Raw genomic sequence first — 72,089 nt, forward strand, 5'->3', positions numbered from 1 at the left:
TTTTATTTTTACTTTTATTTTGGTTCTGGTTTTGCAAAACCACCCACACATGTTTTGTTTTGGATCTGTATTTTTTTCTACGAGAAATGCTAAAACAGCTAAAATCTATTTTAGTCATATATTTTTGTCACCCATAGCATTATTAACCATAATAACATTAGTTACCTGTAAATTTTGAAGGCAATCCCCCATAGGTTGATGTCTCTTTATAAGATGATACCTTTTATTGGCATGGCAGATGGTTTACATATATGCTTAAAGAAGACAAAAATAGCCAATGTGTAGTGTGGTTTGGGACATAACTATTGTTAAGTATATAACTATTATATGGTAACTCACATATTATGTGAATTATGTTATCTCATTTTGAATTTGGATATACTTTCAGATAAATTATTATGTGTACCAAACTCACATTATAGAGTAGATATGTAAATACATCCAGGTTTCTTTCATAAAGAGGGATATAGTTTGAAGAGGATTCTTATGCATACCAGACTCACATAATTGACTGCACAAGAAACACACCAAGGTTTATTTTATAAGGAAAGTTTCACTCTCATAAAGGTTTCTTTATTTTCAGTGAGATGTATTTTATTACCTGTACAGAGACATTGTTGTTTTATTTAATTCCACTATAAGGATTTAAAATTTGTTCTAAATAGATTCTAATAATCCAGCAATTCCTCTCATAAAGCAGTACATTTGCATTATATTTAGAAAATGATTTACAAATGATTATTTGTAAATCATTTCCTAAATCTAATGCAAATGTACTGCTATATATATATATATATACTATATATATATAAATATATATAGTACTGCTATATATATATATATACTATATATTCTCCTTCTTAACGGTCTACGCCGTTTCGGGCAATCGCCCTTCGTCAGGACCAAAAGAGATGAAATCAAACATGCAACAACAAAGTATAAAAGACAAATGGACTTACATATAGGGGACCCGCCGTGTAGCGTCCTCCTCCGTCTGGGACTCCTGCTGACAACTTCCGGGATCTCCCGGAAGTGACCTGTCCGTCCTGGCAGCGGAGGAGGCCACACTAGGGAAAGATACAAAACATGCCAGTACATTAGTTATGCTGGTATAAAGTGCAACGTGCTTGGTACATAAAAATTACTAATACAAAACTGTGCTTGTATATATGTGCATATGTAGAAAACAACAATTAGTAAGAAAACTCTTTAAAAACATTCCTGCGCACTTTCCCTATGCTTATTCATGAGTAGCCACAAGATGGCAGTGTGGCACAACATCATTCCCAAAACAATTACTATAAACCTTATTTTTGGATATATTACATTATGCAGGTATATTGGGATTATCGCATCAGGAACTGTAAATGAACAAATCCACTAAATTCATGTTGGGCAACCTAAAGATATATGACATTATGCATATAAACATGTCAATATTGAAAATTATCTGGCTAATACTGTCTCACTACCACCCAAAAAACATGATTGTGTGTATGTCCCTCATGATTTCACGTCCACTCGCTCCAGGAGCATGTACAATATTTACAAAAAACTGCCCAGATTCATGGTTTCATTGAGCCCTCCTGGTCTTAAGGTGCCCAGTGTGTGGATCCACCTGCTCTCAATTTGCAGGAGATTTTTGCCTCTATCTCCCCCTCTTAAAGACTCCGGGGCCTGATCTATAAGCTGAAAACGTAAATTAGCTACCCCATGCCGGGCCTCTAAAAAATGTCTGGCTACGGTTTGCTCGCTATGTCCTTTGTCAAGTGCTGCACGAATGGCTGTTCTATGATTTGCCATGCGATCTTTTATCGTGCATATAGTCTTTCCGACATAATTCAACCCACACGGGCATGTCAACAAATAGACAACATATTTGGACATACATGTGAGAACTGGCTTGATATTATACACCTTGCCCGTGTGGGGATGCCGGAAAGTGGAACCAGGGTCATATAGCTACAGGTTACAGAGCCTGTGCACCTGTAGCAGCCCCCTTTGCGGGAGAGAAAATGTGCTGGTTTACTCTGAAGTTGGGAGATATCCGTCTTAACTATTCTATCCCCAATACTTCTACCCCTTACAAAGCCAGTCTGAAGATGGGTGTTGTTGAGGCTGGGAATGTGGGGGTCTGTGGACACAATGGGCCACATACTTTTAGCTTTTTTAACAATCCCGGGGCTCTTTTCTGAATAATGCTTGACCCATGTGAATGTTCCTGTTTTGGACCTGGTGTCCAGTTGTTTGCTCTTAAGTAGTTCCTGTCTTGAAATGTTAATGGCTTTAGTTTTTGCCTCCCTGAGGAGTTGATAGGGGTAACCCCTCTCCAGGAATCTATTAAGCATGGCATCCAGTTGGGTGTCCCTTACTGACACTTCACTATTAACCCTACATACCCGAATAAATTGGGAGTAGGGCAAGCTGGCTGTAGTGGCTCTTGGATGGAAACTTTGAAATTACAACATCATGTTGCGGTCAGCGGGCTTTGTATAGATTTGGGTACTGATTTTATTCCCATTTTTTATGATGCGAACATCCAAAAAATCCAACTGGTTAGGACTAATCGTATAGGTCAACTTGACCGGACTGCTGGTATCATTATGCTGCTCAAGCAGCCTGACCAGATCATCCTGTGGCCCTGCCCACAGCAGGATCAGGTCGTCTATATACCTGTAATAGAATAATGCATGTTGTTTAAACATTTCATTACTAAGGAATATTTCACTTTCGACCTGAAACATGAATGCATTTGCATACACTGGAGCAGACGGAGAACCCATGGCACACCCTGACACCTGATTATAATATTTTTTGTCATATATAAAGATGTTATGGGTGAGGGTGAATTCCAGAAGTTGTAAAATAAAGTCTGGACTGGGACCATTGTAATGGGTACTATGTGCCATGAGTTCTCCTACCGCCCGCAGCCCCTGCTGGTGGGGGATGCAGGTGTAAAGGCTGGTTACATCTATCCCCACCAGCAAAGTGTTGATGGGGATGTCACCCAGCTCCTGCAATTTTACTAGTAAAGAGGTGGTGTCCTTAAGGTATGTACTTGTGTTCTGCACACAATTTTGCAGAAACGTGTCCACATATCTGGCAACTGGTTCACACAGAGAACCCCTGGCAGAGATGATAGGTCTGCCAGGGGGCCTCTGTGGATTCTTGTGGAGTTTCGGTATGATGTAAAATACCGGCGTGATGGGGTGTAGTCGCAGCAAACTCTTTTTGACATCAGGTCAATGATGTCGGTTCTTTCACTCAAATTCTTAAGCGCTTTATGTTCTTCTTTCGTAAGATTTTGTGTTGAAGCACTTGGGACATCATGACAACTATTTTCTAGTATGCGGGCAAAGGTCTTGAGGGAGGGGTTATTGGACAAAGGGTCGAAGGTGCTCGGTGGTTTTAATTGTTGCAACACCTTATCTTCTGGGGAGGGATTCAATTGTGGGGTCTTGTTTTTGTCAAAATGTTCGCGTAAGCGGAGTTTTCTTTGCAGGCGGTAGTTATCAATTTTCCATTTGAAATCGTTATGGGCCACTGTTGGCACGAAATTCAAACCCTTGTTTAGCAATGATTTTTCTGCCGGGGTTAAAACCGCACTGGAAAGGTTAAACACCACATCTAACGGTGGCCAGGGGGAAAGGGAGAGGAAGGCGGCAGCCAAGAAGGGGTCGTTAGATGTGGTGTTTAACCTTTCCAGTGCGGTTTTAACCCCGGCAGAAAAATCATTGCTAAACAAGGGTTTGAATTTCGTGCCAACAGTGGCCCATAACGATTTCAAATGGAAAATTGATAACTACCGCCTGCAAAGAAAACTCCGCTTACGCGACCATTTTGACAAAAACAAGACCCCACAATTGAATCCCTCCCCAGAAGATAAGGTGTTGCAACAATTAAAACCACCGAGCACCTTCGACCCTTTGTCCAATAACCCCTCCCTCAAGACCTTTGCCCGCATACTAGAAAATAGTTGTCATGATGTCCCAAGTGCTTCAACACAAAATCTTACGAAAGAAGAACATAAAGCGCTGAAGAATTTGAGTGAAAGAACCGACATCATTGTTCGTTCGGCGGACAAAGGTGGGGCAGTGGTGGTTATGGATTTATCCTTTTACAAGGAAGAGTGTGAACGCCTGTTGGCGGATGGACTGACCTACGAGCCTTTGTCTACTGACCCTACGGCACAGCATCGCCGCGAATTAGAAGCCATATTGGACAGTGCCATCACCAAGCAGTATACTTCACCTGATGTCAAAAAGAGTTTGCTGCGACTACACCCCATCACGCCGGTATTTTACATCATACCGAAACTCCACAAGAATCCACAGAGGCCCCCTGGCAGACCTATCATCTCTGCCAGGGGTTCTCTGTGTGAACCAGTTGCCAGATATGTGGACACGTTTCTGCAAAATTGTGTGCAGAACACAAGTACATACCTTAAGGACACCACCTCTTTACTAGTAAAATTGCAGGAGCTGGGTGACATCCCCATCAACACTTTGCTGGTGGGGATAGATGTAACCAGCCTTTACACCTGCATCCCCCACCAGCAGGGGCTGCGGGCGGTAGGAGAACTCATGGCACATAGTACCCATTACAATGGTCCCAGTCCAGACTTTATTTTACAACTTCTGGAATTCACCCTCACCCATAACATCTTTATATATGACAAAAAATATTATAATCAGGTGTCAGGGTGTGCCATGGGTTCTCCGTCTGCTCCAGTGTATGCAAATGCATTCATGTTTCAGGTCGAAAGTGAAATATTCCTTAGTAATGAAATGTTTAAACAACATGCATTATTCTATTACAGGTATATAGACGACCTGATCCTGCTGTGGGCAGGGCCACAGGATGATCTGGTCAGGCTGCTTGAGCAGCATAATGATACCAGCAGTCCGGTCAAGTTGACCTATACGATTAGTCCTAACCAGTTGGATTTTTTGGATGTTCGCATCATAAAAAATGGGAATAAAATCAGTACCCAAATCTATACAAAGCCCACTGACCGCAACATGATGTTGCAATTTCAAAGTTTCCATCCAAGAGCCACTACAGCCAGCTTGCCCTACTCCTAATTTATTCGGGTATGTAGGGTTAATAGTGAAGTGTCAGTAAGGGACACCCAACTGGATGCCATGCTTAATAGATTCCTGGAGAGGGGTTACCCCTATCAACTCCTCAGGGAGGCAAAAACTAAAGCCATTAACATTTCAAGACAGGAACTACTTAAGAGCAAACAACTGGACACCAGGTCCAATACAGGAACATTCACATGGGTCAAGCATTATTCAGAAAAGAGCCCCGGGATTGTTAAAAAAGCTAAAAGTATGTGGCCCATTGTGTCCACAGACCCCCACATTCCCAGCCTCAACAACACCCGTCTTCAGACTGGCTTTGTAAGGGGTAGAAGTATTGGGGATAGAATAGTTAAGACGGATATCTCCCAACTTCAGAGTAAACCAGCACATTTTCTCTCCCGCAAAGGGGGCTGCTACAGGTGCACAGGCTGTGTAACCTGTAGCTATATGACCCCTGGTTCCACTTTCCGGCATCCCCACACGGGCAAGGTGTATAATATCAAGCCAGTTCTCACATGTATGTCCAAATATGTTGTCTATTTGTTGACATGCCCGTGTGGGTTGAATTATGTCGGAAAGACTATATGCACGATAAAAGATCGCATGGCAAATCATAGAACAGCCATTCGTGCAGCACTTGACAAAGGACATAGCGAGCAAACCGTAGCCAGACATTTTTTAGAGGCCCGGCATGGGGTAGCTAATTTACGTTTTCAGCTTATAGATCAGGCCCCGGAGTCTTTAAGAGGGGGAGATAGAGGCAAAAATCTCCTGCAAATTGAGAGCAGGTGGATCCACACACTGGGCACCTTAAGACCAGGAGGGCTCAATGAAACCATGAATCTGGGCAGTTTTTTGTAAATATTGTACATGCTCCTGGAGCGAGTGGACGTGAAATCATGAGGGACATACACACAATCATGTTTTTTGGGTGGTAGTGAGACAGTATTAGCCAGATAATTTTCAATATTGACATGTTTATATGCATAATGTCATATATCTTTAGGTTGCCCAACATGAATTTAGTGGATTTGTTCATTTACAGTTCCTGATGCGATAATCCCAATATACCTGCATAATGTAATATATCCAAAAATAAGGTTTATAGTAATTGTTTTGGGAATGATGTTGTGCCACACTGCCATCTTGTGGCTACTCATGAATAAGCATAGGGAAAGTGCGCAGGAATGTTTTTAAAGAGTTTTCTTACTAATTGTTGTTTTCTACATATGCACATATATACAAGCACAGTTTTGTATTAGTAATTTTTATGTACCAAGCACGTTGCACTTTATACCAGCATAACTAATGTACTGGCATGTTTTGTATCTTTCCCTAGTGTGGCCTCCTCCGCTGCCAGGACGGACAGGTCACTTCCGGGAGATCCCGGAAGTTGTCAGCAGGAGTCCCAGACGGAGGAGGACGCTACACGGCGGGTCCCCTATATGTAAGTCCATTTGTCTTTTATACTTTGTTGTTGCATGTTTGATTTCATCTCTTTTGGTCCTGACGAAGGGCGATTGCCCGAAACGGCGTAGACCGTTAAGAAGGAGAATAAATACCACAGTTTGATTCACCTAAGACCCGGAGTGACGCCTGCTTTATTGGAGGTTACATTGGTGGCAGCACAGCCACAGGGGAAGGCACCTGGGCACATACAAGTTTTGCAGCGAGGAGTGCAGGACATACTACAAGTTCTATATATACTATATATATATATATATATATATATAGTACTCCAACGAAAGCGGCACTCACTCAGGCTTGAATATAAAAAGTCCTTTATTGGTCCAACGGTTTAGAGGTTTCCCCCGTCGTCAGGGACAGCAGCACACAGACTGCACAGTTACAAACAACATTTATATACCCCCACAGGACACCCCCAAAAACAATTAAAAACACCTGCACATACAATTTGCGATAAGAGAACTCACCTGCTCAGCATCGTGCGCCCGGCGTCTGGAACCGGAAGCTGTCATTGTTCCGGGCCAGACGGCGTCACAATGTGCAGCAGGAAAACTGGCACTTCTGCCAACCAAGTATCCACCGCTGCGCCAGCCATAGCCGGAAGCGGGAACCAAGAGCTGCCGGAGGCCGGGTCAGAGTCTCTAGTAGTGGTTGCCTAGCAACCTGATGTAAACATGTAAAGCAAAAGCAGCGTATGGTGGGAACAGGCAAGAGCGCTACGAGACCTCATTATAAACAAATACTTTTGTGCCTATATGCAAGGACTTACCCTAATGAGGGAAAGCGTAATAAAACTAAAAGACTCATTGGTAAACACCAAGAGAAGCATATGAGGCTCGGCTATATTGCATGTGCACACTGCATACTGATTTCATAAGATAAATAAAAAAACATCAATGTGACAATATGTCACAATGACAAATGCAAGTAAAGAAATAGAGCAAAACACCGTTATGACATCAACACAGAGGACAAGTTTAACTGTAACATAACACATGGCAGTAATAATCAAATGGACTAACAATAGTATTATAGTGTACATACATTATAGCACAATATCAATGAACCAGAGAAGGGAAATTGTTAATCAATGCGGATCGTGGCAGTCATTGTATACACATAAAAAAAATAATAAGAACGATAAAGTATGAAAGAACGGATCACAGGACCCTACATGTCACAGGTAACATTGGAGGCCCAAAGTCTCGTTGAGCCCCCCCGGGGACAGTGTGTTTAATTGATAAATCCAACGAGACTCACTGTCACACGCAGCCGCGGCGGTGCGCGGCGGGCTTACTACTCACCCGTTTGTGCCCGCCGTCGGCTAGCGTGTAGTGGTCTCCAGGTCAGCGGCAGCAGGCAGCGGCAGTCTGGTGGGCAGCAGGCAGCGTGGGATGCCGGCAAGTGTAGCGGTATGTGCTGTAGGGGCCATCTTGGTTAAGGGCAAATGGCAGATTGGTCATTGTCTGAGGTTTCCGCCCATACTGACCTGACAGCCAATGGCAGCCGCCCTCTAGGGATATAGGGGATCTGCCTAGGCCTGTTCAGTGTCAGTACAAAGAGTCTCCAGAGACTCCGGCTCTCTGACTCACCTCTCCTGACTTGGTGCCTTGCTTCAGTGCTCTGTGTTGGTCTCGATTCAGCTTAACCCCATCGCTGCCAGTTCTCTCCACAGTCTGGTCTCTGCCTGCATCCCTGTGCTTCCTGGCCTAAGCTCTTCAAGCCGTCTGCTTCCAAGCAACTTCTCATTCTTCTGTCATCATCCATCTTCTTTCAGTCTTCAAGGATCCCTCATTACCATCAAGTACATTCTCTTACCGGATTTCTTCATTTCTCAAGACCCCAGCCTGCCGTCCGCAGTGCTTGAACTGTTATTGTTTAAATGAATTTTTTCTTCTTTCAAAGTTCCGTGCTGGCTCAATTCTTATTACCACTAACTGCCACTTAAAGAAAGTATTCAAGTGTGTATTGTTTCATTTATGAATTCTATTATTAAACCTGCACGATTTAATCCTTCCTCCTCTGGTCCGTCTCCGGTTGCTACACACCACACGACTTCATCCAGCCCTTCAGTTGTGACACTCACGTTGCACGAGGATCTTGTTTCTGTTACCACCCCCCAAAGAGGGGGGAATGTGATCAATAATCATGGATTTTATTTGGCTGACCGTGTGATTTTTCAACAAACAATGTCGTGCCATAGGCTGGTCACTAAAACCTTTAGTAAAAGCTTGTGAAATTGCTGTCCTATGTAGGGCCATGCGTTCTTTAAATTGACGCTGGGTTTTCCCCACATAGGACAGCATGCATGGGCATGTGAGAAGGTATATTACATAAGTGGAGGAGCAAGTGAGAGAAAAATTTATGGAAAACAACTTGTCACAATGGGAATGTTTAAATGTATCTCCCACTGTCATGGTCTTGCATGTAGTGCAACCCAGACAGCGGTGGCATCCATTTTTTCTAGATAAAAAGTGTGTCGTGTCTGATTGCTCCACCCTGTGATATCCAACTTCACAATCGAATCCTTAATGTTGCTAGACCTAGTATAGCTAGGTAACAGTCTGGCATTATGTAATAATGGTAAATCCCTATCAGAGGATACAATGGGCCACCATTGTTTAGCTTTTTTAGTGGTGTACTTGCTGGCTGGGCTAAATTTGTTGACCCAGGGTATTCAAGTTTTAGGGTCTGTGATTTTAGTTTTAGATTCCAGAGTTTTATCTCTGGACATACCCAAGACTTTTTGTTTGGATCTATTTATTAAAGCACGTGGATACCCCCTCTCTATAAATTTATTCGCCATCACATCTAGAGCAGGCTCCACTTGTGAAGACTCAGATGTGATGCGTCAAGTGCATAGAAGTTGGGAATAAGGTAATCCTTTACGAAGGGGTAATGGATGCGCACTATTGTGCCTAAGAATGGTGTTTCTATCGGTTTTTTTTTTTAAATAAAGCCGTGATGATTTTACCCTGGTCAATAGTAATATCCACGTCTAAAAACTGAACATTAGTCTGATTAATGGAAAAGGTAAGTTTCACTACATGGTTGGTTCCATTGTGCCTAGTTAACAACTCAGCCAATGATTTCTCTGTACCTGACCAAAAAATCAATAAATAGTCTATGTAACGATAATACTTTTATGATAATCTTTTGCTGATTATTCAAGGAAGGCACCCCAGCATTTGTCATTTTGTGCTTCATTTGCACTCAGTTTGCCACGATTGCCGGACCCTTCTGTTTCTATGTATATATACGAGTGCCGCACCATAGAAGCTGTATATATATAAATATATATATATATATATATATTGGAATCGGCCCATCAGCAGCATGATGTATTGTATCCAATTTTCCTTGAACTCCCCCGGCAGCTCCATGGGAGTTCTTTTACATGTGATTAATTGCATGCGATTTAAGGCATGTAAAAAATGGCACATCAAGTGCCAAGTTGTATGGAACTCGCCCTGGGAGATCAAAGAAACACAGGTTCAACTTGTGCCTCACACAAATCGGACCTGTGTATGGGCACCTTTAGACTGAATATAAAAAGTATGGAATAATATAATATACAGTATGCCATTCATGAAGACAGAAACAAAAATATATACCCAACAGGAGAACATATATCTTGCTGTTGCTCAACATCGGTGCAAAATAAGCACTGATGTTGATAATTGGCAGACACTTCCCATTGAATGTGTTGTACTCATCTGTTGGAATAGGATACTTTAAATGGTAAAAAGTTTTTGTGCATTTTTTGACTAAACTGAATCCAACACTATTAAGGGAATTCACTTGCATGCAAGTTTTAACCTAAAATTTAAATTGTGGACCTTGGATCCAATTTTGGATTATTACTGGAATGCCCACTCTCGATAACCACTTTAGCCAATTAAAAATGCATGCCGGATTTTCAGATTTAAAAACCAAATGGTGTGAGTAAAAGAAAATGATACTTACTGCTCCAGTGGTCTCTGGTGATTTCCATAACTCTCACTGGTCTCCCCCCCCCCTCCATCTTTCCACTGTAGTCGTGGCTTTTGGGAGGCAGGTGGACTGATGCGAGGTGAGGAGCTGTTTGGAGAAAAGGTGGCTGCTGAGAAATGTAGTTCTCCCTGCTGCTACCTCCTGCAGGCATCACACAGGAGGGTTACAAACACTCACACATAATTACACACACATACATGCTTACACTAGCTGCTGCAGATGACTGGGTCCTAATGTATAATAAAGAAGAAACCATTTCAAAGATCTTTGAGGAAGTCACTGATATATGTAAGCAGGGAAATGCATCAGACCCTAAATCTTTTTACTTTATAAAAGGAATTGCCGGCCAGCCTCTGTGATCACTGCTGCTGATGAATTTTCTTTTTTTTTTACATGCCATCCAGCCATCGGAGGTCTGGTAAATATAGTTGCAATTAACTGTTCTGTTTTAATATTACCATCTTGGGCATACTATTGATATTACCATTGACTAACCAAACTAATTGGACTGATTAACAGTGTTTAAATAATCAATCCAGACTGCTTGCATTGCTGGACTGACTGCATACTAACACCACTAAAGATTAGCTGTTTTCTTAGTACTAATACACTAAGCTTGACTAAAGTGGATCTATCAAGTCAGATTCTTAAAAAGGAGATTTTTAGCAGTTATTTATCCATATTTATATTATTATTATTATTATTTTTATTTGTGTTTCGTATCGGCCGGTACCTATTAGATGAATTATTAAGATGTACTGTATATGACTCCATGTTATTACATGTTTTTTACTGTATGTATAAATATTATGTTTTAAACTTTCTAAAGACTGGCATTTGTCTATACCAAAAAATCAGAGTGCTTTCTGTTTATCTCTTTTGCACCAGAGGAGCTGGCACATGAAAAATGGACTGTCTGCAGCAGCACACTAATGAGAAGCTGATCCTCTCAGCTCCCCCTGCTGGTGCATGGAGGAAAATGCTTCTAATTGATCAGCAGAGGAAGGAAGAGTCCTGCTGCTTCCTTCCTCCAACACTAGAAGTGAGTGTGACAGCTTCCGTGCACCAGGGTCGGATTCCGGGCCCTCACACAAGTCTCAATGGATCTGTGGCTTGGCCTGCAATGCAGACTGTCAACACAGGCTGCATAGCGGGACACTGTGGGGCAATTTTCAATGGTAGGCCTGGAGCTGCAGGTCCATCTAGTCCATTGTTAATACAGCCCTGAGTAAAACCCCACCCAAATCTGATTCTCTCTGCACAAGTTTCATCTGCCCCACCTACAGTGAACATGGATTTATCCATTTGAGAAAGAATTTGCCTTTGTGAGTTAACCAGAATAAAGGCCATATTTACATATACAAACATCAAATTGATCAGTGTAACTATGTACTTTTGATGTTATCAGTTTTTGTATTTATATGAAAGAGCATTTTGAGCAAAAATTACTTGTGCTTTTAAATCATCTGGGATCTGACATGAATAAGCACTACAGTGTATTAGGGGATATCTATAAATCATTATGTAAAATAAAAAAAATGAAATGTGTGTAATGTGAAATGATGTCATTAGCATTCTCCGATTGAGAACTACAGTCAACTGTTAAAAATAAAACCTGACTAATTTTATATTTGTCAATGTCTGTTAATATACTATTGAAATGCCATTTGAAAACTAGTTTACTTGTGTACCTGTCTATAATTTACAATCTTAACAGATGGCCTTTTCAAGCAAGGGCGAGTCCTGAAAGCTGTGTTGACAAACATGTTTAACTTTGAGGCTTCAGTATCTATACTGCCAAAAGATAAACACTTTTAATGTTGGCAATAAAAAAAAAAATTGAGCAGAAAAAAAAAATGATTTCAAACTCTCTTTTTTAAAGTTGAACATACAGTAAACATTGCATACAGATGGAGCCGCCATCAGCCAGCCTGCACGATCACCGGACCGGCTGACAGGGACATGCAATCTGCTCATTCGCTCGCGCGTCCCCATCAGCAAGGCGGCAGCAAGGCAGGCTGGGGCAGAGTGGGCAGAAGAGGGGAGATGGGCTGAGGGCTGCTACAGTCTCTGACAGAATGGGGCATGCGAGTGTCTCGTGCCCCCCATTCTGTCAGAGGCCAGTGGCTGGCGGAGGATGGGGAATGGCAACTCTATCACCAGGAACTGCTCTAATGAGAGCAGATCCATCTGTATAAAAAAATACATGTTTAAAGATGGTAAGGACTAGAATATATAACATGTTTTGGTTAAGATTTTTTTTTTAAATACTATTTAGTAAATTATAAACATAGTTAACCCAAAGAAATAAAAATGTATCTAAAGAATAAGTTTAAAATTGTTGACACCTGTGGACAACGCAATACTTTGCATGCTCTGGTGGGAAGGGCTGGATTTAAATGTAACTTGGTAGTTTGGGGAGCTCCCATATACAGTATATTATGGTTGCAAAAGATTTATATTATAGCTTGAATGGTTGGGGGTGATTCTGATTAACACATTGCCACAAAGCTGTTTTAGTGCCTGATTTTTACATGTGATAGAGGTTCGGTAAATGTTAAAATTGAAATGTATAAAGGCCACGCTATATTTTAGGTGTACCAAAAAAATTGAAAGGGTAACCCTAAATCTATAGTAGGTTGGAATTTGAAAAGATGTCTTCTCACTTTCCACTACAGAAAGAGCCCTCCTCATCTATCCCTTTAATAGGATTAAGGGTACTTGTTTCCTAGCACGGCCACAATCGCGGCCATCGGGTGTAATTTTTAGTGGCCTGCGACGCGACCGACGCGATGCCCCCGATTTTTCCATTGAAATGCATTGAAAACAGTGAAAATCGCGTCGGTCGGGTCGTATGCGGCAAAAAATGATTAAATGGTCCACACGCGATGGCCTCGATTTCCCCATAGGGAACAATGTTAAATGGCTAACTTTACCCCCGATGACCGCGATTTCCCATAGGAAACAATGTTAAATGGGTCAATTTACCCAAATCATCATAGGGAACAATGGTAAATGGGCCAGAAACCTTAAAAAAACACCCCTGAACATTGACATGTCCCCCCAAAAGTATTTCACGCCACCCCACGATCAACGTGAACCTGAAGTGTGGCGAGCGGCGGCGGTACGCGTCCTCCGACCTTTTCATACCCCCACTATCCACGTCGGCGTGGAGTTGAGAATAGAATAGTGTGGCAAGCGCAGCGAGCCACCGAGCCCAAAGCGTGGCGAGCGTACGCGGATACCTTCACAGGTAAACGCGTCCCTTCGCGGGCTTCACAGGTATCCGCATCCCCTCGCTGGGCTCGCTGCGCTCGCCACGCTTCGGGCTCGGTGGCTCGCTGTGCTCGCCACGCTTTGGGTTCACGTTGATCGCGGGGTGGCGTAAACTACTTTTGGGGGGACATTTCAATGTTCAGGGGTGTTTTTGGCCCATTTACCATTGTTCCTATGATAATTTGGTTAAATTGAGCCATTTCACATTGTTTCCTATGGGAAATCGTGGTCATCACGGGTAAATTGAGGCATTTAACATTGTTCTCTATGGGGAAATCGCGGGCACCCGATGACCACGATCATGATCGTTGTGGCCGTGCTAGGAAACAAGTACCGGATTAAGTGAGCCAGAGCTGTTGGACTTAATCCTCTGCTAATTCCCTACTGTATTTTTCTATATATTGTATTGCAGCTGAAAACAATGGATTATGATAAAACTTGGTTAGCCATGGCTCTCCAGAGAAGGCTAGTTGAAGAAGATTCCATCTGTATGTTCATTTTTGAACCTACCTGTAACTTCCCTAAGAGGGAGCTATATACAGGGGACCTGAGCAGGGGTGAATCCAGGAGAAAATGACAGGGGGGCACTATGATAGGAGAGGGGATGGGAGAGGAGAGGGGTGTCAGTGGTGCAAGTGTACATGCTAAGAGAGCAACAAGAGAGAGGAGAGCAGAGAGAGAGCGTGAATGGGATTTAAAAAAGGCCCCGGTGTTTAAAGTACACAGCCCCACCTTGGCGACAAAATTGAAGGAGGCAGTTGTGTGCGAACGCCGAAGGTGCGCTCCGGTAAAGAGGTGTGGCCACTCAAAAGGGGGCATGTCTTTGAGTATAGTGTACCACATCATATACAACTTCTACACATTATACAACAAAATACTAGACCCCATTATACTTGCCCCTTTCACATGATGTCAAATGGAATGAGCCAAAATTCACATAATGCCACATGGAATGTGCCAAAATTCACATAATGCCACATGGATTGAGCCAACATTAACATAATGCTACACGGATAGAGCTAAAATTCACAATAAGATTCATAAACAGGGACATTGTGCACCAAAGGCGTGCATTAAAAATGTTACACCCTAATGCTCATTAGATGTTAAGCCACACATCATAATGTCCATTATGTATTATGCCAAACACCATAATGCCTATTAAAAATTATGCTACATAAACTGCTGCTTACCTACATGCTGATTGCCAAGGGTTCTCTGCTCGTTGCCTGTGGGATTACAGGCAGAAGTGACATTTACATTTACTGGTGTGAGGGGGTGAGAACCCCTCCCCCCTTTAACCAGCTATATCAGTTCACTGGCTATATCTTCGAAACCAACTGACTATTTACATGAGACCAGTATCATATTGAAGAACTTTTGAGTGGGCTTCAAATGATTTTGGTCCTGTTAAACTGGGCCATTTGTTTCCAGAGAAATCTGCCCTCAAAGAACATGAAAAGCCATGAAATTACATTTCAGAATTAAAAAAAAATCGGTTTACTCGCAATATCTCCAGAACCAATTGACCCATTTGGACCAGAGGGTGTGAGTGCTTACATTATATAGTGGAAGCGTTTGTGAAGATCTCACATGACTCAGTGCTCCCACACTGGCCAGAGGTATGAATTCCGGGAATCTCCAGGACACATGTCGATCACATGCTGCAGTGGCATCACAGCGTCATTTGATCTATGCAGCACTGTGTTGCATACCAGCGTTGCTTAGCTACACCTGGTGCCTCCCTCCTTGTCTGCTTGGAGCATACTTCAGAGAGAATAATATGTGGTTGCGTTACAGTGATATACAGTATATGAAAACAATGTGCAAGGTAAATGTGTGATTAAATATTGCAAATCTTATGTGCCAAATGCAAATGTGCTATTTATAACAGTGATCTGTGAAATAATATCTTGTTGTAAGTGTGAACATTATAGTGCAAGTATATAAGATTATATAAAACCTGTAAGAAACCTAATTTGTTATGAATATATGGTGCTCTGGCACTGACCTTTCTGTGCTCAGGCCATATACTGTAAATGGTAGAAATATATATTTTTTTGTTACTGTATTTACTGCATTAAAACAATATTACTTTATGTGCTAAGGTGTATATGGGATCAGTATGAAATCCCAGCGGTCGGAATCCCGACGGTCGAAATACCGATGCTGGAATTGCGTCCGCTGCAATGCCGACACGGGGGGCTGTGGATTGCCCCCCCGCAGGCTCGCTGCGCTCGGTACACAGCGGGCCCGGTGAACCGATACGCTTGCCGCAATATTTTATTCTCCCTCTATGGGTGTTGTGGACAGCCATAGAGGGACAAAGTGCCGGCATTGCAGTGGTCGGGATTCTAGTGTCGGTATTTCGACAGTCGGGATTCCTATCACCGGGAATTACAGCACATCCCGTGTATACATATCATGTCATAGTGTATCATACATAACACCATGCATGGTGTTTAATAGGCACAAGTATTTTGAGAAAAAAAATATAGAACAATACAGGCACACTACAGTATAAGCATGTGCACGTTATTACAAAAGAAATTACATGAAACACTTGTAAGGAAACTATAAAGTCATAAAAGGACATAATAAACCAAAAGAATTGAAAAAGTTAGCAAAAATTGAAAAACAGTAAGGAAGGACTTGTCAAAGGTGTTGTTAAAGGAAGACATTTATCAGTTAAACCATCCGGTGTCAGAGTTTTTAATCAGTGTATCCATTGGATCTCCTTCTGAGACAGTCATTTTGCTCTATCACCTCCTCTATGTAGCTGTGGTACGTGGTCTACTATCATGTATTTAAGTTGGCTCAGCGTATGCGATGTAATCTTAAAGTGTCTGGCCATTGGTCATTGACTTTACCCTCTAATGCTGCTTTAATGGCTGAGCGGTGCAGGGCTATGCTCTCTTTCAATTCTCTGATAGGCCTATGTATAACATTCCACATGGGCAGAATATCACGTAGATCACGTAATGGTTATTGCACGTCAGATGATGTTTGATTGTGTATGTTTTTCCTCTCTTAGGATGTACAAAATTAATTCCTGTTTGTAGATATCTACATGTAACGCAGGGTACACATCTGTAGCATCCCTTCTTAGCTGATGTGTGTTTGTATGTAGTGACATGTAGTGACTATGTTGACCAGCATATTCTGCAGGTTTCTGCCTCTACTATGAAAAGAAGAAGGGATGGTAACTCAGTTACCAAATAAGGCGCAATAGAGGAGTGGTTCGGTCAAGCTGCAGTGTACAGAAACAAGGGTTGTCACACCCATACAAATACAGAGAAAAAGGAAAGTGATTGTAGACCACGCTAATAAATTAAATTCCACAAATGGAAATTAATATGGTGCCAAGTTATAGTAGGTAATAAAAAGACAATTTAATGAGAAATTTTTAACATAATAAAATGACAATTGATAAAAATTAGTTAAAAAACTAAGAGCTGCTCTGTAACATAAGATTGTTAGAACGCTGGTGCCTATATAAGGAAAAAATGTGAAAAACCCGCTCTGGACAGTTCAATTCCCAGGGAGTAGTCCAATTGGATTCCAAATTGAGTCCTGAGGGGTTTCCCAATCCCAGGATGTGTTTTAGGAGTACCAAGAGGGGATCCTCTCCAGGGTACGAGAGTACTTGGAAGGTAACCAAGCTGACCACTGGGTGTTTCCTGATCCAATGGTGGACTGGTTCGGCTGCAGTGGGTCCTCCTTAGAGTATACTTTATACAGGAGGGTTTTTTATACTTTATACAGGAGGGTTTTTTCGCTCCCATTAACACATATGAACTCTAGAGAACATTATGCGGCCATCTTACTTCCTGGAAATGGAGAGAAAGTACTAATGGGATCCTGTAATCTTTTGCCCTCTTGTTTATACATATGGTTTAACTGGCTCGTAGGGGAGATGGTAGGGGAGATGGGAGATGTATGTAGTGACTATGTTGATCAGCATATTCCACAGGTTTCTGCCTCTACTAGAGCAGAGCATAATTCTGGTACATTTAAATAATGGTAAGCTGTCGTTGGTGATAGCTATTTGCCACAATGCTTTTGTGGCCCCGTGGTATGACCGAACTGGCAGTGGTGAATTGTGTCACCATGGGATCCATTTATGTTGTGTTAGCTCTTTCAGTTTCAGCAAATCTTGTCTAGGAATACTTTTGATTTCCTCCTTTACTTTATGTAAATCTGTCTTCTTATATCATCTACTGTATGTACTGTAGGAATGTATGATCCAATTCTTGGTCCAACTTGTCTGTGGAACTGGTGATTCTCATAGCCCTCATCATCTGCGATCTAGGTAGTGCTGCCTCCAGCGTTGGTGGATAAAAACTGCTGTGCATGAGGAGGGTGTTTCAGTCACTTGTCTTGTGATATACCAAAGTAGTTATGTTACCTTGTTCCAGACTTAGGAGGATGTCTAGATAGTGTACCTGCGAGTACAGTATCTTTATTCCCATGTCAGATTAATCGGTGTGTCACTGTCATTCATTTCTAGTATAACTTCCAGGAGTTGCTGTGCTGTCCCTGTCCAGAAGATGAGTAGGTCATCCATATAGCATGTATATAGAAAAAAAATGGCTATTGATGTTTGCATTGTCCAAATAAATTTGTGTGCTTGGGGAAAAATATAGATATTTGTGTAAATGATCGCTACATTTGAGCCCATGGCGCAGCCATTGCATTGTAAATAGTAATCACCATTATGTAAAAAATAGTTGTGCATTAGGAAAAAGTCAAGTAGTTGTATAAAGAAGGGAATGTTAAGTGCTGTATACTTGTGATGTATTAAAAACTCTCTGGTTGCTTGTAATCCGGCCTCATGTGGAATTAAGGGTGTACAAGTTCTTTACATCCAGTGTACACATTAATCAGCTTGTTGTGATAGAAGGTAATTGTTGTAATGTAATTAGTAAATGTGTGTTATCCTTCAAGCAGGTGCTTTGTTTGCTTAACAGAGGTTGTAAGAGTTTGTCCAGATGTTAAGCTATTGGTTGCATGAGGGATCCTCTGGCCAATATTATGTGCATCCCTGGCGGTTTGATGTTGTCCTTGTGAATATTAGGGACTGTATATATTATTAGTGTAATCTTCAGTCATGTTTTACCATCATCATACTTTATCAGTTTAACAGTAATGTAATATATTACTAATTTAATTTAGTCCTATTTATTTATTTATTTATTAAGGATTAGTTTATTGCTTGTATCAGTAAATAGCATACATTTTTAAATGTATTCTATTCAATAATCCTAAATTATAAAAGTGGAAGAAATTAGTGCCTAATGGTATTTGTTATAAATAAAATTCTACATTACCAAAAACATGAACTACAGTATGTTAACCAAGAATAATAAATGCACTGACTCTTTACTGTAGAACACACAGCTTCAAAATATGTTGTACAATATAAGATAATAATTAGTAACTATATCAGAGAACCACATTAATATGTTAATTAGATTCCTGGATACAAGCGCTCACCAATTATAAACTAATTGCACAGTTGGAGTTCACTTGTAAATCAGTCCTCATTAATTCAAAATATAGTTAATAGTAAGCAGATCCATCCTTTGAAAAAGCCATGTGTTGAATGGAAAAAATTGTCATCTTATACTTAGTGATGTCAGAGACTCCGCCCATCAGACTGAAGGAGTTCTGCATGGGTGCCGCATAGACAATTACAGTAGAACAGATGTAGCCAATCCTGCACTCCACCTATAAAGGTGATGGTTTAGAGGTTAACATATTATATTTAGTAATAAATAGATAACAATATTTTTTTACTTACACTTTATAGATAATATTAAATTAGTGTAATGTTATATATTTAACACACTCAATTTTAGTGCAAAATTCACTTAAATGGCATAATATATATTTCACTAATTTCAATGGACACACACCTTTAATTTAACAGATATCTATACTGACAAAGGAGGCACCACTATTACAAGCTATCCAGAGTGGTTGCCTAGGATACATAGAGGAACTTTAGACTGTGCACATTAATTCATCCTAACTACCCATAAAAGACTCCTTCTGTCTGGATTGTCACCTCTCCCACCTGCCCCTGATTTGTTTTAAACTAGGAACCCTTACATTTGCTGACTGCACATTAAAAAAATACACTTTAAATAGAAAGACCTGGATAGATTTACATATAGTATTTCAATAATAGAGAGAGTTTGGGGCATGGGGCTTCCTAGATTGGTTTGGCTGGGCTGCTTTAGGGCCTCACAATTTAACACTTTAGCACATTATATCACCCTATTGTTTTTTAATCAATGTTTTAAACAATTTGAACCCATTTATTATTATCTCTCACCATGTAAGGAGGCCTACACGTGGGGCAATTTCAGGAAATATTCTAAATGATCTCACTAGATCGCTTAGAAAATACCCCTACATCACTCCATGTAGGGGCCATAGCAATAGCGACGTGCAGCCCAAGTACACACTACGAGAGCAATTTTGGCATGCTACATGGGAGCAAGCGGTGGGGATCCGGCAACAATGAGTGTAACAATGAGTGCGTAAATGATTGTAAATCCCGGCATAGCATAAAAGCTGGCATTATTCTACACAAAGCAACACATGCTAAATCGCTAATAGTTTTCTGTATCATCTACCAAGACAGGTACAGTACATTGAATTAAGCTGTCAATTAAGGTTTCAATACTTTGTGTCTTCGAAATATCAATATATAGGTTTCTTAAAGGACAGGAGAAAATGTAGCCATAGTAATAATAAAAGCACTTAAAACCTTCTCAATTTTTTATTATTGCGTTTTCTTTTCACCTGCTTTGTTCGTTCAGTGCATTTTGGAGAATGCATTAGCTGCAAGCTCATCTACCTTCCCCACAGTTCACTTAACAATACATTTTCGTTGCGAGGAGTCATCAGTGTTCAGCAGACAGTGTTAACAAACTCATGCCACTGAGCAAGTCTTCCAGTTGAAAGAAAATCAGAACACATGAGAAGAATCACAAAACCTGCATGAAATCTTGGAATCACTTAACTTAAAACAGTTTTTTTTTTCTTTTTTTATGCATTTGTAAATCATGTTTGCATTGTCACTGCATGGGTCACATGTAGACCTATTTTATACGTCCCAGCAGAATAAAACTTCAAGAACATTTTCACGGGCTGACATTGAAAATATAATGTAGCACCCTGTCAATAAAAATTCAACATTTCCATCCAGGTTTGAAACACACAAATGGGTCATTTCATTACTTCCACTAAAGTCACTTCCTAAGTAAGATAAGAGGTTGTTTTTATGGCACTGAAAAAGAATACATTTTCTTGACTTGTATTCCGCTCTGAAAATTCCATTATACTTTTATTGTTTTATTTTGATTTAGTGACAGATAACGTTGCTTGTTTTTTTGTAAATACACTTTAAATTAAATATTTAACAGCTTTGCCAAATCGGGCTATCAATTTACAGCATGAACACTGATAAAAGAGACCATGTTCAGCTTCAGATTAAATAATTTGGCTTTTAACACTCACCTTTAAAATAATCTGTTTAAGTTATTATTTTATTTGATATAAAATAAAGTATAAAAACATCAGACAACAATGTACATTAAGAGGATCATGATATGATTGACGAGAAAGACTCTACCCAGTATTTCTTAAAGGTCACAATGACCAGCATCTTTATCAGAGCTGAATTAAGGGGGAGGGGACAGGGGGTCAGTACCCCCAGGCCCCCCTGTCTCAGGGGGCCCCCGGATGAAGCTGCTATTAAATTCTCAACTGTTTCCAGCCTCTGCCACAATCACAATCTCTCCTGGCAGCAGCAGACGCTGGAGATTAGCCTCATGACGCCTGCCATTTAAAGGGGGGCATTGAAGAGCAGGGACTGTGCGATTGCTGCCTGGACCTGTCACACCAACAGTTTTCATATGTGTCTGGGCCGCATTCACCTTGACCTGCTGTTATGATGCAGCAGAGATGGGCTCCAAGCACAGAGGGCCAGGTGTATCAAACTTCAAAAAGTGATAAAATGGAGAGTGAATAACAACCAGCCAATCAGCTCCTACCTGTCATTTTTCAAACCTCAGGTAGGAGCTGTTTGGCTGGCTGTTTATCACTTGATACATCTGGGCCAGAGTGAGACAGTGGGAGGCTGAGAGCAGCAGTACATATACCCAGAAAGTTACCAAGGGCAGCTGCTGCTAAGTGCTACAGAAAGGTACAGGGATGTGTGAAGTTCTGGAAACAGCTGGGACTCGGGAGAGTGAGAGGCGGCAAGTTCAAAAGTGAAAGCATTGATCAATGCAATGTGCACTATGTGATCAAAGCTGTAAGTGACTGTAGCAGTGACAGAGGCAGCCTGAATTCCTCACTATACTCTCACGGTTTTCTTGTCCCGTTCAGTAATTTATTACTGTCCAAGCAAGTGGGCTCTTGATTAACTGTTTGGATGCAGGAAGTAGCTGTACTTTCCTGCATAGTGGTCTGTGCTGCTGCTGTGTGTGACATGGGGAGGTATGTAACATCTTAGTTTCATTGCAGCTTATTTTTTATTTGAAGGAAATAATATGTGGGTTTTGGTGGGGGATACAATATACATTTTTTACTGTAGGGGAACATGTTTATGTTTTTTTCTTTAAAGGGAGTAGTGATTTGTGTGTCCAGCTCCCATTAATAAATATCTATTTGCACTGTTTGTTGAGCAAGTTAGGGACTGTGGGGCAGAGCTGGGGGGGGACCTGTCTTGGGTGCCCCTGGCCAACCGAGGGCTTAATCTGGCTCTGATCTATATGGTACAAATGATTTATTACTTCCATTACCAGGTATGGTGCCCACTGAAAACACCTTATCCCCATGTGTATTAAATGGAATTAAGGGGAAAATGTAATAATCTGTGTGATAGAGACAGTGACAAGCATTCCGGCAAGTCTAAATTATGTTTTTAAGGGTCACACATTTAGCAGGCAAATAAAAACTTCCCATCCCCATCTTATTTTTTTCCCCCTATAATATAAGTGCCTTCCTTAATATTCCCTCAACCATTGGATTCCCTTATCTATCTATCTATCTATCTATCTATCTATCTATCTATCTATCTATCTATCTATCTACAGTACCTCATTCTCTCTCTCTTTATAGTGCTCTAGGTTGTCCCATGATGTGAACATATTGATTTAATCTGGGGACATAGGTTATACAGGATGGTGCTCTGGATGTTACTTTGTGTGTAGCCAGCACTGCTACATCCAGGATGTTGGCAGCTCTGACTTCACTGCTGCTTTCTCGAATGGCTGCTCACATTGGCTAGATCAATGAGAGGCAGCTGGAGAAGAGACAAACTCTGGTATCATAGCCTGTCCTCAACAAATAAGATGGTGGTGGCAACTGTGTCCTCATTTGCTTCTGGTGGGGTCAGAGGTTGCAATAGGGTGCTGTGTGGTCAGCACCGCATGCTTGCCTCTAGGTCAGATGTTGCATCAGTGTTTTCAGCAAAATTTAGCTTGATTATTTAGTAGACACACAAGTAAGGTGACAGCAGAGCTGGGGCCCTATTTATAGCGGCAGATAAATACTTCAAAACTAAGATGGCTGCTGCTCCTTCATATGCAGTTGCATTATCCATCCAGCAAAAGATGGAGGAGGGCACAACAGCAAAGGTATTTTTTTCCTTACTGGTATTACTAGGGCACATGTACTGTATAGAGAGTTACATGCAGGATGTTCTTGGGGGGATGGGGCTTCATTATAGCATGATATAACATGATATAATTCTCCTGTTATGGGTACTCTGCTACTACCAAAATACATATTGCACACCCATTTGCTATGTGCTTCTGTTTTTTCACATATGGCAGTCCAGATATGTCCTATATGGAGGTGGAGATGATTCAGAAAGAAGTGGACACTAGGTATTCAAAAAGTAATGGTAATCCCTGATCTGCAGCTGTGGTTTTCTACACTGACTCTAAAGGTTCATAGCATCTTTCATATCCTCTTGGGTCCTCTGCCCCTGCACATAGTCAATCCCCTTACAGGTATGAAGCATAGTTTACAGTCTATTGACTGTAGCCTTAGAGCTACATTAGTAAGATCAGGTGGCACTTTGTCCAAGTGTTGTGAGCTGACACAGCAGCTCCTTTCTGCAGAGGGTCATTGTCATTGTCATGTAACCGGGACACATCGTCATGAAAGCTGAATTGTCTGATGCCTATGCCTGACAGACAGCCATTCATGGGTGGTATCACCACTATTTCATGGGCATTGCAAGAGCACAGAATACATTACATAAGCAGTTTTCCTGGCCTTGAAATACCTGCTGCAACTGCAAGTCTGAGTAATGTCAGACCTACTCATGCTTAAAGCCGCAGATGAGCCTGATACAGACAGTGACAAGCATTCCGGCAAGTCTAAATTATGTTTTAAAGGGTCACACATTTAGCAGGCAAATAAAAACTTCCCATCCCCATCTTAATTTTTTTCCCCTATAATATAAGTGCCTTCCTCAATATTCCCCCAATAAAGTTAGGCTCTGGGAGGGGTGTGTTAGAGTTAGGCACTAGCTGAGGGTTAGTTTTATGCTGCTTTACAACACTGTGTACAACAGTTATTTCTCTTTTTTTACACTTCATTCATCAGCCCGGTGCCCACTGCCCTGGGGCTCCGGGGAGAGCCCCAGGCTTCATCCCAGGCAGGGGGGACCCCTTCATTGGGTGTCCCTACTCCCCAAGTGTCCCTGCCTGGACTGACCAGTCAGGAGTTAATGCTTTGTCCAGGGGAACTTACATAAAAAGTTCCCACGGTCTGTGGCATTAGTCTTCTGGCTGTTTGGGCCTGTTGCTGGTTCTCAAAATATGGGGGACCCCTAGTCATTTTGTCTCCCGTATATTGGGAACCAAAACCTTTGAGCCTGGTGCTGGTTTTAGAAATTGCAGGGATCCCGAAACTTTTTGGACCCTGAATTCTAAAACCAGGACTAGTTCTTTGAGCCCGGGGCTGGTTCTAGTCATGAGGTGGGGGCACGCCATTTTAATTTTTTAAAATGTTTTCTTAACACTGAGGAGCCTGCATGTATTGGCCAAATATGAATCATTAGTAAACTTGTTGGTACCATTGAAATTAATGCAACCTTATGGCCATTTTTAAACAATGGAGTGCTCATTCTGTCTTTTTTTAGAAATTCAAAAAAAATATACGAATGTCAAATTACAAACTGTACACATTTTGTACATAAAGTAAATTTGTTGAGACAATGGGGCTACTGCAGTATAGCAGGCAGAACTGTGATATTCACATGCACATTATTTTCGCACTTCTGTGCATTCACAGCATCCGCAGTGTGCATAGGGTTTCAGAGTTCTATCATATCCCAAAAGGATGTGATTGCACTTTGAGTGACATTGGTGGGCAGTATTTAGCAAACACAGTCTGAACAACACAGGCATTTCTGGACCATTTTGGGGGGCCGCTGTGACTTGATACATGACAGTGGTTTGCCTGCCTTTGCGGCCAGGCTTGATGGTAGGGGGCAACCTTAACTACTGTGACAGCAGTCATTTATACAATGAGATCGTAATTATGTTGCAATCACAGGGCGGGCCTTTTCATGTAGGGTGGCCTAGCCCTCCAATGGGTGACACCCAGCATGCGAAAGACTGTAACTGTATTTGCAGTTTTGCACTTTTATCACTAATTGCAACTGATGAGGAATTAGCCCCAATGTCATTTAATATACAGTTATCTCATTAATTCACCAATTTAGAACTCTTCAAAACAATAATCTTCAATTTAGTAATTTTAATCTTTAGCTATATTTTCAGTTTATGACTGTTGATGGAGTTTTATTTTTACATCCTTAAAAGAATAATAGAATATAATTACATTTATTACTTTAAAAAAAAGAATCCCATAGATGCAAATTCAGCCATTAGTCACATTTTTTTAAATCATATATTTTAATTATTGCCATTTATTTTATTAAACACAAACAGTTTGGATTGAGAATGTAATAGTAATAAAAAAATACTTCTCAAAGAAATACAGAAACTTTTTTTGCCTCTGAAAGTCAAAGATCAAGTACTGAATACCTTCACTTCATAGGATTGCACATTTAATCCAATGCTAAATATGACAAGGTCCTCTAAAACATTTTTCACTAAAGGAAAACATGATTTGAAGAACAAATACTCTGAACAAAATACTGATTTGAGAAAAATGTTGTGTGTATTTTAATGCAGTGACCTGGAAGCAACCAATATGGCCTTTGCAAGATAGCTTATTGATCACGATTCTAAGATACAGACAAGACATCTCTTTTCCTGAAGCTAACAAATATAACAGATGGTAACACAGTAATGCCTTCAATTCAATTAGTTTAAAGATAATTTTAGGCTGCAAGCTTTAACATATAATCAGTACTGCATTTAATAATTAAGCATCAACACGATCAGTAATAACTTAAATTACAGTCCATCCACACTGTCGAATAACATGAGTAAACTGAAATGTAACTTCATTTCTACAGTATTTATCTACAGTATCCGTGTTTGTCTATCTGTCTATCAATCGATCAAGCCATCGATCTGTCTATCTACAGTATCCAATAATTCTGTTCTATTCACAAGTACTATTACAAACCAGATTAGTAATTTTAATTGCATCTCCATGTATATAAAATGTGTATAAACAATGCTACAGAACTTGTTTTTGAATATGGTTATTTTGCACTAAAAAGGTGATGTCACCTGTATTTTAGTTAGTGATTGCAAAAAATTGCAGAAAACTCAGAAGTGTCTAAGAAAGGAATTTATATGAACTTTTACTGTCACTTGTTTAAGCGGTCAGTGAGTTTCCTCTGTGTATACATACCTACCCATCAGATTAATGTTTCCTAGTTATTTTTCAACTATTTTGATGTAAACATGGGATGAAGCAATACTTTTAATAAAAATGTGACTTTACAAAATCAGATAGTCCTCAGTGTTTACATAACAATTGAGCTTCGTAAGGTATGTTGTTGTGATCCCATCCCAACTTACCCGTTATGAGCCAATTCAAGTTCCGATTCGGTTCTTCTTACCAGTTCTGGATCTGAAAAGGAGACAAGGCATCATCTTTCCGGCATCAGATCTCACATAGGGGGTTATTTTGGTTCACTCTTTCTAACAAGATCCTTCTTAGATGGACAAAACCATGTGCACTGCAGGGGGGGGGGGGTGGTGACATGTGCAGAGAGAATTAGATTTGGGTGAGTTATTTTGTTTCTGCGCAGGGAAAATACTGACTGCTTTATTTTTACACTGCAATATAGATCTCACTTTAAAGTAAATCCGCACCCAAGTCTAACTCTCTGCACAAGTAACATCTGACCCACCTGCAGTGCACTTGGTTTTGTCCATCTAAGAAGGAATTTGTCAGAGAGTGAACCAAAATAAACCCCATAGTTTGGTTCAGGATTTCATGTCTGTTCATGGCTGCAGAGTTGCATCCCTTCAGATCATTCCCTTCTTAAGTCCTGCCAGAGAGGCGGTGCGACATTCCAGCAGCACCTCCACTGTCACCTATCCCTGAGACCCAATGAACAGGAGTCCCCTGCACTGCCTGGGTGAGTCCCTCACTTTCCTGCTGTATCACATAATGCCCTCTAATTCTATGGAGAACTCTGGGAGAGTTTTTTAATAAATTTAACAACATGGCCCCTTCAGTGACCTGGGCTGCACACTAAGAAGCTATGATTACAGGGAAGCTCATTATAATATGCATCACTAAAAGGAAAGAGCTAATTGTCACTACACTTATAAAGTATGTTGTAAACATTTACTTTTATGGTTTGTGTTTGTATGTGTGTATACTATCATTATTTTAATATTTTCTTTATAGAAGGACTATAGGCGCCAGTAATCTTTAAATGCAGTGCATGCTTGTAGTTGTGGTTCTCCAAGTACCAGCATGTGCAGCATATTTGCTGTCCTGTAGTCTATAAACAAAACAATATTTTTTTACATTTACGAAACAATATTTTTTAAAATTTTTTGGTACTTGTTTCCTAGCACGGCGCCCACGATTTTAATCTTAGTACATCATTTTGATCGCATTGCATCGCATTGCATCGCATGCGGCCAGATCACATGCGATGCGATCGATGCGATCAAAACAATGATTTCATTGTACAATCACCCTGATGGGTGATTAGTATGTTATATGCACCCCCATTGTTAATGCCATTGCCTGATTTTCATTTATGTGGTTTTTATTAAAAATGTTGGTACTTGTTTCCTAGCACGGCACCCACTAAGCAATTTGCTTAGTGGGCTATTTCTGCGCAGTGAAATCACATCGCATCGCATGGGCCATTTTAGGGTCATGCGATGTGAGATGCGATGTGATTTTCCTATGTAATTTATTCACTGCTCTCTCAGCCCCGGGCCATCGCATTGCATCTGTCGCAAAATTGCATGCGATCGCATGCAATTTCTAATCACATGCAATCGCATGTCATGTTATAGGGTGTTTGATGCCATGACAATTAGGTATGCAATCATATGATTGTATGTCCCAAAAAATAGGTTTAACGCACCCCCCCACTATCCATGCCAACCCAAAGCGTGGCAAGCACAGCGAGCCCCACGAGGGGTGGCGGAATGCGTCCTCTGACTTTTTCATTACCACACTATCCACGTCGGCGTGGAGCTGATTTTATATAGTGTGGCGAGCTCAGCGAGCCACTGAGCCGAAGCGTGGCGATCGGACGGGGAATACATGTAATGTATTCCGCTGCACTTGCCACGCTTCGGGCTCGGTGGCTCGCTGCGGGGCTCGCAGCGCTCGCCATACTTCGGGTTGGTGTGAATAGTGGGGGGGTGCGTTAAACCTATTTTTTGGGACATACAATCATATGTTTGCTTACCTAATGTCATGGCATCAAACACCCTATAAAATTGCATGTGATCGCATGCGATTTTCCGGGACATGCGATGCAATGCGATGCGATATTGTGGTGTAAAAAAATATTAAAATTACATGAAAAAATTGCATCGCATCGCATGCCGTTATAATGGTCCATGCGATGTGATGCGATGCAATTACCCTACGTTGCCGTACGTAGCAAATATAGGTGCCGTGCTAGGAAACAAGTACCAAAATGTTATAATTTATTTTAATTGTGGTCAGTGCTACTTGGTTTTTTTTTAACATGCAAAACTTGCAGGGACTTGGTGAACCACAAGTCCCAGCATTCGGGGCATTAAAGGGTCCGCTGGCTCTTGCAGTTCTACAGCAATGGAAATAGTGTAAAAAAACACACACACACACACATAAGAAAAGTAAAGTGTTATTACATGCTACAATCACACATACAATACATACCTATAAGATCCACCATTGGTCAGTCCTCTTCTCCAGTAGTATCCATGTGTGTCTGTTAATGGAAATTATACTCACATGCCCTCCAGTGCCAAATGCTCTGCTCCTTCGGCTTAATGTACCCCCAGGGCATTCCATAGGATGGGAGCAGCCCAATAAAAGTCCTGTAATAGTGAATGGGAGCTAGTGATCCGTGCAGAAGAGAGACAAAGATCTTGTGAAGTGCGGAGAGAGCGAGATGGGAGATATTTTGTGATAAGTAAAGAGATATATGCTGGTGCAGTAGGGTTAATAGCTTTATATGCGAGTAGAAGTGTTTTATATTGAAAACAGTAAGATACAGGCAACCAATGGAGGGACTGGCAGAGCGGAACAGCAGACGATGAGAGTCTTACAAGGAAGATCAGCATAGCAAAAGCATTTAAAATGGATTGCAGTGGTGAGAATCTGTTCTTGGGAAGACCAGTTAGGAGACTATTGCAATAATCAATGTGGGATATAATGAGTGCATGGATAAGAGATTTAGTAGTGTCTTGTGTGAGATAGGGTCGTATTTTGGATATGTTTTTTAGATGCATGTAACATGATTTGATGACAGATTGAATGTGGGGAAAAAAAGGACAGTTCAGAGTCGAGGATGACCCCTAGGCAACGAGCTTGTGGGGTAGGGTGGATTGTCGAGTTGTCAACAGTGATGGAGATATCAGGATGGTAACTGTTCTTGGCTGGTGGGAATATAAGTAATTCAGTTTTGGAAATATTAAGTTTGAGTTGGCGAGAAGACATCCAAAATGAGATGGCAGAGAGACATTCAGATACTCGGCCCAAAACCACTGGTGACAACTCTGGGGTTGATAGATAGATTTGAGTATCATCCGCATATATGTGATACTGAAATCCGAAAGAGCTGATTAGTTTGCCAAGAGAGGAAATATAGATTACACCGATCCACTGGAGGCAGATCGTAACAATAAGGGATACTCAACCTGTACTACTACTACTACTATTACTTCGTCAGAGGGTGTGGTTCAGTGACTACCCGAAGATGATTTAACACACAGTTCCACCAATCGGAGTCTCCTTGGTGCCGATGATGTCATCGGATACTGAGTGAGATAAAGACTGAAGGTAATTTTAAAAAATCACTCATGTCCGCACTATGTGTATAAATGGAATGACTATTAAGTCAAATGCTAAGGGTATATATTGCGGCAGTATAACAATTTAAGTAAAAGATACCAGCAATATAACATACCAGGGGTATTCACCAGAAGCCTCCGTATGGGCACATGGACTTTGCTTCATCCAACTTGCAGGTTGCAGCCCTCTGCCCAGGTCACCATTTCCTGAACAGACCAGACTCACTTGGAAGCAGCAGGAATTAGGTAACAAGAAAAACAAGACTAAGGGTTGCAAGCCCTATATTCTTGTACAGGTGCTGAGAGATGTTGGTCAGCCCTTGGGTAATTCCTGTGAAGTTATTGCAGAGGCTCTTCAGGTGTTGTAGAATACAATTACAGGATAGCTGACATGACACAATGGCAGGATTACTCAAACCATGATAGCAGAGTACAATAGTAAGATTGGAAATCTGGATGCCAGGCAAGGCAATGTAGGTTTTCTGGATGCAGGCAAGACAGAGCAGGAATTCTGGATACACACAAGGTAGGGCAGGTTTTCTGGATTAGACAAGGCTTCAGGATGCAGACACAGCAGGAATTGACTTCTGGACATAGGCAGGACACAAGGGACGAGGAACACACTCTGGGAACAAAACTCAGAGGCTATGACTGGCAAGGCATGTTCGGTCTTACACCCAGTGGCGGAGGCAATGGAGTCATCTGCCGCCGGGCGCCCGGCTTAAAGGGGGCGATGGCTCCATTAATTGTGTGCCACAGTTCTTTTATACGTCAGCCGTGCGCCGGATGCGAGTGCCCCCCCCCACCAGGTGCGAGTGCCCCTCCCCCCCTTGTACTCAGCGGCCAGCCGCATCACCGCTCCTCCCTGTCACCTGGCTGCTCACTGTTCTCTGCGGAAGTGGAGTCCCGTGACATCCGCCGGCGCCTGAGTGAGCAGGAGCACGCCAGTCTCTCAGTGACGAAGAGCCGGGAGGTGAAGCGACAGGCGATGGTGGCCGGGTGATTGACAGTGAGTGAAGAAGCAAGGTGGTAGATACTGCAGCAGCAGCCGCCTACCCCAGTGCACTTTACCATGCTATCTGTGTGCTCTAGTATCTTTTACTGTATTTTCAGTATGCCTTGCCCAGTATACATCACCTCACCATGATGTCTGTGTGCCCTAGTGTACCTCACTGTCCTGTGGGTCTGATTCAGACCCATTTGCAGAACAATGAATTTGCAACCCTGCTGATTACTGCACATGTGCACGATACACATGGCACCAGTGTATGGCACCATGAAAAGTGTGTGTTTCTCACTGTCCTACCTGTATGACCCCTTGTACCTCACCATCCTCTGTGTGCCTTATTGTACCTCACTGTCCTATCTATGTGCTCCCCATTGTGCCTCACTGCCCTACTTATGTGCCCCATCTACCTTACCATCATATCCCCCATGTACCTCACCATCTTATCTGTATGTCCCCATGTACGTCACTATTCTATCTGTATGCACATGCCCTCATGTGCCAAAAAAGTGTACATCTCCATGCTATCTGTATGCCCAAGTGTATCTCACCATCCTTTTTGAATACCCAATTGTACGTCACCATCCTGTCTGTATGCCCTTGTGTACACCACTGTCCTGTCTGTATGGCCCAGGGTATCTCGCCATCCTATCAGTGTGCCCCACTATATGTCAACTTCATATCTATGTGCACCGTGTACGTGTACAGTATGTCATAGTCCTATCTGTGAGCCCCAGTGTATGTCAGCATCCTATCTGTGTTCACCAGTGTATGTCAGCATCCTATCTGTGTTTCCCAATGTATGTCAGCATCCTATCTGTGTTCCCCAGTGTATGTCAGCATCCTATCTGTGTTCCCCAGTGTATGCCCCAGTGTACCTTACCATATTTCCTGTATGCCCCAGTATACGTCACCATGATATCTGGAACTGCTCCACCTTTGTGCTGCCCCCATGTACCTCACCGTCATATCTGTATACCCCAGTGTATGCCCCCATGTACCTTACCGTCCTATCTGTATGCCCCAGTATAACTTACCATCCTATCTCTATGCCACCATCATATCTGTGTGCCTCAGTGTAACTCAACATCAAATCTGTATTTGTGACTTACTCTGTGGCATACACAGAGGCAGAACTCTGGGAGGCAATAGAGTCATCTGCCGCTGGGCTCCTGCTCCCAAGGGGGCACCTCTCCTCCCCTGCAAGTCTAAATCAGTTAACTGAAAGACGTCATATCGCTTCTGTCGGTGACTCCCCCTCCTAGCAGGACCATAGATGTCACAGAATTTTTGCAAGTGTAATACCCTGTATTAGACATAAAAACACTTGCATACAAATATTTATATAAGGTGGTGTGTGTGTGTGTGTGGGGTGGGGGGGGGGGGGCGGCATCAATATTTATCTTGCCTCCAGGCTACTGGGATGAACTTACGCCACTGCTTACACCAATATAAAGGGGAAGGAATACAGCCAAGGCCAATCACTAGAGGGCAGCCTAAACTCAAGTAAACAAGCTAGTTTACTACAGCTGAGGCACTAGAGAACACACAGAGGCTTGATGAATCCAGCTGAGCATAGCAGGTATACAGAGGCTGATTGCAGCAACTGAAACTTTTGCCTGACAATAGCCAGGACAGAGGATTTACCATAGAATAGGTCTACTGTAAATCTCCACAAATTAGACATATTTAACAGACAGTAAAACATCTTTCAAAATATTTTTTGTGGAAATATTTCCTTTGCAAGCCTGATTCTTATTTAAAGCATGAGGCGGTGAATATTACAGTGAAATATAAAGTGCAGATTTATTAAGCAATAGAGAAGATTTTATAAAATGTTGAAATAATTGTTGTTATAATGAGGCATCTCAACAGCAAATAAACATCCATTAATAATATATTTTGGCTATAGTTTACCTTTTATAGGGTCTTGAAGTCTCATTCCTTTTGAAAGAATGACACATTTTAAAACTTAAGGTGAAATCTTAAGACCAGATTTATTCGAGCAATGGAAAAGATTTTATAAAATGTTGACAGACTTTTGCAACATGCGCTAACTCCTTGTCATACATGAAGAAATGTAAAGGACATTATTAAAGAACTGAAAATAAATAAGTTCCCATTACCTGGGAATTCCCACTATATAAACATATGAAAATTTAGCAAGTTTACTGAAATTATCGCAAATATACTCTTCAAGAAAGGAATGTTTTATATCTAACATAATAGGTTGGATTGATTGAATGAAATTATAATAAAAGTAGAAACATACTGTATGTGGTCTCATACTTGTTATGATGTGTCAGATTATATAAACCAATGTCAATTGAGAAGAGCACTGTTTACTGACAGATCATTTAAGAACAGTAGTTAAAATAAAAATTAGGTACTTGTTTCCTATCTGGGCGCCCGCTAAGTTAATTGCGCACCATGCTATTCTCCGTAGAGAAATCTGATCGCATCGCATCGTACACATACACGATATTGAACGATGCGATGCGATGCGATCCGATTCGATTTCCCATAGGAAACAATGTTAAATGGATCAATTTACCCAAATCAGCATAGGGAAGAATGGTAAATGGGCCAGAAACCCCAAAAAAACCCACAGAGCAGTGGAATGTCCCCCCAAAAGTAGTTGACGCCACCCCGCCATCAACGTGAACCCGAAGCGTGGCGAGCGCCGGCGGTACGCGTCCTCCGACCTTTTCATGCCCTACTATCCACTAGGGCGTGGAGTCAGAATAGAATAGTGTGGCGAGCGCAGCGAGCCACTGAGCCCGAAGCGTGGCGAGCGGACGCGGAAACCTTCACAGGTAAACGCGTCCCTTCGCGGGCTTCCCAGGTGTCCGCGTCGCCATGGACACCTGGGAAGCCCGCGAGGGGACGCGTATAACTGTGAAGGTATCCGCGTCCGCTCGCCACGCTTCGGGCTCGGTGGCTCGCTGCGCTCGCCACACTATTCTATTCTCACTCCACGCCCTAGTGGATAGTAGGGCATGAAAAGGTCGGAGGACGCGTACCGCCGCCCCTCGCGGGCTCGCTACGCTCGCCACGCTTCGGGTTCACGTTGATGGCGGGGTGGCGTCAACTACTTTTGGGGGGACATTTCAATGTTCAGGGGTGTTTTTGGCCCATTTACTATTGTTCCTATGATAATTTGGCTAAATTGAGCCATTTCACATTGTTTCCTATGGGAAATCGAATTGGATCGCATCGCATCGCATCGTTCAATATCGTGTATGTGTACGATGCGATGCGATCCGATTTCATTACGGTGCCGTACGTAGAAAACCTGGGCGCCCAGATAGGAAACAAGTACCAAAAATGAGTGTATAAATGTACAGTTTATTGTGTTTAGAAAATGAATCCAATGACATGTTTGTGTGCAGGCATTATCTGTTGGTCTTTCAAAACTCATAAGCCCCGTACACACGGGGGAGATATATTGCTCAGCAATATATTGCTAGCAATATGTTGCTGAGCAATATGTTGCTCAGTTTCACCTTTTCATCAGCGATCAGAGATGGTCGCTGATGAAAGGGAACCTCGGCCGGCGGTGCTGCAGAGGTAATCAGCTGGTCGCAGGAGCAAGCGACCATATTTCCAGCGATTTCAGCCCCTATCACCCCAGTGTGTACACAGATTTAGATAAGTCCTGAATCTAATGCCTGGCAGTGTATACAATGGAACTGATATTTAGACAATATGGCAGCTTTTAGGCATATTGATTATGATTGTATTGTCTTTATCTATAGATACAGTAGATAGATAGATAGATAGATAGATAGATAGATAGATAGATACATAGATAGATAGAGATCTCTGTAAGGGGTACATTTACTAAGATGGGGGTTCTATTGAAGATGAAGTTGCACATAGTAACCAGAGTCTTATTATCTAGCATCTTCGAGAAAATAATAGATATAATCTGATTGGTTGCTATGGACAACATTCAATATTCAATAGAACTCCCATCTTAGTAAATTTACCCCTATGAGTATATTTTAAAAATGTATTTACTCCGTAAGGTAAGTTTGAATAATTCAATGTATTTTTTGAGGTTGTTTTTTTTTGGTTTTTCTTTCTTAACTAAATAATTCAATTACAGTGGGTGCCAATCATTGTCATTCATATGACACAGTCTGCTAAGCATGTTAATGACAGAAATCAAACAGCTGCTTACAAACAACAGATGTGTTTGGTATTGTATGAGAAAAGAACAAGTAAAAAATAATTACTACCAAACTCACCAATTGAACTTAAGAGAATATATGAAATATAAAAAGAGATTTAATGATTAAATAATGACCATATTCAAATGTATAAATATATTAAAGTAATGATATAGTGATACAGAATACTACTGTAACTGTGTTTTCTACTTTATTTCAGTTTCTGAGTAAAATAAGTGACAATGATTTATTTTAAATATATACAGTAAGCGCATCCATTGTGCATGTCAATGCAATTACAATGAATGAGTAGCACCTTGGCACCCAACAAAATGCACATGCACATATACTTTTATGCGCACGGCAAACTGCTCGTTCATCGTCCAGTTTGCACCTAGCAGTGCGGGCAGGGGGTGTGGGGCGGCGAAGGACTGCACCCATGGGCATCCCCATGAAAATGCTGGGCATTCCCATGTAATTTTGCCCATGATGTGGGTGTGGGGGGACATCAGCAGATGTCAGCGGACATGAGCGAATGTCAGCTGCCTGCCCGCTGCAGTGGATGTCAGCTACCCACCCGCTTCTTGTAAAGGGCGCCCGCAGATGTAAGACACCAGAGCAGTGTCTTACATCTGCGAGCAACTGCAAAATCATTCGATTGTCGGCGACCATTTGTCACTACAAAAACAAGGCAAAAGATCTTATTTTTTGGTTTCCCACCTGTTATCAATCATTATTTACATTTTCAATATACATTTATTCACATTTTCAATATACAGTAATAACTTATTTTGTTGTTGTTGTTGTTGTTGTTGTTGTTGTTGTGTAGCTGTTATTATTTCAACATATTGCTGCATACCTGGTAAATACTTTTTTTTTAGTCTTTTTTTTTTCTTCATTTTCAAATGAAACATTGCGAATAACCAACCACAGAGAATGTTGTAGGATTAGATTTATATATGAGATACATATTGGTATCATTTATAAATGAGATACACAGGTTTCATTTTGTTCTAAAAAAAGAAACATTTTTTTTAAATGACATATACTGACATCATAGTTGTGTTACCTACTGTAGTAATATACAGTGATATATAAAGGTTAACTATAAGGTCATATGTTATCAGTTGTTGAGAATAACATGTCAATGTATAGAAAAGGTGAAGACTAATGGTGTGTACACACGGTCCGATGTGCCTTAAGATCCTATCCACGATCCGATCAGATCGGATTGTGGATAGGATCTTAATGCACATCCGATTTGCATCCAATCTTGACTATATAGTGCAGATCTGCACTATATAGACAAGGCAGCCAAGACTTTCTGGCTTCCGATACATGAACGCGCATCGGGATCGGATCGGGATCGCAAGGGTTAAAACCCTTGCGATCTGCATCCAATGCCGATCCGATGTTGACTATATCATCAACATCGGAAAGGAAATCGGACTGTATGTACACACTATAAAAGACAGTAACTTTGATGTAATGCATACAACAGTTTAAAATAGCTAAATACCAACAATGTATTGGGCAAAATTATTGACTTTTTTTTAACAAATTGTTTATACATATAATCAAGTTCTGTTATACAGCTGCCTGTTATTATGTTTTATTACTTTTATTAGTCATAACTATGTTTACATGTGTATTGGAATGATATAGCAAGGTATTACTGTGTATATAAAATAAAACTAAATACCTATTTAGTTCCAGCTGGGTTGTCAATTATGCTCTGTCTCCTGACAATTTCAGATGAGATCTGTTCTGTACTTGTGTAGAATGTATTTCCTCTTCCAACTCCAATTCCATAGGAATGATGTAGAGACCAGCTATTGTCAATACCACAGCCACTATCATACCTAGGGAGCCACCAAACATCCCTTGTAACCCACTTTGACATTGATATAACCAGTAGCGGCTCTTACCGTTTTGGAGGAGGGGGCTACTGCAATGTGTCCCCCCTCCGCTGCCACTACCAGCCTGCCACTGTCACTGAAGTGTTCCCCAGGCACCGCACTCCTGGCCGCTGTTCCCCAGTGCATGTGCAGTAACTTCATACATACTGTGCATGCAATGGCCCAAGCCTCCATGGGCTGCCTTTGCAGCAGCCCCCGGGAGGCTTAATCAGGTTCCTGGGTGCATGTGCATTATGGTCCACTGTACTGCGCATGTACAAAACCAATTTTGGGGCTGCCGCGCATTTGGGCACAGAGAGGCATCCCAGAGGGAAGGAACACCTCCCAATGGGACTGCCTTGAGTGACTGGCAGGTCAGTCTTCCAATAGGAAGTCACTGCCAGTCCCATTGAAGCCAGGGAAGTCTCAGACTGCATCTGGCTTCACTTTAGGCAGTCTGTCTCAGTGGCGGATTTTAACTGTCTCAGTGGCGGATTTTACGTGGGGGGGCTGCAACCCTGCAGCCCATAGGTAAAAACCACCACTGGATATGACCCAAGGTCACTGGCAGAATTATGTGTCACTGAGAAATCTATTGCTACTGGATGTGGAGTGGTATTTGATAAAATATGTGTGGCACCTTGTATCTATCTATCTATTGGTACTCCACCTTACTGGTTTATTGCTCTGTACCTTCTTAGTCTGGACATATGTATCCAGGAGCTGACTGGCAACTTTTAGCCTAGGGGGCAAGTACTGAGCACTGGCCTGAAAAATGGGTGTGGTCGCTAAAAAGGGGTCTTGCCATTAAGCTGACTGGTGCTGTGAGGCAGACTGGGTTGGTGACACTGATACATAGACAGATTCTGACACTGTAATACAGACAGCTACTGACACATTAAATACAGATTCAGGCAGATATTAACAAACTTACATATGGAACTTGACACACAAATGCTGACACACAGACAGATGATGACACAGATACTGATATGAAATTCTAACACATGGACAGAAGGACACTGACAACTGACATATGCTGTCCACACACTAACCCTTGACAAACAGACTGACGATGAAAGCATACCATATACCTCTCACTGGGCCTTATTTTAGTTCACTCTTTCTGACAAAATCCTTCTTAGATGGGCAAAACCATGTGCACTGCAGGTGGGGCAGATGTAACTTGTGCAGATATAATTAGATTTGGGTGGGGTTTTATTTCAAAGTGAGATCTATATTGCAGTGTAAAAATAAATCAGCCAGTATTTTCCCTTCACAGAAACAAAATAACTCACCCAAATCTAATTCTCTCTGCACATTTTACATCTGCCCCCCTGCAGTGCACATGGTTTTGTCCATCTAAGAAGGATTTTGTCAGAAAGAGTGAACCAAAATAAGGCCCAATATCTCCTTCCCTCTATCAATCATATTACTTTCCAGTCCTCCCTCAATCACAAACCGTTATGCCCAATAAACATAATGCCACACACCTTAATGCCCATTACACATAATGCCACACACAATGCCCATTACATATGCCACAAACAGTAATGTCATTACACATAATGCCACACACCGTATTATAACGCCACACACCGTAATGTCCATTACACAGAATGCCACACAATGTAATGCCTCCCTCTGATTTACTAAACTGGCGGCCCTGGTTGCAGGGAAGGTGGTCTGGCGTAGCCAGGGCCCATGGCAATATAAGGGAACACAGCTGTGTGCACCACCAGTAGTTCCCCCTCCGTTACATACACAGTGTCATACGCACAAACACATATGATAAACAGTCACACATATATATATACAATATAAATACATAGTTATACAAAAGTACACACATGTCTTATACATACAGCCACAAATACATTCACACTCATACAGTTCACATACATAGTCACATACTTGTACTACACAAACATACATAGTCACGCACATACAGTACATGAATACAGACACACAAATTATATAGTACCCCATCCTCAATCACACGCAGGCAGGGTAGATACTGTACATCATGGCATGTACAGTAAAAGATCCTCTGTCCTTCTCCACGCCTCTCTCTCCATGCTGCTGGGCAGCTGGGGCTTGGGCTGCTTGACAGTGAGGGTTGTGTAGCCTCTCCTCCTACTGAGAATCCACTTCACGGTGTGACGAACAGCCAGGACCAGCATTGATAAGAAGAGGGGTGTGCTCCTGAGGTGGCAGTGGTGTTACTTCCCCATCGTGCACCATCCAATCTTTTTGTGTCCCCCTTCCAGCGGCCCCGCACACCCATGCTCCCATGCTTCTTTTTCAAACAGCACACCAGTGCTACCCAAATACGCACTTCCGGGTAGGGCTGGACGTGCTATTATTCTTTGACAGACACTAGAGGTATGGAAGTTCCTCTAGTGTCTGTCTCCTCGATGGCGGTGGCCATTTCTGGAGGGGCAGTCGCCTTCACAAGCAGGCTGCCGCCCTGTGGCGGAAAGCCTCGAAAATGCAGCGGCGGCACACTGGACCACCAGGGCCCTTCTTGTACAGTAGAGGTGGCCCAAGACACTAGGTAACCAAGTGGCCCGGGGGGCACATGGCACCCTCTCCCCCGGCCCAGCCTGCCACTGTATGTATCGGCAAATAAAGTAGGCAGCGGCACTCATAGACTTGTAAATTCGCAGGCCCCTTTGACAAAAGCAGCCTCCGAACCCCAAAAGGACTTCTTTTTTCTTATGATATTATAACTTAATACTTATGCATTTTCAAGTTTTCAGTGCCGCTGCCTACTTCCTTTATCTATCTTTCTATCATCTATTAGTGTTTGCTCCCCTCTCTACTATTTGACATGCATTTCTGATCAAAACGCAATAAATTTCCAGCCATATACTGCTGCACTTTTGTATACTAAACACATGAACCCTTGGACTTATGTTGTATGCAAATATGTCTCTAATACTAGCTAGTGCCCCCACAGCCATTTAGCACAATGCACATCACTGTTTGCTGTATATATTATGCATGGTACTGACAATGGGGCAGAACTCTCAAAATGTCTCTAATACACTTTTCTGCAAAAGACTGTTTGTTTGTGCCAATACTGAAATGGAAGTCTATCTATCTATTCTGTATATGTACAGTATATACCTTAAACATTAAACCGCTTGCCTAATATTGCACAGGTCCCTTCCATGTCACTAAAACAGGTTTAACCCTTTAAAGCATGTACTCCACAACACCTCTGAAGGTGTCCTTAGGTATCTTGTACAAAGAAGTTGCAGCAGATATTTTAAGTCCTTGGGTTCATAGCTTGGACTTGTTTTCCTAGCAAACCCCACAAATACTTGATTGGTTTGATATCCGGGGTCTACCTAGGCCCATTCAACACCTCAAACTATGTAATTTTCTTCATTCAGGTAAGACCAGAGGTGGGCAACAGGCAGCTTGTGGGCCACATGCGGCCCACGAACAGCTCCTGACTGGCCTGCAGCTCAGCACTGCTGTATGTGTGTCTGATGGCGACTGTGTGTGCACGTAGTGTAGTCCTGTGTAGATGATGCTCAGCCTGTGCATGGTAGGTGCCAGGCACAGCCCAGCGCATGTGTGAAAGGCCGCAGGTCTACACCGTACTCACACACAGCCGCCATTGGACACATATACAGCGCTAAGCCACCCACCCCCCGCATGTCACTACAGCTGCAGCACCACTGCCAAGGTTGGGTGAGTAACCATGATGGCATGGGGCTGCAATAAGTGCCATTTTTTTAAGGCTGGTGTGCAGGTGTTTGGAATATCTAAAGAGGGGCAGGTGTGTGGCATTACTAATGGGGGCAGATGCGTGAAATAACTAAGGGGGACCTGGTGTATGGAAATGTAAGGCACATGTGTGGAATTACTAATGGAGGCAGGTGTGTGGACTTACGAAGGGGGAGCTGGTGTGTGGAATTAAGGGTCAAGTATAAGGGGCCTACTATTGTGTTGCATGATGTGTAAAATGGGTATATGGTGTGCTACAATACATTCAAAGACACACCCCTATTTCTGGAGTGCAGCCCTCAAATATCTGCTGTAAGTATTAAGTGGCCCGCCAGCTGAAATAATTGCCCACCCCTGGATTAGACTGTACTTTCACTCTATTACATACAAGGTTTGGACTGGCCACAGGTGGAACAAGGGAAACCCCCAGTTGGCCCCACTGCCTGGCCCCTCATCTACTCCTCTAAGGATCAGGTTGCAGACTGTGCACATTAATTACACTTTATAAATATGTTTTCTTATACTACACATGACTATGGTGTATTTTCTATCTATTACAATATCATGCAATGCATGTACTAACACCATTTAATATTTATATATTTATCAACGGCCCCATGCTCAAATCTATTTTATAGCTAGCTGCACTCCCTCTGAAGAATTGATACATAGTCCCCTACCATTGCATTCCCCCGGTGAGACCTTCATGCCCCAGTCTGACACTGTTACAGTATATACTATACAGCAAACACAATATTGAGTGGATTTGTGCACTCGTGCTGCTGAGATCAGAAGTATGCCTCGTGAACCGTACTGAACAGAAGGACACCAGGGCACAATTTGATTAACACTGTTACATTTTATATTTAAAATTATTTCATGTTTAAAAAGAGCTTATACACATGCATATACAAAACAATAAATTATGAACACAGAAAAATAAATAGAAATACAAAATCACAGGCAAATACCATATAATTTCATATGTAATAAAGCACTTGAATGAAGTTGTGTCAAGTAGCCAATTCCAGAGCGGGTCACGTATTGGGTCGATAGAATAAAGGATTTCAAGTTTAGTATTAGTATGAGCTTTCAGCAGCCAAAATGTTAGTAGCAGGATAGGGACAACGGTGGGGAGTACAAGCCAAAGCACTGTGTATCAGGAGTAAACTGCAGGTAACCTGTTAGAGCTTCAAAACGCCAGAGTGGTAAAGTCAGGTAATGTGGATTCTCCTTACAGTATGCTCACCCTCCTTGATGAAGGGTTGTGGAGGGGCGGGGAGCCCGATGTCACGATGGCTCAACCAAGTGCACAAGATGTGCTGGCGTCCGTACTTTGCTCCAGTGAGGGGCGACAGGGAAAAACGCAGTGTAATCGGCTAATGCAGGCGGCTGTGAGCGCTGATGCGCTGAGTGTAGCTTCCGGAGTTAGCAGCGGCAGTCCGTGTAGTATGCCGGCTCCGTATACGCGACCTCGGGACCTCAGGAATGGATTAACTTGGGGGCGGAAGTGACGTCGACGCGTTTCGTTCCCTTGACAACCGGGAACTTTTTCAAGACGATTGCTGTATGTCCGCCTCTGCTATTTAAGGCATCTGCATTGTTTCTTAATTGGCAATTAATTAGCCTAGTAGTTCTATTACATTAAACAACAATGTGCCTGGTGTCATTTTCGCAAAACATTTAAATAAATCCCAGATAACATACTAATGATAATTCAAATACAGAGGTACATCGATGCATAATTTTTAAGAACTTGTTTTTTTCTTTCTTTTCAGAGAAGGATCATATAATTATATAATTGACAAGTTGTTATATAGTTTTCATGACCAGATCAGTTATAAGACATAGTTCCGCACTAACAAGTAAAACCTGACATGATCATATATGAAAGAGAGAGCAATAGGTGTATTATATCAAAATTAGAATAGATTTAGTCAATTTATTAATTAATTCATTTTTAAAGCAGTTATGATCAAAATCTGAATATTACTATATTGATCCAGAATTGCTAGTAAGGTCTGGAGTGTTGAAGTATATATTATAGAAGGAGAAAAGGAGAGAGAACAGAGAATATTTAGAGAATATATAATTGGAAATATCCCTTATGTCATTGTGGAATTAGGTGATCCTGACAATATATTATAACATGGTCCACCGTATGGAATGCTATGTCAGGGGTGCGGGAAGCGGCAACTGCAAACCCAGGACATCATGGAGATCCCAAGTGCCCTGAGTAGAAGCCGGTCTCCACACTCCAGACACAGCAACTCCACACGGTTTTAAAATCCATACAATAGGTTGATGAGAAAAAATAAAGTTAATATGTGGAAAAAGGAAAGGAGTTTAATCTACCTAATTAGACTGACCACGGAATAATTCATATAGAGTCCTGTCCATATAAGACCGACAAACAACAGAGTATGGGTGAGCTGGATTAAGAACATATTTTGGACCTGATACTAGTAAAGGTTAGTCCATACACGTAAGATCCAGCGCCTCATTCAGACCTAGGGGGCTTAGGGTGTCTAATTTGAAAATCCAGGAGGACTCTGCTATACAGAGTTTTCTGAACCGATCTCCCCCTCTTTTGGTGTTAATAATATGGTCTATACCCGTCATTGTGAGGCTGCTGGGATCTCCATTATGATGTTCAGTGAAGTGTCGTGGAATGCTATGATTAGATGCCCTTTTCATGATGTTGTTGCGGTCTTCTCTGAATCTAGTCTTTAGACTGCGGGTTGTACGTCCTACATACTGTAATTGACATGGGCATTCAAGAATATAAATACAGTATTCTGTATCACAATTGATAAAATTTTAATATCGAATGTTTTATTATTTGATGAGGATGTTATCTTATTTTTTTTATTACACATATGTTTACAGGTAAGACATATATTTTTATTACATCGGTAGCTGCCCAGTGGTTTACTGGGGAGCCAAGAAGATTGGCAGACTTGTGGAAGAGGAGGTAGGAGGCTAGGGGAAATGTGATCTTTAATATTCCTATTCCTTCTAAAAACTATTCTGGGTTTCACGCAGACAGGTGGAAGAATTTTATCATATTTTAGGATCTCTGAATTTTTCAGCACAATCTTTTTAATATCTAAAGATTTCGTGTTAAATTTTGATATGAACAATGGTGGCTTTTGGTTCATATCCAGGATCTCATATCCAGGAGGGGTTGTGCTTTTGGATATCAAAAGATCATTTCTGACAATGGTTTTTGCTGACAAAGAGGCTTCCTGTATAAGGGGTTCTGAGTAGCCTCGTCTCCTAAAGTGACCAAGCATGGACTCAGACTGTAGTTTAAAGTCACTGTCTCTTGTGCAATTTCTACGAATCCTCAAGAGTTGATTCTTGGGGATATTGGAAATCCATGGTCTATGATGACCGCTATTAAAATGTAGATAATTGTTTGTGCCAACCGATTTAATGTGATTATTGGAAATGACCATTTGATTATGAATTGAGAACGCAATATCCAGGAAGTTAATTGATGTGAAACTAAATTGGTTGGTAAAAGTGAGATTATAGGAATTTTGATTAAGAAAATTAACAAAATCCAGTGCCAAATCGTGTCCGCCTCTCCAAATAATAAATAGATCGTCGATGAAACGGCCATAGAGGACCAGATTCTCTCTATATGGACCACCCCATATAAGTTGTTCTTCGAGGCGGCCCATATAGAGGTTTGCGAAACTCTGCGCAAATCTGGTCCCCATGGCCGTTCCGAGCTGCTGTAGAAAGTGGGTATCTTCAAAAATAAAATGGTTGTGAGTAAGAATAAAGTGAATGGAATCAAGAACAAATTGTTTTCTAACTTCTGTGATTGTCTCATCCAGATCAAGATAGTGGTTAATTGCCTTTATACCCAAATCATGAGGTATATTTGTGTAGAGTGCCTGGACGTCCAGGGTTAGGAACACCCACCCATCCGTCCAGGCCAACTCGTGAGTTTTATTCAAAATATGTAACGTATCTTTGATATGGGAAGAGAGACAGGTGACGTGACTCTGAAGGTGAAAATCAACAAAATGTGACAAATTAGATGTGAGGGAACCTACACCCGAAATAATAGGTCTCCCGGGAGGTGCGGTGAGGTCTTTTTGAATTTTAGGTAAAAAGTAGAAAGTGGGTGTAACCGGGTGAAAGGAAAAAAAGAAATTGTGATTCGTTCCTGGATATTGCGTTCTCGAATACAGCTTTATCTAACATTGTTTTGAACTGAGATTGATAAAGAGGGGTCGAGTTAGATGGTAGATGGCAAACACAATATTACCTCAAAACCACCTTAAAAAATGCTAACTGTTTAAATGTTAATACAAAGCAATGTTTTGTGTTTCAAAATTTTTATTCTGTCAAGATGGTAATCACATTCAAATACTGCAAGTATATCATAAGCAAAGGTTTCTATCGAACCTATATTATTTAAGATTAAAAGCTATTTAATTTTGACCTTTTCATTAACCCAACAACTTAATAAAAATAACAAAGTGGCAGGTTATTTTATTGCTCTTCTATCAAGTTTGTCACACCAGGGGGCTTAGTCGACAAGACTGAGACCTCTGGTGGGGACCTGGACCGGTACCTGAACCGGGGAGGTTGGAGAGGACCCTTGCGCATGGAGGGCGCGACAGTGCACCCAGAGCCAATAAGCAGTCAGAGGTAAAATACAACCGGAGTTTATTTGCAGATGGTTGTAATATAAACAGACAGTAAAGTATGCAGGAGAAATAACAGAGTTCATGCAGATTGCAATACTTTACAGATGTGATGTGATGTGGGATCGATGGTGGAACATCGGATGTGAAGACTGTGGGTCCGGAATGACGGACGGAAGACTTGAGCTTGACTGTGGGTCCGGAATGACGGACGGAAGCTTGGCTTGGAGATCCGGAATATCGGACTATCGATGATGATGTGGGAACATCGGATTCGGGTATCGGATATGGAAGGAGACTGTGGGTCCGGAATGACGGACGGGAGATGACTGTGGGTCCGGAATGACGGACGGAAGCAGGAGATCCGGAATATCGGACTAGCGATGAAACATCGATGGTGGATGATGCTGGAGCATCGGAAGGACCAGAGTCCCGGAGCTAGGCTTGGTCACTGGGCTGAGAGGCAGGATCACAGGCGGTGGAATAACCTGGACTTCACAGGAGATGGAACAACCTGGAACACACTGCAGCATGGAAAACAACACCAGCAGAGAAATACACTTGCATGGAGACAAGGACAGCTGACCATACACTGGAGACAACTGAAGCACTAGCAATGGTTCTGAGAGCTCCCAGCATACTTATCCCCACTGGGTGGCCAGGATTGGCCGAGGAAGTATGACAGGGAGATCAGAACCAACAGGATTGGACAGCACAGACATGTGACTGGAAAGAACATGGCAGCCCCCATGTCTGCTATGGTGGGAAAGTGTGTTTGTGCACACCATGCTGGATACTGGGAGCAATGGCGGCGGACAGGTGGATTGCCGTGCACTGGGGACTGTCACTGGGAGACAGGAGGCCGGCAGAGATGACGTCTGGACCGCAAGCTGAACCTGCGGAGGCACTTAGCCGGTAAGAAACAGCTCGGATCGTGACAGCACCCCCCCCCCTTTAAGGGTGGCCCCAGGACACCTTTTAGGCTTGCGGGGAAACTTGGAGTGGAACGCCCGGATGAGTCTGGGAGCATGGACATCGATGGCATTGGTCCATGATCGCTCTTCGGGGCCGTAGCCCTTCCAATCGATCAGATATTGCAGACGACCATATCGGATGCGAGAGTCCAAGATTTTACTGACCTCATATTCTGTTCCACGCTGGGTGCAAACCTTAGGAGCCTTGGGGAGCTTGGAATGAAAGCGATTCAGAACCAGCGGCTTGAGCAGCGAAATGTGGAATGTAGCTGGCACTTTCAAATAGGGCGGCAACTTGAGCTTGTAAACTACTGGATTGACGACTCGCTCAACTGGGAAAGGACCAATATATCGGGGAGCGAACTTCATCGATGGCACTCTCAATCGAAGATTCTTGGTTGACAACCAGACACGATCTCCTGGACGGAGGGCTGGCACAGCTCTGCGTTTCCTGTCGGCAAATTTTTTGTACCTGCTTGAAGCCTTCAGAAGTGAAGAACGAATGAGCTTCCAGGATTTGACGAACTGCCGGATGGTCGTGTCGACCGCTGGAACAGAGGACACAGGTTGCAGAGTGAAGTCAGGAACTCGAGGATGAAACCCATAATTGGCAAGGAATGGAGTGACATTTGATAAAGAATGATATTGGTTATTATGGCAGAACTCTGCCCATGGAAGGAGTTGAGCCCAGTCATCTTGGGAAGAAGAGACATATGTGCGGAGAAATGCTTCAAGGTCCTGATTCACCCTCTCCGTTTGGCCATTGGTTTGAGGGTGGTAGGCTGTGGAAAACTTTAACTTGATTTGAAGCAGGGAGCACAGGCTTCGCCAGAACTTGGCTACGAATTGGACTCCTCTATCGGAGATGATTTCAAGAGGCAGCCCATGAAGCTTGAATATCTCTTTGATGAAGAGCTGGGACAGCTTGGAAGCTGATGGAAGACCGGTGAGGGAAACGAAGTGAGCCATCTTGGTGAACCGGTCAACAATCACCCAGATGGTGGTGAACTTTTCAGACTCTGGAAGATCAGTTACAAAGTCCATAGAGATATGCGTCCAAGGACGATGTGGCACTGACAGTGGCATCAATTGCCCAGGAGGAGACTGACGACTGGTCTTGTGCTGAGCACATTTAGCACAAGAGGAAACAAAGTCCTGTACATCCTGTTTGAGGGACGGCCACCAGTAGGACCTGGTGATAAACTCGTAAGTTTTCTGAATGCCTGCATGGCCAGCGAATTTTGAAGAATGCGCCCAACAGAGCAACTTCTTTCTTAGAGCTGGCTTTACATATCTTTTCCCTGTAGGGGGCGTGAGATTTGAAACTCTCGTTGCGGAGAAGGCCACTGGATCAATAATAAAATGTTGATGTGTGGACTTAGACTCACTTTCTTGCTCCCATGAGCGGAAAAAGGGCATCAGCTTTTCGGTTTTGTGTCCCTGGACAGAACGACAGCTTGAAACGGAACCTGGAAAAGAAAAGTGTCCATCTGGCTTGACGGGGATTTAAACATTGAGCAGACTTGAGATACAGAAGATTCTTATGGTCTGTGATAATTGTGATCTCATGAACAGCGCCCTCTAGAAGATATCTCCATTCTTCTAATGCCAACTTGATGGCGAGGAGCTCTTGGTCACCGATGGCATAGTTACGCTCTGCAGGCAGGAACTTACGGGAGTAGAACCCACAGGGATGAAGACGACCATCGGGCGCTTTCTGCGAGAGGACTGCCCCAACACCCACGGAGGAGGCATCAACCTCGAGAATAAAGGGCAAGGTGGTATCAGGTTGTCTTAAAACAGGAGCGGAAGTGAACCTCTGTTTCAACAGATGGAAGGCTTCGATGGCTTCTGCCGGCCACTTCGCTGGATTAGACCCCTTTTTCGTTAAGGCAGTGATGGGAGCCACAATAGATGAGAAATTACGAATGAATTTTCTGTAATAATTGGCAAAACCCAGGAAACGTTGAATACCTTTCAGCGAAGAGGGAATTGGCCAATCTTGGATGGCCTGCAGTTTTCCTGGATCCATTTGAAGACCAGAACCGGAGACAATGTACCCTAGGAAGGGTATAGACTTCACCTCGAAGACACACTTCTCCAGTTTACAGTAGAGATGATTTGCTCGCAGCCGGGACAGAACCTCTTTGACCCAATAACGATGTTCTGTGATGTTATTGGCGTAGATTAAAATGTCATCGAGATATACAACTACATGACAATACAGAATGTCCCGAAAAATCTCATTGACATAGTGCTGGAACACGGCTGGGGCATTGCTGAGCCCGAAGGGCATGACGAGGTACTCATAGTGGCCGTCTCTGGTATTAAACGCCGTCTTCCACTCGTCGCCCTCTCGTATGCGGATGAGATTATATGCACCCCTCAGGTCGAGTTTCGTGAAGATGGTTGCACCGCTGACACGGTCAAACAGCTCGGTGATGAGGGGCAACGGATATCGGTTCTTTACTGTAATGCCATTGAGGCCGCGATAATCAATGCAGGGACGTAGGCCTCCATCCTTCTTCTTTACGAAGAAGAACCCTGCGCCAGCAGGAGAAGTCGAAGGACGGATGAATCCCTTTGCCAGATTTTCCTTGATGTAATTGGTCATGGCTTGAGTCTCTGGAAGAGAGAGAGGATAAGTTCTACCTCTGGGTGGTTCTTTGCCTGGGATAAGGTCGATAGGGCAATCCCACGGTCTGTGAGGAGGTAGGACATCAGCGCCAGACTTGCTGAATACATCTGAGTACTCTTGGTAGGGAAGAGGCGGAAGGTCTGCTGCATCGGCTGAAGAATGACGAGCTGGGAGTACCTTTTGGAGACAGGTACCGGAGCAGGAAGGATCCCAGGAAAGGATTTCCGATGTCTTCCAATCAAGACGAGGATTGTGAAGACGGAGCCAGGGTAAACCCAGAACCAGAGCATGAGTGGCTCGGGGTAAAACCAGGAAGGACAAAAGTTCAGTGTGCAGGACTCCCACTTTTACTGTAAGTGGCACAGTTCTGCGGGAGACTGTCGCATCAGGAATCCTACTGCCATCCACAGCAGTAAGGAAGACAGTCTTGGAAAGACTTTCAGTGGGTAACCCCCACTTGCAGACCAGTTCTGCAGTAACGAAGTTGCCAGCGGCACCGGAATCAAGAAGTGCGGAGACAGTCTTGAAATGCTGACCAACTTGTAGGGAAACTGGAAGGACACAATCAGTTGCTGATGGAGAGGACTTAATTACTCCTAGCCTACCCTCTCCTTGACGGGCTAGGAGGAGGAGTTTTCCTGACGCTTTGGGCATGCAGAAATTTGATGTGCAGGATCGGCACAATACAGGCAGAGCTGTGCCAACCGTCGACGTTCTCCTGGAGACAAACGGAAACGGTTTATCTCCATTGGTTCTTCTTTGGAATGGATCGCAGGAGCAGTGGGTAAAGAAGGCGGAGGAGTTAGCACTTTAACTGGAGCGCTCTTGTGACGTTCTACAGCCCTTTCTCGGAAGTGTAGGTCTACTTTGATACACAATGATATAAGGTCATTTAGACCTGAGGGTAAGTCTCTGGTAGCGAGTTCATCCTTAATATGATCGGATAGGCCATGCCAGAAAGCTGCGTATAAGGCCCCATCACACCAGGAGAGTTCAGACGCCAGAATCTGGAACTGGACCAGATATTGCCCGACGGAGCGGGATCCCTGTCTGAGACGGAGGAGTTCAGTGGAGGCAGATGCTGATCGCCCAGGCTCATCGAAGATACGCCGGAATGTTGACACAAAGTCCTTGTAGTTGGACAGGATGACATCAGATCTTTCCCATAAGGGAGACGCCCATTCTAACGCTGCTCCACACAGGAGGGAGATGATGTAGGCGATCTTGACCCTTTCAGTAGGGAAGTTGCTGGGTTGCAGCTCGAAGTGAATCTCACACTGATTGAGAAAACCTCGACAGGTCTTGGGGTTCCCATCATACTTGGTGGGGACAGAGAGATGAAGGCGAGGTGCAGCAGCCATTACAGGAGGATGAACTGGACTAGGAAGTTCTCTGACAGGCTCAGGGCCACTGAGAGTGGTCTGTAGCTTATCCAGCCGGAAAGACAGATCTTGCAGACAATGAATCACTTGGCTCTGCGCAGCCTCTTGCTGATCCAAGCGAACAGCCAGTTGCTGTACAGGGCTGGGTGGAGATGCTTGGTTTGCGGCTGGATCCATTTGGCTAGTGCTTACTGTCACACCAGGGGGCTTAGTCGACAAGACTGAGACCTCTGGTGGGGACCTGGACCGGTACCTGAACCGGGGAGGTTGGAGAGGACCCTTGCGCATGGAGGGCGCGACAGTGCACCCAGAGCCAATAAGCAGTCAGAGGTAAAATACAACCGGAGTTTATTTGCAGATGGTTGTAATATAAACAGACAGTAAAGTATGCAGGAGAAATAACAGAGTTCATGCAGATTGCAATACTTTACAGATGTGATGTGATGTGGGATCGATGGTGGAACATCGGATGTGAAGACTGTGGGTCCGGAATGACGGACGGAAGACTTGAGCTTGACTGTGGGTCCGGAATGACGGACGGAAGCTTGGCTTGGAGATCCGGAATATCGGACTATCGATGATGATGTGGGAACATCGGATTCGGGTATCGGATATGGAAGGAGACTGTGGGTCCGGAATGACGGACGGGAGATGACTGTGGGTCCGGAATGACGGACGGAAGCAGGAGATCCGGAATATCGGACTAGCGATGAAACATCGATGGTGGATGATGCTGGAGCATCGGAAGGACCAGAGTCCCGGAGCTAGGCTTGGTAGCTGGGCTGAGAGGCAGGATCACAGGCGGTGGAATAACCTGGACTTCACAGGAGATGGAACAACCTGGAACACACTGCAGCATGGAAAACAACACCAGCAGAGAAATACACTTGCATGGAGACAAGGACAGCTGACCATACACTGGAGACAACTGAAGCACTAGCAATGGTTCTGAGAGCTCCCAGCACCCCAGCACCCCCACTGGGTGGCCAGGATTGGCCGAGGAAGTATGACAGGGAGATCAGAACCAACAGGATTGGACAGCACAGACATGTGACTGGAAAGAACATGGCAGCCCCCATGTCTGCTATGGCGGGAAAGTGTGTTTGTGCACACCATGCTGGATACTGGGAGCAATGGCGGCGGAAAGGTGGATTGCCGTGCACTGGGGACTGTCACTGGGAGACAGGAGGCCGGCAGAGATGACGTCTGGACCGCAAGCTGAACCTGCGGAGGCACTTAGCCGGTAAGAAAGTCTGTCTGACAGCTCGGATCGTGACAAAGTTGCTGCTATCAAAAAAAGGTATCAGACTACAAAGAGGAAAAAGTGCATAAAACACATATATACAGTATATTAATATAGTGACATCATACAACTTACCTTATAAATGTTTAGAGAGGCCTTTTTTAAAATGCTGACTTTCTACTGCTGTCAATTTTACATTATATTCATTAATTTACAAGTCTCTGGCTGACGCTGCCTACTTCATTTACCTCTGCATGTGTCCAGACTAGAATGGGCACCAGAGCAATATACCAGTAAGGTGGAGTTCCGATAGATAGATAGATAGATAGATAGATAGGAATGCCAATGCATAGATACAGTAGATAGATCTCCCATGGGGAGCACATACACATGCAGAGATTTGTGCTAAGCAATTTTGCTTAAGCAAAAAAAAGGGCAGGTAGTGGTTCAGAATGAGAGATTGCGATCAGTATGTCTCATTCTGTACACTCAGAGAAATTTGCAGTCACTTGCTAAGCAATTTGATTAGATTTTGACTGCATGCACTGATTTAGTTAGCAGGAGATAATTAATCTCTTGGAGAGATCTGTGCTTACTTTCTAAGCAATCTAGTCAGATTGCTTAAGAAAATATCACAGAATCACTCTATGTATATGCCCCTTTACTGTCTTGGTGGGATAAATAATTTAATGTAAAAACTGTGCACCTATTTTGTGCTCAATCTGAATATAATGCATCTTTCAGCTTCCTGTGAATTATGTGTAATGACTGTTAAGTCTTTTTTATCATTTTCCACAATAAATGATTAACTGATGGAAGTCTTTTCAATCTAGTTAGGTGTGCACTGTCTAGTCAAATCACATCCTTTTGTCCATTAATATGTAAAACAATGTAAGGTATGATTTTTCAATGATTCACTAACCCTCTCAGTGTCAGTCATCTAGATATCTTACTAATGCTTACTGACATTACTTATTCAATCTCATACATCACATATTAACCCTTACAAATATGCCTATAATTGGGCATCAATCAAATCCGTTAAACACTTCCTCTTTTCCTAACGTAGTCCTAAAAGTGCAATGGTTTGATCTTCCAGACTAGCAAAATGTTCAGTTGCAGATCCTGGCAACATTTTATTAATTTGAGATACCTGAAACACTACAATATACTGTACATTCAATGAGTATTTTGTTTAATTGGTGCTTAATGGGCATAAATAAAAGAATATGATACATACTGTAGTTTAAATATTGTAATATTTATCATAGTTTTTATTTAGTGTGATTTCTAAATAAAAAACATACTCCCTAAATAGCTTTGTATAATATACTGTTTATTTCTTGTTACAATATTTACTACTTCCATCAAAATATGTATTATAAATGTGCATTATTACATATGACCTTGTAATAAATTACTCCTGAGCTTTGAATTTCAAACATAAAAATATGATTTGCAACCTGTCATTAGAAATTCAACAACTTTTACACCATGTTATTAGACTGGATTTGGTAAGTATTATTACATGGAAATGCAATCAATTGTGTTGTTTTTCAATATAAATAGAGAAGTAGGCTGAATAACTTGGAGCAGTGCAAATGTTCTTTTAAATATGAATTAATGGCCACCCCTCTTCTCCTGACTCACTGTATATTGTGTAAATTGCTGGATTATAATAGTTTGTCATAGAACTGTTCTAATTAATGTGAATATGCAGAGCATCATTTTACATATTTCCCTTGTTCTTGAAACAGTATACAATATATATTGTAGCAGAGTCAGCATTCCCCCACATGAAAGTAATGTGAAGAATCCAGAACAGGTTTTGGGAGCAGTAGCAGAATCCCAGGTGTGTAATAAGCAGCACCTGGGATTTCTGATATAAGAGTTTCGAGGGCAGAGTCCCCTTGCTCTTTATGGTGGAAAAGCTACCCAAGTGATAGGCCCGGGGGTGTTTTATGGCAGGGACCATTGGAGCCTTTCAAGAGTCTGCTATGCTGAATGTGCCGATATGCTACTGCCTGTAATACCAACTGCATATGGATTTAACATGCTATGCTGTGACCTGTTTTTTTTTTAATAATCACACACAGTCTTCATCTAACTCCCTGTGTTTGTGATCCTTGTCAAAATATATAGTATCTGCATTACCATTATTGATATGCAATTTATCTTCAAAAAATATTTTCAAATTGGTTTGTAGTAAGGACACATTCCTCGAAATATGACCTTATTATTTACTATTTGTTAAGCCACATCTAATACTACTGTTATTATATGTGCAGTATACCATTTGGTGGATAGTAGTTTGACTTAATGAATTTAGTGAGCTTATTGTCATTTCTGAGAATTATGTGTTATACCACCGCTCATATGTATTGTTATAAAAAAAAAACAGGCAAGACACACATAGCAAATTATTTAATGAAAAAAATGAAGCTTGGGGAGTAGGAATTTGTCACTAGGCACTTGAGGAACAGGCCTAGGGGCAGCACCTACATTACGGGATGCTGCCGCCAGATGCCTGCTGTTGCCTGGTCATTCAGTTTGTCACTAACTCTTTTTTATATGCATGGCCGAGTGAGCAGCGGTGAGTAATGAGCGATGCTGCCGACATGAATCAAGATCCTGGAGGCTCACTAGCTCAGGCTGAGCTAAGCCAATGCCAACCATGGGATATACTATACACACAGCCTATATTGGCTGCTGTGAATAGAATGGACTTGCATGGGCTGAGTCATCGGAGCCAAGCCGCTGAGCAGTCAGTGGTGTAGCTAGGTGCCATGATGCCCGGAACAAGGGTATGTTTCGCGGGCTGGGGCTCCTGCGCGGCAAAAGGGGGCAAGGCCTAACATTTTACCACACACCATAATGCCCATTACTTTCTATATAACAAACTGTAATCCCCATTATGCATTTCACACATAAGTGCCACTTACCTCCATGCTCATTGCTGGGAACTTCATGCTCTATGTCAGGGGCTTCATGCTCGATGCCAAGGGGCTTCATGTTCATTGCCAAGGGGGACTGAGATTGATCGTTGCCAAGGGTGACTGACATTGCTTGTTGCCAAGGGGACTGAAATTGCTCATTGCCAAGGGGATATGGGAAGTGGGAAATGCTCCTTCGCCTGCCCAGCTCCCCACTGTGCCCGGCTGAGCCTGAGCTCAAGTCTCCCACTGGATCATTAGCCAAAAGGCACTCACGTTAGTGCTTTTGACTGTCCGTCACAGCTGTACTCTGTCTTTGGGACACTCCTGATTTATTGTTAAGTTGTGTGGACTTCACTGCTGCTGCTAATAACAGTCATCTCTGCATTGTAGTGCCATCATGGGGAAAAGGAACCGCAGCTCGGCCGCATCGCAGTTAAAAAAATTTGCCAGAAACCCTCACCCCAGTACTGTAGTCTCAGACAGACTCTAACTCTCAGCCACCATCCCCTCTAAATCCTCCTCCTGTCCTGCAAGAGGTGAATTTTGAGGTGCTACAGAAGGTATTGGATGCGGTTACATCTAGTGAACACAGGCTTGCTGAGAAGATAGGTCAAGTCCAGGCTGATTTCTCTATTATTCATCATGACTTACAATGTGTACGTGAACGAGTGGGTGAGGTTGAAACTCCCACTCCCACCCTGGAAGACAAAATCAAACCACTGGATGATAAAGTAACAGACCTGACGTCTCAAGTTTCTGCCATCCAAACTAAAATGCTTGACATGGAGGGGCGACTGAGAAGATGTAATATCCGCTTTGTGGGCTTTCCAGAAAAAGAAGGCCCACGTCCTGAAATCTTTGTGTGACACCTACGGGACGGACGCCTTTTTGCCCTTTTTTTCCATTGAAAAGGCGCACAGAGTTCCCTCTCGGCTGCTACCCCCATGTGCTCCACCTCGTACCTTAATAGCCAAACTCCTGCATTATAAAGACAGAGACACCATCCTGTGGCTCAACCGCACCAAAGGCCCATTAACTTGGAATGGACAGAGAGTATCCACTTTTCCAGCCTTTACGGTTGAAGTACAGAAGAATCGTGCACAATATACACAAGTCAAACACCGATTGAGGGATCTCAACATCTCTTACTCCAGTGGTCAGGGAACTCGGTCCTCATTACCCCACGCAGTACATGTTTTGCAGGTCTCATCACAGAATCACAAGTGAAATAATTAGCTCCACCTGCAGACCTTATAAAATGTGTCTGTGAGTAATTAGTACACCTGTGCACCTCCTGGGTTACCAGCAAAACATGCACTGTGTGGGGTAATGAGGACCGAGTTCCCTGACCACTGTCTTACTCCATACTGTTCCGGTCCAGGCTGCGGGTGGTGGTCGAAGGCGAATCCCACTTCTTCTCTACCCCTAGGGAAGCCTCTGTGCAGCTGGACAGCACCAGACCAGCCAGGAGGGCTATGGTGGTGGACCCTTGATTGTGCAAGTCTTTGTGGATATCTCAATGTGTGGGGAGCCGCTGGACCCTCTTAGTGTTCGGCTCCCCTGGGTGGATAAGGTTCTATGTTTACTCATGCAATCCGTGTTTTTTTTCTCTGAGCATATCATATTAGCAGGTGAGACAGCGACATGCCTTAGGTAGTGACTGAATCTTTTGCCCTACCATACCAAATTTATGGTTTACTAGTGTTTATATAGTGTTGGGTTGTATTTTAGTTAAGGAAAGAGGTATGTCAGAGTTCCGGGTGACATGCAGGGAGGGAGTACGAGGGGATTGCTTTAGGTTAGTTAGAATATTACGCTTGATAAGTGTATTGTTTTTGTTTACTTGTTTTTCATTTCTCGTTTTATTTATTATTTGTTTTTCTTCTACAAATGCTATCACTATATTTCGCAAGTGCTGCTGTCTGGTATGTGTCTGCTCCTGCACCACAAATATTTTTGCTCTTGATATCAGATGGCTCCTAGTATAGTCAAGGTAACTTCTTGGAGCGTTAGAGGACTTAATGATAAAATTAAAAGATTATTGGTACTGAAGCAGATTCGCCACTACAATTTGTATATAGTTTGTCTAATGGAGACACAGCTATTTGGCCAGACTGGCTGGTGTGGATCGTTCCAACAACCCCATATGTCAGATAGCCACCTCTCAGGGTTGTCCTACACTCAGACACACAATATTGCTATGCACTTCTTGGAATACTATCAGCATTTGTACAGTTCTAAAACAAAATGCAATGTCTCTGATATACAGAGATATTTGGATGGGATCCAGATGTTTACTGTTGCCTGCCGATAAGGATATCCTAGTCTCCAAGTCTCCTCTGTGCATAGATGAGGAAGAAGCTGCTATTAAATATTTTCCTACTGGTAAAGCCCCGGGCCTGGATGGCCACTCTCTTGAATTATATAAAAAGCATATAGTCTTTTATGCACCCAAATTATTGGACCTACAGTATATAATGATCTATTCTCCATTGGCTCTCTGCCCCAGTCCATGTCTAAGGCGAGTATCATAGTTCTGCTAAAGCCAGGTAAAGTTCATAGTCAAGTTGATTCCTACAGACCTATTTCGATGATACCCACTGTTATTAAGATTCTCACTAAAATCAAACATGACAACCAGACAGGCTTTATACCAGGTAAATCCACTATGATTAATCTTCGTAGGCTCTTTACCCACCTGCAATGCTCTCGCAGGGATACAAATACCTCTGTTGTGGTCGCGCTGGACGAAGCAAAGGCGTTTGACTCTGTTGAGTGGGCGTTCCTGTGGCAGACCATGTTCAAGGTGGGGATAGGCCTGATATTTATTAAGTGGGTTAGACTGCTGTGTTCATGTCCTCAGGCCAGAGTTTCTGTAAATATATATATATATATATATATACAGAAGTACCAACACACTCACCATTCCTAAGAATGAGGTGCAAACAGCACCCACTTCCCAGGATGGGGTGCAGTGGCCTGTGACCACACACTCTAGTAAAAACAAACACAGGGGGCCCAGCACTCACTACAACAAATTATCTCACCTTAACATTCAAATAATCAATTAAATAAATAATGGAGTTTTAGTTCATGAATTGATCAATGCATTTAAGCTTGCAGCCCATCACCAAGGGACCCCATTTCACTGCAAGTCCTACACTAATAACAGGTTTTCATGGGAACCTGGCCACTGCTTACACATCATAGCTAAAATGGACATGTGTTTTTTTTCCTGGGTTAATGCTCAACTGCCATGTACTTTATGGCTTTTAAAGGTGAGACAATCCCAAACACAGCACCTGAATTAGTATTAAAGGGGCAGCTGACACAGGTTTCAGGTAAATGAGCTTATCTAGGGTGCATGAGAAAGCTATGATCACAGTAACAGAGGTTAATTAAAAATCAACCCAAATATATAGAGTACAGTATTATAAAACACACTACACCATATCAGGTTATGAGCTGAGCTTGTTTATTGTATTCCTTTACATGCCACGCCTACAAAACGAATGGTTGCTCATTGATATTACCTTTACTTTACCCCTGCATAAGTATTTTATGTTATGCTGCTTTTCATTTTCATTTATATTTGTATTTGTTTTGTGTATGTAATCTTGTTATATCAAAACTATCAAAAAATTCAATAAAAAACTTTTAAATAAAAAAAAAAAAATATGGGTTTGGGGGGGCAAAAATGTTGTGCCTATAGCCAAACTGACCCCTAAATTTGCCCCTACTGTATACACTGTGTGAAAATTATTGGCCAGCCTATCATGGATCTATGTCCACTTCCACAGTATTGGGGCACATGTCAGTAGAGCATTCTCTTCCCAACTGTGTATTGAATTCCATGATTATTTTATTAATAATGTTTTAGCAAAGATGAATGCAAAGATTTGATCTTCAGAACTGCCATGTAAAATAGCCTGTTCTTCTAAAACTCTTGATAGATAAATTTAGGTCAAATCAACCAATAGCTTTCATTCTGTTTATACAAAAAATATATTTTATATATTATAAGTAATGTGAACTTTTTTTTAATATAATGTTATGAAACCTAGGTATAATAAAACACAAGCTCTGGATGAGACACAATTTTCTTTAATCCACATACTTGTTTCTAGCACCCACAGCTTCCAAGTATAAGTGTTGTAAACCTATTTCAAAATCAAGGTCAACCAAAGTCCCTAAACTGCTCTTGTTATGAATTGAACACCTGAATTAAAGACAAGGAACACAATAAAAGATTGATAATTGTAAACTATATGTTCCATGTTTACTTCCATCTGTTCTAGATGTGCCTGGAAGGTATTGCTGGTACTTCAGTAATGCACAGGGGAACAAATGAGCAAAATGAACAGTGACAACACTATATTCAACAAACACAAGAAACATGAAACAAATTCATTGAATTCCACAGCCCTAATAAATTTGTTTTCCTAAAACTGCAATGTATTTCTCGCATACTGTGGAATCAAAGGGTTTCAGTTTTGTTCTCTTTGGCAAATAACACCATGGTATTAAAAAGGTGTCACCTGTCAAACATAAACAAGACATTACAATAAATGACAGATGCAGTGTTAGCAAGGTAACATACAATTTTAATGTGAATTAAATCTATCATACGTCAGATAAGCTCTTGAAATACTGTCCATGTGTCATCAGAATATAAATAGATTTGCAAACTTCCCCAGTGGTACACATTCAGACTGAAAAAAAAAGAACATGGTTATATACACAGACAAATACAAGTATGACCAAAATTCAGCTACTTTTTATATTTATTGCCATACGTTATATAGCCTTATTTAGACCTTATTTTACAGACACTAGTGAACACAGTACTTATACAGATGTACAGTTGTGTCCTCTTGTTTTGTTGTTGCACTGTACTGTATGTCTTGATGTGATTCAAACTGATAAAACATTATAATTATTTGGACTTATTTCTAATAATGAATAAATATGTCCTTTGTGGTCCATATAGCAGTCCAAAAGCATTTTGTGAACTGGGAGAGGTTTCAATATAGATGCAGTTTATCAGACTCTTTATTCCAATAATAAATAAACAAAAATGTTATTCTTACAATTTTAAAGTATCTATTGTCTTATTAATTAATAAAATGAGTCAACAGAAGAAGAAATACAACATTTTGTTTCTGCACATTGTAGTTATGTAGTTATACATTATCATACATTTCAGATATGTTATTTTTAACAATTACAAATACAAGAAAACTCCTAACAATGGAGTTTAAATATTAAGGGGAGATAAGCAGCCAATTGAAAAGGAAATTGTAAATCCCTTGTATCCAAATCCATTGTATCACTTCTCAGTTTGTACAGATGTGCCCACATACAGTACATCTATTCTCCATTCGCGACAAGTTGCATTAGACATAATCCATTAAAACTATGTCTTATTCACAAACTGGTGTGAATAGGGCACACTAGCAGCGTTTTACATTTTTTTTTACTTCAGATCATTTGCAAACAAAAACTAAAGTGGTTCATATTCATTGACTGCTGCACTGGCATTTTTTCCACATCCCTTACAGCAACATTGGCACTAAATGAATAAAATAATTTGGTTTAATTTCAGGTTTCATTGTGAATTTTATAAAATGAACAGCCCAACAACACCGTAAGGGTTATATATACCAGCATAGTTGTGGAAATTTCCATTATGTGGGTATCCAAATTAATTGCATATCTAGCAGTGCAAATACCTAAAAGTATCAATAATTTGTATGCTTATATTTTGTCAAAAAGGATGTGCAGTATTTGTGAAGGCATTGAGAGGTGGCATAAACTTGCCCTTTCCTAGTTTCCTAGATTGGGCTGACTAGAAATTATTCTCTTGAGATTGAAAGTTAATTCACATCTTCATTTAGAAGAGTAACAGGCCTTGAATTGGACTTGTGAGATTTCAACAAAGTAGAGCAAATGGGGAAATAAATTTGCCTAACAATACAGTTTATAGTCATGCTGCTCATCTCCAATATCTAAGAACCGGTTACAAAACAATGATATGTATGCAAATATACCTTTAGAATCTGCCTTTTTAGATGGAGTTAGTTTGATCACTTTTCTTCATATGCAGGATAAAGAAATACCATTGTTGGTGCAATATAACCCATTACTAATACCTACTCAGAAACTTTGGTTTATTCTTTGACATTAGCGCTCATTACATCCATTTACTGTAGATCTCTTTTTCTTCTCCTAACACAAAACCCTGTGTTATAGCATGGATAGGCAAGGCTTCCCTTTACAGACCCTTGCGGAATAAATTTAGCCTTATTCATTCTCAGCAACATACTCACTCCTTTATTAGGAAATCCAAAATACCCAGTTCTTCAACATTTTCCCTTATTACCAAGCTCAACATTATGTTATGACTCTCTCTATAGTGTTGTTTCCAATTGACTATAACCCTAGGACATGCTTTCCCAATCACGGTCCTCAAGGCACACCAACAGTGCAGGTTTTAGTGATATCCAGGCTCCAGCACACGTGACCTAATTAGTATCTGAGTGAATCTGATGAAACCATCTGTGCTGAAGTCTGGATATCACTAAAACCTGCACTGTTGGTGTGCCTTGAGGACCATGGTTGTGAATGCTTGCCCTAGGATACCATAAGCTATATTTTAAAGCCATATCTATTTATTAGTCCTTTTAAATACTCCACTAAAATATGACACAATAACAACCAGGCTTGCACAATGGAAAGACCATTTCCCATAACTAACTATACAGATCTTATTGTGAACTACTGTAGTTAATTCTACTAAAATGATTTCTGCAGCATCCCATGTTGAACTCTTTCTTAGTATATTTTTTCCCTCACTATTGGCATGAAATTGGACTGATGTAAGATCAATCTCGTCCTAGATGCTCTCCTGTAAGGGTTGAGATATTACACTGTCTATGGTAAAGCTGATTTTGGTCACAGATATGGAATTATGCCACTTGCCACTTGGTATCATATTAATCTTTGTTGCCTAAATTGTCTATCTTCGATATCTTCCCCATATGACAACACAGGGAGTATGTAATATAAGCATTATAGATATACAAATAAGTGTGAATAATATGGCGCTTTCACTTTCGTTTTCCTCCAATATAAACCTATGTAGAAAAATAGTCAAATACAATGACCTGATAAACAGATTTATTCCTCTGTCAGCATTATCAGGTATCCATTTGAGGGAGAACCTGAAAAATAAGAGTCTCTAATGCCAAAGCAAGGAATCACATCGAGACAAATAACATGATAAAAACAGCACAAAATATCATCCATTTGCATTCGTGGTGGTGCTTTGCAATACCTCTGGGGCTCCCACATGGTCCCAATGGAGGATAGATGTCCCCTGCAGATGTCCACTCACAAACGTCTGTGTTCTGGATTTCAATTTGTAGCCACACCGTAGCAGCTCTTCCTCATAAACATGTAGAAAGTTACCATTAGCCCCTTATTTTTACCACCAATAATACAATAGCCACAAAGGATCCCAATTCCAAGCTGCCAATCTTGTGGCAGTAGTAGCATCAGATAGATCAGATTTAATATGGCCAGGAGACTTCCTTGCGGTTTTTGCATGTCAAATTGCATTTCACCCGCCATTCTCAGCAGCGAAAGTGTACAGATCCCGGTTTACATTACACAGTGTGTGTCAGCAGTCTCTATGTAAAGGCAAATGCCCCAAGTAGGATATCTAGAACATCTAAAAGATGTGGAGGTAAAAGATTAAGAGCATAAAAAAGTTTAAAAAAATTATCAATATTAAATATTACAGTCTTAAAATATTCATAAAAATATGTCAATAAAAAAACAACCATAAAAACAAGAGAGAGAACACATAAAAAGTACCTACAGATGTAGCCCTCTTCATCCTTGCAGGGGCTGGCGATAGAATCGCCAGCCCCTGCAAGGGCCAGCCGCCGACTACCGCCAGGGGTGCGCGCACATGAGATGCATGCATGCCCGGTGGCTAGGGAGCCTGCTGGGGGTCCCTGCCGCCTCACCAGCCATCACCGCTGGTTCCCATCGCCGCCCCGAACACCCCCCCCACACACACACACACTGGGCAGCGTATCTCTGAAGTGGAGATGGACAGGGAAACGCTGCTCAACTGCCATGATACTGGGACGTGTGAGATGCAAGCGCATCCCAGTCCCTATCACCGGCACTCGCCAGTGAAAGGGATCTGGCGGGCGCCGGGCAAAGTTAACGCCGGCTCCATCTGTATTCCAAAAAGCACTTTAATTCAAATTCATAATTGAGCACTGTTGGCATTAAGGTCTTTAACTCAAAAATCCATTTATTGTCTTGTTGTGATAATCTCTCTACTATGTCATGGCTCCTACATTTCAGAACAATCATTTGAAGTCCCTAGATCCCCAGAAGTTTTTAATATAGCATTCTTTGCTCTTATGTTTGTTCTTAAAATGTCCAGCTCCTGTATGGGTTTCTAAAACCCTTCCTGATGTAATACATATGTTCCACTATACATATTCTAAGATTTTGTAAGATTTTTCCAATCTATACAAGATCACATGAGCATTCCAGGACATATTTAATTTTTTTCGAGTTACAAGTGATAAATGTATTGATTCTATAGATTTTGCCATTCATTGTGAATTCTTGTATTTTGGTGGAAGCATTTTTTTTGACGGTTTAAGCAATACCGACACCTATGAAATCCCTTGGATTGCTTTGTCTTTTTTCTACCTGAAGGGAACAATGAACAAGTTTATACTTCAAAGTGGGTGCCCTTTTATAAATAAATGATGGACAAGGGGGAATTTCCTGTCCCAAAATGCAATCCTGGAGAAGCAGTTTACAATTGTTTCTAAAAATGTTCTCAATGTCCCTAAAATAAGAGCTGTATTTAGTTATGAAGACCCATCTTGTTTTTTCTTTTAATAGTTCATCCCTTTTAATGAAGGCAATGTTTGCTTCGGCTCTGTCTAAAGCTTCTTGTTTGTACCCTTTCTTTCTAAATCAGTCAGTGACATCTTTAATTTGAGTTGCACAGACCTCTCAATCCATGCAATTTCACTTTAACCTCGTGTATTGGCCATAAAGAATATTTTCTAGCCAATTGGCGAGGTATTCCCTTGAAAGCTATTCGAATCCATTGGGTTACAAAACTTATTTGTTTTAAAGAATCTTCATTAATGTAAAACCACAAATCAATGAATGATTCTCCCTCCTTATTTATACTACTGTATAAGTCAATTTTATAGCTATGTCATTATCATTTAATTTATCACAAAAAGTTTTTAAGATGGTATCGTCTCCTCTCCAAATAAATAACATGTTGTCAATAAAACGCCGCCAGGACACAAGTCCTTCCCCAGCTAACCATCCATCTACACCTGATGTTCTTCCCAATGGGCCATAAATAATTTGTATAGTATCATGTTTATTATCAAGTTTATAATACTTATTTGTTCATATAACATATCTATATGTGATAGTAATATAAAAAAACACAGTTTCAAAATATAGCATAGATGGTCAAAGTATGCTCATGTGCTTGTATTTTTGTCATTCGCTGCAGAATATTTGTGGGTCCAATTATAATTCCAGTTTATACTACTGTATAATGCACACATATTGTACTAGCAGTGCTTTACAGAGAATATTGCACCAGTGGATCTTCCGGTAAGTACTCATTATGAATATGTTAAGTATGCATGGTATAGAATTAAAAAGTATACTTTCTGATATTTAATATTTATACTGAGAGTATACTGTAGATATAAACTTATTATTATAGATTACAAATTGTAATCTATGATGATGAACATATTAGAAAGAGTACATTTTCCGTTTAAATGTAATTTAGAACACAAATACCTGTATACACTGTTACTTGCTTTCTAAGCTAGAAAACAGTATACAATTGTGCTCATTAGTTTCCATACACTAGCAGAATTTGCGATTTTCTGGCCATTTGTCAGAGAATATGAATGAGAACTCACAAACGTTTCTTTCACTCATGGTTAATGTTGGGTGAAGCCATTGATACTTGTGTATTATCACGGCGCCCATTACGTAGTTTGCGTAGTGGTGTATTGAGAATACCAATACAACACTATGCTGGCTACATAAACTACGTAAACGACATAACTTGTTCAGGAGCTGTGATAATACACAATGGTTCCTATCCCCACTATCCACGTCATACTCCCAGTATCCACATGGGTGTGGAGTTAATCTTACAAAGTGTGGCGAGCGCAGCGAGCCACCGAGCCTGAAGTGTGGCAAGCCCCGCGAGGGGACATGGATATGCTGTGCTCGCCATGCTTTGGGCTCAGTGGCTCGCTATACTTTATAAAATTACTGTAACTCCCCACATACGTGGATACTGGGGGTATTACGTGGATAGTGGGGATATGATGTTGTTAGTGTGTGTGTGTTGTGTGTGGTGCTTTATACTTACATGTCCCCGGCAGCAGCATTGCGCTCCCCCTCCTGCAGCGCTTGTCACTCTGCCCCGCTGACCAGTCACTGTGGGCTGGTGCCAGATCCCCGCTCCCCAATGTATGCAATTCACGTAGTGCCACTGGGGGAGCAGGGAAACCATGTGATGCTCCCCCAGCGGCAGTATCACTGAATTACGTACATTGCTGCCGCCTTAGCCGAGGGCGTGTCTCCACCACCGGGTGCAGGTGTCCTTCGGGTGCTGGCAGTATCTCCCCCTCTGCCTGGCCGACGCTTAAGCCCCGCCGCCTGCTGCTCAAGCCACGCCGCCCAACCTTCAGCCCGCCAAGTATAAAGGCACATATTATCAGCATGCCTGGCAATGCTAAGCTGACAACGTAGCCTAAGGTACATTGTCAGCATAGCATAATACACAAGTACCAAGCCATTTATTGTCAAACAACTGTGTTTACTCTTTTTAAATCATAATGACAACAGAAACTTTCCAAATGACCATGATCAAAAGTTTACATACCCTGGATATTTTGGCCTGATAACATGCACAAAAGTTGACACAAACGGATTTGAATGGCTACTAAAGGTAACCATCCTCACCTGTGATCTGTTTGCTTGTAATCAGTGTGTGTTTATAAAAGGTCAGTGAGTTTCTGGTCTCCTAAAAGACCCTTGAATTTTTTATCCAGTGCTGCACTGATGTGTCTGGATTCTGAGTCATAGGGAACGCAAAATAATTGTTAAAGGATCTGCAGGAAAAGGTAATTGAACTGTTTAAAACAGAAAAGGGATATAAAAAGATTGAGCAATTGAGAATGCCAATCAGCAGTGTTCAAACTCTAATTAAGAAGTGTAAAATGAGGGATTCTGTGAAAACCAAATCACGTTCAGGTAGACCAACAAAAATTTCAGCCACAACTGCCAGGAAAATTGTTTGGGATGCAAAGAAAAATCCGCAAATAGCTTCAGCTGAAACACAGGACTCTGAAAAAAAGTGGTGTGGTTGTTTCAAGAGGCACAATAAGGAGGCATTGGAAGAAAAATGGGCTGCATGGTCGAGTCACCAGAAGAAAGCCATTACTACGCAAATGCCAAAAAGCATCCCGCTTACAATACTCCAAACAGCACAGAGACAAGCCTCAAAACTTCTGGAACAAAGTCATTTGGAGTGATGAGACCAAAATTTAACTTTTTGGCCACAACCATAAACATTAAATTTGGAGAGGAGTCAACAAGGCTTATGATGAAAGTTGGTAATAGACTGGTAAAATGTAGTACAATACATATTGTTTTTGAAGCTGGGGGTATAAATGTTTGATATGTGGGGAGCTGATTGGCCTGCGCTAAAGTACCAGCCACATTATCACTTCACCAAGCTTAATAAAACTGTCCCTGTGTCTCTTATGATTTTTATTCAGTTTGTTTGAAGTCTTACCCAAATTGCAAAACAGCTTTTAAAATAATTTTCAAATAGTTTAAGAATCTCTAATGGATTGCAGCAAGAGTGCCAGAGTGATGAAAATAATTAAATGAATTATTGTTTCCTTTACTTGTTCTACAGTAAGTAACCTTTTGTTTGACTGCTACATTACTTCCTTAACCTGTTTCTAATTCAAATGCTATACCATTATGGTAGTGTAAAATCTGTTTTACACAATGAACAGTAAAAATATCTGATTACAAAACAAAAACAATTTTTTGTTATTGAAAATACTTAACATATTTTTGTATTAGCTGTATAGATCATCTTATTAAGTGAATGATGTGTAGGCTGAGAGAAAGCTTGTGATGAAGATTGGCACTGGCTTTAATTTTCAAATTTGACAAGTGTTTGGCAAGGAAGTTGATATAAAGCCTATTACAATCAATATCAAGCAATTGCGCCTTATTTTCCATCAGTCAGCATGTTGAGTCCTTGACAGGATAACTAAGATGCTAATCAATATCTAAGTGTGTGTTTGATTGCATATCCTCACATTGATTGAAATGCTGCAGTAAAATATGACCCAACTTTTCTAATGAAATTGTAATCTTAAAAAGTTACAATTGAAAATAGAATATAAATACATATACTGTAATAGATTGACATGAGTGACATGGAAAGGAAAAAAGTTTAAGGACAGGACACAAACTCTTAATCTAATAGATTTTTTCTTGAAACACTTGTTATTCATTGACGTTGTTTGCTCTACTATTTAGGTATTTTTCTATCTTGCTTGCCAGAACCAAATTTTACTTTTTCATGGTATCAGGGAAGAAATATAAAGTTATTTAAATATAAATGATAATTTCTAAAGTTTATGATTTATTGAAAGCATATAAATATAATAAAAGTTAAAACTTTTATGATTTTTTTGGGTGAAAGACTTCAAGTGTGATAAGAAAAAATAGCTGAAAATATTGGGCAAGATATTAAACTTAAAACATTTGCAATAACTTATTGGACCATGATAATGATGTTAATTTGTAAGATTACAAGGCTAGAGTGGGAATTTTTTAATTAAGGTCCCAAAAACTCTAAGGTTAGCACCACATGTCAGGATGAATTGTGGGTACTGATAACTTCAGCTGAGGAACCCAAAAAGTGCTACAGTAAGTAGTGGTTACGTGTGAAAAATATATATATATATATAAAAAAAATAGAAATTAGGATGTATTTCCAAAAATGTATTTTCCAGTCATAAAACAGTTTAGATTTCAAGACAAGTGATGCCTTTAAATTATGACATACAGATGATATTTGGGATAAGCATAATTATATAAAATGAAAATGCTTGTATTTCATATTATTAATAATATAAGTACTAAGGTACTTTAAATTGAATAGTGATGGAGAATAAAGATTAACCATATTATACTATCAACATATTTTAATTGTAGGATACAATTAATTTAACACAATTGTTACACTTCAATTTATTTCAAAACGGTCATATTCATTGATTTTTTATGAATTTGAATGGTTTCCCAATTTAAATAATATGTTGTCCAAATCATTATCGCTTAAAGTAGAAACTATGTGAGCATACCTCACGAGGTATTCCCATGTGTTGTATGCTGCAGCATTCTCATATACTGTAACTGAGATGTGTCTCTGTCTAGTGCAAGAATGGTCCAATGCAGCAACTGTGATTGAAAACTATTTGTTAATTGGATCTCCACCAAGACACATTTTAAAGTAGAATTTAAAAACTATATTGAATATGAATTAAAATGTCCCTTTTATAATTATTGTTTATATGCTTCAATATGTGAAAATTACCATCACAGGAGAGGAGTTATTATAACTCACACCTGTGTGTTTCTTTATTGCATCAACCTAGAACCTGGACAGCTCCAATTAGTATTTTATCCATGATATTTGTGAAATGCCAAAAAATCTAATTTTGACAATACAGTGTATAAGCAACCTTGAATGTGCAGAGGTGGCATCAGGAATGTAAATACTCATAATCTGCAAAATGTCATCATCTACAGTGATGTCAAATGATGTGAATATGAATGAACCTTCTTTTTAGTACTATGATTGCATTTCCAATACTTAATAATGAAAATGCAATCCTCCCAAATTTACTAGCGAGTTATGCGATAATAACACTATTCTGCGATAGCATAATCATGGGGCTCACTGCGATATGCCTGCTCCTGCACAGCTTTCTCTGGCAATATGCAGAGATACTATAACTGTCTTGAGCTCTACTGTATGCTCCAATCAAACTGGATTTTTATAAACATGCACTGATGAAATAAGCAAAGAAATGGAAAACTACATAGTATACAAAATGCCAATAAAGTTATTTTGAATAATGCATTCCATTAAATACATTATATGCTTTTATATGATTAGAGCAGGCAGAATGCATTAAACAATATAGATTTATGTCTATAGTCAGTACAATTCATTCAGTTTGTTCAGTCATTAAGGGCCAGATGTATCATGTTTCAAAAAGCAACAAATTCAGCTCCTCACTGCCATGATACAGGCTGAGTTTGAAAATGAGAGGTAGGAGCTGATTGGCTGGTTTTGTATAACTCTCCATTTTATCATGTTTTGAAGCTTGATACACCTGGCCAGAGGCGTAACTAGAACTTTGTGGGCCCCATAGCAAAAATTATAATGGGGCCCCCCTAACTCAGGTCTCTACCAGTGCGCATCCCGCCGTGTGTGGCCACCATTAGTGTGAACAGAAAAAAATGTGCCCGTCCAATATATATTTTCTAAAGTAAAGAATGGACACATTCTATAAAAAAGTATGTGGCCTCGCTTCAAAGGGTAAGGCCCCACACAAATAATGCCACACCGCAAAGCCCATTGCACATTAGGAGACACACCGCAAAGCCCATTACACATTGAGACACACCGCAAAGCCCATTACACATTGTGACACACCGCAAAGCCCATTACACATTGTGATTCACCGCAAAGCCCATTACACATTGTGACACACCGCAAAGCCTGTTACACATTAGGAGACACACCGCAAAGCCCCTTTACACATTATAGGACACACCGCAAAGCCCATTACACATTGTGACACACCGCAAAGCCCATTGCACATTATGAGACACACCGCAAAGCCCATTACACATTATGGGACACACCGCAAAGCCCATTACACATTATGGGACACACCGCAAAGCCCATTACACATTATGGGACACACCGCAAAGCCCATTACACATTATGGGACACACCGCAAAGCCCATTACACATTGTGACACACCGCAAAGCCCATTGCACATTATGAGACACACCGCAAAGCCCATTACACATTATGAGACACACCGCAAAGCCCATTACACATTATGGGACACACCCCAAAGACCATTACACATTATGGGACACACCGCAAAGCCCATTACACATTAGTAGAAACACAGCAAAGCCCATTGCACATTAAGTGACACACTGCAAAGCCCATTACACATTACGTGACACACCGCAAAGCCCATTAAACATTAGGAGAAACACACAAAGCCCATTACACATTAAGTGACACACCGCAAAGCCCATTAAACATTAGGAGAAACACACAAAGCCCATTACACATTAAGTGACACACCGCAAAGCCCATTACACATTAGGCAACAATTACAAACTTACCGCATTTCTGTCCCACGCTGCTCCTCAGTCACCGCGGCTTCTCTCTGCTTCACAGGTGTGGGAGTATGAGAGGCCTGTACACCAGCATGTGGGAGCATAGGGGTCCATTTAATTATGCAACAGTAGCAGGAGTGGGGGGCAGGTGTGCGTGCTGCTGCAGGGCCCCCATCAGGAAATGGAAAATGGGACTGGTGTCTCAGGCCCGAAGACCCCCGGGCGGAATAGCAGGAGATTGGTGGCCCAGATACAAAGCTCCTAAGCTTCAGGAGACCGGTGGTACTTCCGCCCCTAGGACTGTCTGTCTCTGCTCTGACTCAAGCAGATTGAGGACTGACTGAGTCTGGCTGGCAGCCAAACTTGTAGAGACAGCGCAGCAGCATTTTGAATGTGCTGCTCTCTTGAAGTAAATCACAGCTCACGTACAGGCAGCCAATCAGGATGACTGCCTATCTGTGAGCACTCACTGACAGCAGCAAAGTCAAAATGCCCCTGCCCTGTCTCCAGAAGTTTGGCTGTCAGTCCCCGATCTGCTTGTCAGAGCAGAGACAGACAGTACTACGGGCGAAAGTAGCAGCAGTCTCCTGAAGCTCAGTCCATGGTTTCCTAGTGGGGACTGGAGCACGAGGAGCCTGTAGGGGAGTGGGGGTTGTAGGCGGCGGGGAGGATAGGGTATAGGCGGCAGCCAGCGGGGAGCAGGAGGTGGCGACTACTGTGGTGAGTGGCTGTACCTCTCTGTGGACACAGCCACCACCGCACATTACTGGGACTCGGCTGTGCAATGCATCAACGTCAGTAGCACTGAATGAGAAGTGTACCACTCCACTGCCGTGCCTGCGCTAGTGCGTTAGGCAGACAGTCCCTCCTCCCTCGCAGACTCTCTTCCGGACTAGCGCCCCCGCCCATCCCCCCGCCCGGCTCCTTACTCTGCTCGCTGCTCTCTCCCCTCCAGCGAACAACGTAATACAGGCGGCCGCGGCTCCCAAAAAAAAAAACTAAGCACGGTGCAGGGGAGTGCTTGCTGTCTATCGGGCCCCCACAGCTGCCGGGCCCCATAGCAGCTGCATCCCCTGCACCCACAGTAGTTCCACCACTGCACCTGGCCCTAAATCTCATGTATGAAATATTTTTGCATGGCAACATAGTAAAATATTTATTGGAAAAAAAAGTGTAGCTAGAATCAATACAAAAAGTCTTATCTGAGCATTAGAATAAATAAATAGTTCAACAATTCCTTACCAGTGGAATATATTTTGGTCACTTTTAAGAAATTTTGAAAATATTGCATTTTATTCATTATTTTTACATTATAATCACTTACAATTTTTATTCTAATCGAAGTACAAATGGAGCCTTCTTCAACTAGTCTTCTTTGGAGAGCCACGGTGAGCTCACTGAGGGTTATTATTATCTATTGTTCTTATCTGCAATACAATACATAGAACAATACAGTAGGGGATTAGCAAAGGATTAACTCGGACAGCTCTGGCTCACTTAATCCTATTAAAGGGCTAGATGAGGATGGCTCTATCTGTATATGTGACTATAATCATT

The sequence above is a fragment of the Crinia signifera genome, chromosome 1 (assembly GCF_055691185.1).
Source record: "Crinia signifera chromosome 1, ASM5569118v1, whole genome shotgun sequence".
Taxonomy (NCBI): Eukaryota; Metazoa; Chordata; class Amphibia; order Anura; family Myobatrachidae; genus Crinia; species Crinia signifera.